The sequence below is a fragment of the Solanum lycopersicum genome, chromosome 10 (assembly GCF_036512215.1).
Source record: "Solanum lycopersicum chromosome 10, SLM_r2.1".
Taxonomy (NCBI): Eukaryota; Viridiplantae; Streptophyta; class Magnoliopsida; order Solanales; family Solanaceae; genus Solanum; species Solanum lycopersicum.
The window spans coordinates 43,327,450-43,399,538 of NC_090809.1; the positions used below are offsets into that span (position 1 = coordinate 43,327,450).

The 72,089-nt window shown below is 34.0% G+C and overlaps 3 protein-coding genes across 3 annotated transcripts in view; 2 read left to right on the forward strand and 1 right to left on the reverse strand.

The window, feature by feature from the left end:
- The first annotated feature begins 27,864 nt into the window (after nt 1–27,864).
- Nucleotides 27,865–31,319, forward strand: LOC101260582 (serine carboxypeptidase-like 18). Its single transcript, XM_004248730.5, has 14 exons — nt 27,865–28,075; nt 28,136–28,281; nt 28,915–28,991; nt 29,076–29,198; nt 29,339–29,441; nt 29,508–29,545; nt 29,638–29,739; nt 29,877–29,963; nt 30,052–30,180; nt 30,296–30,367; nt 30,473–30,618; nt 30,721–30,834; nt 30,927–30,981; nt 31,061–31,319. The coding sequence occupies exons 1-14, from the start codon at nt 27,954–27,956 to the stop codon at nt 31,142–31,144; spliced, it is 1,398 nt and encodes a 465-aa protein (XP_004248778.1). The 5' UTR covers nt 27,865–27,953; the 3' UTR covers nt 31,145–31,319.
- A 12,428-nt stretch (nt 31,320–43,747) lies between these two features.
- LOC101260279 (nucleobase-ascorbate transporter 4-like) lies at nt 43,748–48,851 on the reverse strand. Its single transcript, XM_004248729.5, has 14 exons — nt 48,422–48,851; nt 47,596–47,693; nt 47,310–47,486; nt 47,125–47,225; nt 46,952–47,027; nt 46,507–46,566; nt 46,209–46,393; nt 45,860–45,956; nt 45,515–45,601; nt 45,363–45,421; nt 44,999–45,090; nt 44,724–44,801; nt 44,318–44,478; nt 43,748–44,215 (listed from the first exon to the last, which is right to left on the reverse strand). Exons 1-14 carry the CDS (start codon nt 48,516–48,518, stop codon nt 43,997–43,999), a joined length of 1,587 nt encoding a protein of 528 aa, XP_004248777.1. The 5' UTR covers nt 48,519–48,851; the 3' UTR covers nt 43,748–43,996.
- A 13,424-nt stretch (nt 48,852–62,275) lies between these two features.
- Nucleotides 62,276–72,089, forward strand: part of LOC112940073 (uncharacterized) — a 17,526-nt gene continuing 7,712 nt past the window's right edge. Inside the window, exon 1 of the mRNA XM_069289936.1 lies at nt 62,276–62,415. Coding sequence (XP_069146037.1) covers nt 62,276–62,415 — 140 coding nt within the window. The remainder of the gene's footprint in view (nt 62,416–72,089) is intronic.

A 72,089-nucleotide genomic window follows, 5' to 3' on the forward strand; every position in this document is an offset into this window, starting at 1 on the left:
GTAGGTTTACCTCGGACTCAAAAGTCATATAAATCCATATGGGTTGTTGTGGATCGATTGACAAAGTACGCTCACTTTATTCCCGTCAAGTCTACACATTCGCTGGAGGATTATGAAAGAATCTTCCTAGATGAGATTGTGTGCCACCATGGCAATCGGTTATCCATCATATCAAATAGGGGCACATAATTCACATCTAGATTTTGGAGGTCATTCCAAAAAGGGTTAGGTACTACAGTGAAGTTAAGCACCGCTTTTCATCCCCAAATGGATGGTCAAGCGGAGCGTATGATACAAATCCTTGAAGATATCTTAGGGAATGCATTATTGATTTTAAAGGGAATTGGGATAGACATTTACCTTTGGTGGAGTTTGCCTATAAAAATAGTTTTGATTCATCCATTTCCATGGCTCCGTATGAAGCCTTGTATGGTATGAGGTGTAGGTCTCCTATTGGATGGTTTGAAGTGGGTGAGTTATCGCTTCTTGGTCCCGAGTTATTTATAAGACTTTGTGAATGGTTCATATCATATGGAACCGGTTGCAAACAGCCTATAGTCGGCAAAAGTCTTATGCCGATCATAGGAGAAGGGATTTGGAGTTTGAAGAAGGTGATAAGATTTATTTGAAAATTTCACCAATGAAAGGTTAGTTAGATCTGGCAAAAATGGGAAATTGAGCCCTCGTTATGTGGGACCCTATGAAATCTTGCAAAGGTTGGTAAGGTTACCTATGAATTGAAACTCCCTAGTGAATTGGCTTCAGTTCATCCGGTTTTCCATGTTTCTATGTTGAAAAAGTGTATCGGTGATCCCGAGTCAATTCTTCCTATTGAGGGTCTTGGTTTCAATGATAACCTCTCTTATGAGGAAGTTCTGGTTCAAATTCTTGGTAGGAAAGTAAGAAGTTGAGGAATAAAGAGGTAGTTTCCGTAAAGGTGTTATCGAAAAATCATCTAGTTGAGGGTGCAACATGGAAGGCCGAGGCCGACATGAAGTCCCATTACCCTCATATTTTTTTTATTAAGGTTAGTCATTCTTTTAATATAAATATGACTAGAAATTGAAGTTTCTTGATTTTTGGATGAAGTTTTGCACATTATGCATTTTTTTAAAAACATACAATGAAGTTACTGCAGTATTTCTCTTAAAAACTTGAAATTTTGTTTTCTGCTTGTTTGGAGATATGTTGTGAATTTTGATATGGTGGTTCTTTATTAAATGATAGGTAGCATGTTTTTAAGTTGAAATTTGTGCTAATTGACTCATATAATTTATGTTGAGCTCATAAGTGTTGTGAGAAGGAAATGCCTCATGATGAAGTATTTTGAGCCTTATGTGTGGTAATATGAGTTTTGATAATTGCCTTGTTAAAATGATATGACTTATGTTTATTTGATATTGTTGATTGGTTGGGTTGTTAGTCTTGATTCCTTCCTTCAAAAGAGTTTTGGTGTCATTCGGGGACGAATGTTCCTAAGGGAGGGATAATGTAACTTGAAAATCCAAGACACATTGTAAATCCTAACATAGGTTTCAGAAGGTCTAAGTACTGTTTCTAAGTCCATTTTTAAGGAATATAGGTCATTTAGGAGGTTTAAGAACCAAAAAGTCCATGACTTCTTGGAAGTTGGTTCAAAGGGATGTTAGCGTGCCTTAGCCTATTTGACTAAATTTTAGGAGTCCGAAATGTATGAAAATTGGTGGAAAGGTATCGTATAGGTGTTAGAGTTGTTTCATGTTTGAAACGTCCGGGTACGACTCCCCAAAGACCAACCAACGGCCCTTGAAGAGGACCCTTGTAGTTTGATGCAACACTGTCTGGCAGTGTGCACCGACGGGATAGAAAACGGCCCGTGGGTGGATCGACGGGGCATCGATACCACTTTCATCCCACACTTAGGCTGGTGGAGCAGGACTCTTCACCCACAAAGCCTCTGAACTCGTCGACAGAGTGCAGAGGTGCAGGGTACGGTGCGTGTATGGATCGACGGGGTGTCGATGCCACCGTCGTCCCACACCTACACAATTGGAGGAAGCCCCTCGCCTGCACAGTCTCTGACCAAGATGACGGAGTGCATGACGGAGGGGGGATGTCCGTCGACTCACAGACGGCCCGTAAGCGGGGTCTCGTCTATGAGGGTCCTAAGTTGCTTCACATTTTTAATTCAGTTTATTGAATTAATTAGGTGGTTTAGGGGTTAGTTAGGGATTAAAGGGAGACTAATTAAGTTGATAATGTCCCTCCATAAATACCCTCAACCCTCATTAATCTAAAGACAACTGTCAAATAAACCCTCTTCCTTCTCTCTTATTTCTCTCTCTATGAACTGACCATTAAAGACTAGCAAGGATTAGGGTTTGGGGATGGAAAGGGACGAATTCACCATCAGATTGTTGCCAAACGTTAAGGTATGGGTTCTATTCACCTTTGAGACTCTTTCCTCAAAGGGTTCTTTCAAAATAGATTTCAAAAGTTGAGTTTCCTTATGGGTTTCATTCAATTATGAAATTGGAGTTATGAATTGAGTTGTTAATTATTTATTTAGGTTATATTGAGTGGATTAACATGTAATTTAACTTTTTTATGGTAATTGTTGATGGTTTAGTCTAAATTTAAGAATATGATCCTCCATCCCTAACCCTAGGTAGTGATCTTGAACTATATTGTATTGTGATCATTCAATTTAGTTGGTTGTTGATTTAATTACTATCATATGGTGTTATTATGATTAAATTAAGATGAATTATAGGCCTATCATGCTAGTTCTTGAGATGTGATTTAGATTATGAATTATAATGTGAAATGAGTCTATGTATGTTGTCTTAGGTTGTAATCTAGTGTTGAATTGTGTTATAGAAAAGCAATTGGCCTTGTTATTCTATCGGTTATCATTGTGTGATGAAGTTATTCCCCAAGTTGGGTTGAGTTATGGATTGATGGTAAGACCTTGATGATAGACTATGAGGAAGACTTGGTAAGTCTTAGAATCTCTATCTTTATTTCCAATTGTGATTAGTTATTGTTAAGTCATGATATTACGTTGGAGTATGCCTTATACTAGGATTATAGGGTGGAATGATGTTTAATTGAAATGTCTTGACTATGTTGTGAGGTTGATTAAGGTGTATGTGATATAAATATGGTGAAAACTATCAATAAGCCTGGATATGCAATAAAATGCTTATGTGTTAACCTCACTTATATGAATTGTGATTAAAGGACTTATAGTCATACAATTCTTTTAGAGCTATTGATGATGATATTTATACAAGGGGTAGACCCTATGGCCTAAATTAAGCTATGATTTATAATTAAAGGCTTAAAGACATTTCAAAATGGGACTCTAGCTTAGCACCGAGTGAACTAGATTGTGGAGTGTCCCTTGCCACATAGGAAGGTAGGAACACTACATTACTCTATAGATTGGAGACTATAATGCATGGCGCATAAAGAGGATCCCAACTATATCTCCTAGTTCTTCAACTATGTTGCTCCCATTGGAATACTAGCTAGTGGATCAACATAGTTGCTATATTTCATGTTTTGGCACTACCTTGGCAAATAGTCCGCCTTCTTTCGAAGTAGGGTTTTATGACACCGAATTCCACACTAGCTCATGTGATCTATGTCGGTTACGGAAAGATGCTCCCAAAAGGTAAAACGAATTAAAGGACTTGAACTCTAACTTGGAAAACCTAAGGGGTCTAGCTTAGCCTAGGTATGGGTATGGGACTCTTCCTAAATATTGCACTAGTTAGCCTTGAGGGAAGTCTTAGGAGGAGGTTCATATATATGTTTATGTTATGATAATATAAGATGAATACATGATGACCATGACACATTGTTGATACTAAATGTTGATTAGTTCATTTATGCATATGCCTTGGACTAAAATGTTAATATATGATGAAATGTAAACCTAAATGCATGATATGTAAAGTTGAACATTGGTCATGTTTTCTTGTTGAGGATACTTGATTGAGTAATGTTATTTGGCCTTGCTTGGTCATTGCACTTGTTCACTTGACAAGGACTTGTGAGTATTTGTCTTGCTTATTATGATACGTTTGACTCTTATTCATTCTTGTGATATTATTGCTTGATGTTAGGGTTGTAGTAAATCATGGTTTCAAGTATGTTGGCATAAGTATTACTTGTTGATATAGTAAGCATGTTTGGTTGGTTGATATGACTTACTTGACTTTGCATTAAGTTCGTAAAGGGGTAATTTGGCATGTTTTAATAAAAAGTCCCTTTTAGCATGTTTTGCTGGTGTATGTGCATAAGATCCCATACTTAGTACATGTGGAGTACTAACCAAATTTTCTTCCCTTTCCCAGTAGTTTTAGGTTCCGGTTTGTTGAAGAGTTCGGAAGGCGACATTGCTGAAGGCTTCGACTCTTCCTTTCATCCAAGTGGGGTAGGTCCTCAACTTCCGAGGGCAATGTCATCCTCTAGCTTACAGATTTTGTCATGAGCTTATTGACTCTTTCATTCGTATCCTTTTTAATTGAGTTTTGTACTTTCGTATGACCTATACATGCTCTCGTAGGATTTATGTAAGGTTTATGCACATATTGTGATGTTCTTTTAGATGGTATGAGATGAGGCAATCATTGACACTATTTCTATATTTTAGGTATATGTATGTGCAATAAAAATAGAAGGCTATGTAATCTTCCTATACGAAGGGTCTATGTATACTCGGTATGAATATATATTATGTGTATGTAGAGGTCTATGTAAACCTCCAAGTAGTGATAATGAAAGTTCTAAATTTTTCTGCATTTTTCAACCTATGAATGTAATGAGATGAGACTAAGAGGCTAGTCTTCATCTGTCAAAAGAACGACGACGCTGGTTACGTCTAGGGGGTAAACCCAGATGTGACACTTTTGAAGAAATGTACTTTAAGCTTTACTCTTTCCTCTTTACTAAACTTGAACTTTAAGTCTTAAAACAAACTTAAAATATTTGGAAGGACTTTTGGAATACTCTAATAAATTCCCTTGACTTTGATCTTAACTCCTCTTGTCTTGGCTCTTGACTGGCCCTTGAATTAAATTATGGATACAAGGATTGGAAATTGTGATTGGAAATATTTCAAGGTATTTAGGAATGATTTAAATAGCTAAACATGAGAAAGGACCAAAATTTCAATATTTAAGGATAGGTATGCGACGTGGAGAAGCATTTAAATTCTGGTTTCAAAAATAACGGTCCGTGACCACTCCATGCCACTAAACGATTTTTTCCAAATAAGGGGACTAGCTTCATAACGCGCCACCACTACCCTAAATCATCCGACGAAATTTCTTCTTTGTTTTTCTGCTCTAAACCCCCTTATCTCCATGAGTTCTTTCCCATACACTTAGAATCATTTATAGAATCAAATAGAATCACATTCTACTCGAAAACACAGCTAAAAACATGAATCAATCTCAAGAAACTCCAACTGACACAACCCACAAGAATTCAAACAAAATTTATCCAGACCTCAAGGTTTTACATTCAAATCTAATAGCTTCGCTGAAATTTAATCATGATTGGCGCGTGGGTGAAGTAACCCAATTCTATGTGACCTCACGTACCTTTTAGGGATCACCCCAATGAAATCCACAAGATAATCTTGAACGTTCTTCTCCTTTCTCCTTTTTTATCTTATCTATAAGAGTGAAATTAACTTGTTTAAAACTGACTAAAATCAAACTTTACCCCTATTAAATTCCTAAATCGAATTAGGATAATTAGGTAAGGAAAAGACTAAATTAACCTTCAAAGATTTTGATTTAGACATTGCTTAATTTAACAACCCAACTTCCAAATGGCATAACTTACTCATACGAACTCGGAATCACACAAACTCAGCTATGTCGGAAAGATTATTCCAAGAGCTTTCCAACCATATCTAGAAGTAGTCCTTACTCATCCTGATCTTGGAGTTATGGTTGTTTAAAATTGACCGAAACTCATTTTTCCTAACTTAACAAATTTCCAGATTTTTTCATTATTTCCAAAAAATGATCATTTCGAATGAGGTTACTCTTACTAGGCTAAGAGTAGTAACATCAAGTTCAAACACCCAACTAGCAATGAAAAAACAACATGGTCACTAATAATTTAAAGACTATTAAGAAGAGAATTCGTACTTTGTTCTGCACTTTCTCCATATTCAAAGAGATGTGGATATCACTTTTCATATGTTCCTAAGCTTCACAAGTAGCTTCCTCAACAAACTGATTCCTCCAAAGGACTTTGAGTGATGCTAACTCTTTTGTTCTCAACTTGCGAACTTGGCGATATAGAATCTGAACAGGAATCTCCCCATAAGATAAGTTATCCTTGATCCCAATATTTACAGGTTGTATGGTCAATGAAGGATCGCACATGCACTTTATCAACATGGAGATGTGAAATACCGAAGGAACCACTTCTAACTCTTGTGGTAGCTCCAACTCAAAAGCTACATTGTCAGTCCTCTTGGATATTCAATAAGGTCCAATATAGCAGGGAATAAGTTTCCCCTTCTTACCAAACCTCATAACACCCTTCACGGGAGAAACTTTTAAATTCACCCAATCATCAATTTCAAACTCTAATCTCCTAATATTAGTGTAGGATTTTTGACAACTTTGCACCATTTTCAACCTCTCTTGAATCACTTTCACCTTCTTCATAGCTTACTGAACTGAATCTGGCCCTATCAACCCAGCTTCACAAAATTCAAACCATTTAATAGGAGATCTGCATCTTATCCCACAAAGAGCTTCATATGGAGTCATTTGGATGCTAGAGTGGTAACTAATGTTGTAAGCAAACCCAATGAGAGGTAGGTAATCATCCAATTACCTTGAAATCGATCACGCACGCCCTAAACATATCCTCTAAAGTTTGAATAGTATGCTTTCACTACAAAAAAGTCAATTATCAAGGACAAATAATTTCGTCATTAATAAAGCATATTTCGTCACCAAAAATCTTGTGTGACGAAAAATAATTCATCACTCAGTCATTACTAAATATGTATCTCTAAAATTATATAAAGACGATTTAGTGCTTCGTCGCTAAAAGTATTATCTTAACTACACAAAGAAAAATCTTCCCCAAATGTTAAACATTTATGATAAATTTATTTGTTGTAAAAAGTATATTTTTTTATAGTTAATAGTAAGCTTTGTCACTAAAAAGGTTATTACACCGATACAATTATATCATCGCTAATTATTTTACTTCAATCAGTGACGAAATTAATTGTCTCTAAAATTATATGTATTTCGTAGTTGAATAAAATCTAATTTCATCACTAATGACTAGATTTTAGGTACAAAAATTATTTATTTTTAAATGTATATATGATAAAATTTATCATTATAAAAATGATTGAAATATTATTATACAATATATCTATCTTCTATATCAATTTTTTTCAACCCTGGCCATGAGCTCGCACATTATATTACCTTGGGGAATTGTACTCTCAACCTTAAGGTTCGAAGTGAAGAGTGTCTATCATCAGACCAACTCTCTCTTGTCGTTCATTTTTGTTTTATTTTATACTTCATTCACTTCTTTCAAATTTACTACTGTGGAAACAATATATTATATGATGAATCATACTAATACACAAATGCATGAAATCTACCACCCACAATTCATTTAAATGTAGATTATTTTTTATTAAACTGTGTATTTTTTAAAATATCTTTAGATATATTCAGTACGATTTTGTCATTTTATTTATTTATTGTTGTTAGTTTTAAAAATTATTCAGTATAATAATAAATTTATTTACAATTAAACATTTGATTTTATTAAAAAAAGAATAATTGGTTCAAGTTGAACATAGATACCAATAACTGTAGTACTTTATCATAATATATTTGAAATCCTCATTAGTTCATTTCTTTAATTTCTGCATTAGTCTTTCAGTTTGTTTCAATTTTCACACTGATGGAAAAAGTTAATAGAAATTCATGAAATATGTTGCACCTTTGCAAAGTCTAAATTTGTAAGTCGATGTTATCTATGTATAGTTACTCTACGTGGTACGTGAAATTATAATTAAATATGTACATATTTATAGACAAAAGAAAATAGATCGACATAATCTATGTAGTTTACCATGAAAAATCAATAGACATGCACAAAATTAGCACAAAGATTTGACAAATTATTTTTTTATCATGCTTATCACTGAACTTGTATCAAGTAAAAAACAAAAGTGTTAAACCAACAAATATTAGTGATCTAGTGGTAGAACCGTGCCCAATCACAATACTTATAACCCGGATTGTATTTTTCAAATGATGCATTTTATAATTGCGTAATTTGAAAAAATTAATGTATTGAACTTTTTTCGTTTTTACAAAACTGACCGAATTCATGTGTTTTAATCTTTTCACTTGTCAATTAATGAATGGACACTGTCTACTTCTTATGAAGCACTTGCATTATTCCATTTGTAAGTTGTCACTTGAACTTATGAATAATTGTAGCAAGAATTTTGTATTTAGCTAGGAATTTTTATCATAGAAAATATTTTAATTATTCACTACAAATTTTAAGTCTAGTTATTTAACACCTCACATATTTTGTGATAATTTTTTTGTTGTCACTAAATCACAGATTTATTAAGACAATAAAATAATTGTCACCAATATTTATATTACTAGGTAATCTACCCGCGCTTCACACAGGCTAAACATAGGTTTTAAACCTTTGTAATACCCAAAGATAATAAGGAAAAACAGAAATTTAGCTTTATAATGGTGATATTCATAAGAAAAATTAAAAATCAATTGTATTCAAAAATAACTATTTGGGAAGAGAGAAACAAAAAGATTAATCCAACATAAAAGCAAAAGAATTACTATTGAAAAGACGGCAATATATTTCTAGCCAAAAATTAATGAAAATGTATGTCAACTCTGTTAAAATTGAACCTTGAAAATATATATTATGAGATGTTTCTGGTTCTTCAAAAATTTGATCGAGATTTAGTTGCATATTTCGTTTGATCTAATTCACACCATGATTTTCTTTAAGCTATATATTTTCTTCCTTATATTCATTATTTTTTTAGTTGATATATTTTGGTCACACAAAGTATGTAATTTCTCGTGTATATTTTCATTGAAGATGAGTGTTCAAGCAACATTCTATGACCATATAATTCTACTAAGATATATGTTGTGAATTCTTTCCTAGGGTTAATAGGAAACTCTAAGTTATCATATCTAATGTATGAGTGAAAGACAAACACAATCTTTCGATTCAACCAACTCCCATATTTAACTTCAAGTATTTATGGTGGATCACAATAAAATAACATAACATATGATTGAATATCTATAATACTAAAATATATGAAAGAATTTTTATTAAACTCTTAACGGGAATTTGGAAAATTTTAATTTTCTTTTCTCCCTAATATGTATATTTAATAAGCAAAATGTACTGCATTTTTCCAATGTTGTGGTGCTTATAAAGAAATTTCATTATGATCGTGGCTAATAAGTTCATCAAATATAATTATTGTAAAATTTTAAGACCTTTCTGAATTTATAGGTCCCCTTCCATTGAATAAGAGATTCATCATGAAACAGAAGAGATGGATTAAATAAAGCTAAAGTATGTGTCTTGTTTTCACATAGTATTAAAAGCAAAAATTTATCAGCCAATCAGGAATGAATCTAGATCAACCGATAGCATATGTATAGTTTCTAAGCTTAGGGCAACCATGAGTTGGACATCATCCTGCAATATAAATTTTATGTACTCAAAATATCTTTCTTTATGAAAAAACTAAATGAACGAAGTGTTACCAACTCCTTAAAAATTATTTGTTTAATATTATAGTAGACCACAAATTACAAGACCCTTGGGATTCATTTGCTAAGATGTAATAAGAAAATCTAGTACATGTATTAGTTATATATAACATATGCAATATATAGAGTGCATAAATAATATGTAGAAAATCATATTTCCTATCAAGTATTATCAATTATATAGAAAAACTATGGTATCAACAATAAAATGACCGTTAATTTATAGATAAGCATGATTAAAAATAAAATCACTCTTAATATAGCAAACTACCAATCTTAGCAAAGATAATGTAATACATATGTGTCATTATGAAATTGTGATAGTGTAACTGCAATCTTAAAAGAATTTCTTTCTTGATTCCTTTTGACATGAGACTGCTACTCGTATTTCCTTTACTATTGTTTCTCTTTGATTAGTTGAATGTTGAGCCAATAAAGTTTTTCGATGCTTTCCTTGCTACTTTCAATCAACCAAGAAAAGGACGATTGAGAAATGGCTTGGAAAATAATATAGCAATAAATAAAAAAAATCTTACGACAACTAAAGTCAACATTAGTTCTACACTCTATCCAATACTATTTTTAAACACTCTACCAATAGAACCTGGTACCTATACCTAAGGTTATAACGTCTGAAGGACCTAAAATACGTAAGGTCAATTTTAAGATAATTAAACAAATATGATTCAAGGGTAATGCTTAAAAACCCAAGGTCAGATGCTTTCTTTCAAATGCTGTTAAGAAAATTGAAAAGTAGGAACTTGTATAGATTCCACAAGATTACAATTTGTTTAGATAAAATAACCAAGAAATCTATCTGACTATAAATCTTAAGACGGATTTGAACATATATAATTTATACAGTGTAATTGTCCATTTTATCGTTGATATCAATCAGTCTTCTACACAGACAACCCTCTCCTTTAAATTGTGACTATACCAAAATATGTTATATCAACTTAATTTATAGCAATGAATGTAACAAAAAATAATTAAAGTAAAGTAAAGTGATTTTATACACATTATTTGTGCAGATCACACCCTATGTCTCCGTTGGTTCCACTAAAATAATCTGAAAATAAAAAACGTGAAACATCGTATGGTAGTCCACATTAATCTTATTCACAATATTTTTTTTCTAATAAATATATTTTAAATAATTAAAATTAAAAATGTTCCACATACAAATGATTATTCCATTTTTAATCGCATATGTGAGGTATGAGAAGAACAGTGTGGACACAGAGCCTACTCATATCTTGGAGGATACGAAGGTTGTTTTCGATATACCATTAGTTCAAATCAATAAAAGGAGTGAAAAAATTAAGAAAAAATAGTACACTTGCCCATACAATCAAATTAATTGTAGTCAAACTGTAACAAAAATGGAAAGTGCGGAACTATATGATTACTCACATGATTTCGTAATGTCAACAATCTTGGTTCCTTCAGGACTTGCCTCACCTGCAATGATTTTTGTCGCTTTGCATGTTCTTATTCTATATTTTGTTCTGATTCAAAAATCTGCAATTATGATTACGTTTCAAAATTCTCAAATGTGGACATAGAGCCTACTCCTATCTTTGAGGATAGGAAGGTTGTTTTCGATACACCATCAATTTAAATAAATAAAAGGAGTGAATAAATCAAGACAAAATACTACACTTGCCCATACAAATCAAATTAATTGTACTCAAAATGTAAGAAAAATGGAAAGCGCAGAACTATATGATTACTCACATGGTTTCGGAATGCCAACAATCTTGATTCCTTTAGGACTTGCCTCACGTACAATGAGTTTTGTCGCTTTGCATGTCCTTATACTTTATCTTGTTCAACATTCAAGAATCTGCGGTTATGCTTAAGTTTCACAATTCTCAAACCATAAGTTACTACCAAAAAAAATTTGCAGCCTACAAATGATCATGACAAAATTAAAGTTAAAATATATAGAAGATCAAATATAAAAATTAAAAAGTCTATTGACTAAAAATTACCACCTAAATAAAACATAAAAGGTAGGAGAGGAAGGTTCACTATTTATAAAGAACAAAGGGTAGTGTGAAAAAGTTATTATTGTGTCTTCCCATAAAGGATACAACTCTTTGGTTAAGTTACAACCCTTCATAAAGGTCAAAACCTTTCATAAAGTCACAATCGTTCATAAAAGTTACAACTCTTCATAAAATTCGTAATTTTTCATAAAAGTCACAACTTCTCGAAAAGGTTATATCTCTTTGAAAAAGTTACAATCCTTCGAAAAGGTTACAATCTTTCATAAAACGTACAAATTTTCATAAAAGTGATAAATCTTTATAAAAGTCAAAAAATTTCATAAAACTCACACCTTTTCATGAAAGAAGATGTCTAGTTTTGAAAATAAAATAAATTAAAATGGAATCGTGATTTGTGGTGGTGCCACGTAGGCGGAATATATATATATATATATATATATATATATATATATATATATATGAGATTGGTTACGAAATAAATGACATAATTAATTATAAATTTTCATAGCTAAAATTTATAATATTTAACTATGAACTCTAATTTTTTGATATTGTAAGAACATATTTTTAGGTGAAATTTTTTTGTGTCTAAAATTTAATAAATTATAAGACAAAAAATATTTTGTCATGAATTAGATACATTATTAGTGACGAAATAATGTGTCACTGAAATCTTTAAATTCATGACTAACACTACTTAGCAAATGACGCAAATCAATTTTTTGGTGAGAAACTTTAGTGGATAAAATTTTGCTACAGATTTATATGTTTCATCACTAAAAGTATGTGTCTCAAATATTTAAGTACGAAAAGTACATTTTGTCAATAAAAGCAAATAATTAGTAACCAATTTGATGTGTAGTTTGTCATGAATTATTTATACTATTAGTGGTGAGATAATGTGTCAATGATAACATTAAATTTGTGACTAACACTACTTAACAAAATGGCGCCAAATAATTTTTTGGTGGCAAACTTTAGTGGACAAAACTTTGCTAGGAATTCTGATGTTTCATTACTTAAAGTATATGTCTCATATATTTAAGCACGAAAAGTAAATTTTATCACTAGAAGCGAATAATTAGTGACGAATTTGATGTCGTAGCTAATAATTTCGTAGCTATATATCATATTTATTGTAGTGTTGCTTGCTCATCCATGTGAGGATGAAATGCACTACTTAAGTTCACATTTGAACCCTAGCCTTTTTTAATAGACTTCCAGAATTGTGCAGTAAATGTGCACCTCTATCTGAAATAATGGAGATTGGGACCCCATGAAGTCTTACCACTTCCAGAATATATAACCTGGCATAATCTTCTTATTAATGGGTAGTCTTTATCGGTAGAAAATGGGCGGATCTTGTAATTCTATCGGCAATCACCCAAGTATATTAAATCATGCTTCCTGCGAGACCTTGGAAAGACTGTGATGAAATACATATTAATCATCACCCACTTCCATTCTAGAAGTTCTATATTTTGAGCCAAACCACCAGGCCTTTGGTGCTCTACTTCAACTTGTTGGCAATTTGGGCACTTGGCAAAAAAAATGTCCTTTTTCATACCATTCCACCAATAGATTTCTCTCAAATCACGATACATTTTTGTGGAACCCATATGAGTAGAATATCTGGAGCGATGAGCTTCCTCCATGATTCTCTCTATCCACCATTGGTAAACACAATCTGCCTTGACACCTCAACACACCATCTCCTGCTTTTCAAAAGTCATTACTTTTTTCTCATTAACATTCGCCTTTTATTAAAGCAAAATGGGATTTTGGTCTTGCTTGCCTTATACTTCTGATAGTAATGAAGATTGAGCCCCATTCATCACTGCTACTACTCCTTCTGTGGAATCCATTAGTCGGACTCCCAATCGTGCAAGTTTACGCACATCTTTTGCTAAATCTCCCTTTTCTTCCTCAACATGGATGGTACTATCCATAGATAACTTGCTAAAGGCATCAGCAACAACATTAGTTTTACCTGGGTGGTAAAGAATACTCATGTCATAATCCTTGAGCAATTCTAACCTCGTTCTTTGTTTGAGATTAACCTCTTTCTTAGTGAACACATATTGTAGGCTCTTGTGATCAGTGAATAGAATCAACATGAAAACCATACAAATAATGACTTCATATCTTCAAAGCAAAAACTTACAAATAATGACTTCATAGCTTCAAAGCAAAAACTACAGCAACCAACTCTAAGTCATGGGTTGAGTAATTATTCTCATGAACTTTCAACTCTCTGGAGGCATGGGCTATAACCTTGCCGTTCTGCATTATACGCAACCCAAACCAAATCTTGATGCATCACAATACACCACAAAACCTTGAGTACCTTTTGGTAAGGTCAAACTTGGGGTTGTAGTCAACCTCTTTTCCAGTTCATCATAGTTTTTCTCACAAGCTTCAGATCATTAAAACTTAATTGTCTTCTGAGTCAATGTGGTTAAAGAATACGAAATAGATGAGAATCCCTGTACGAACCTTCTATTATAGCCAGTCAAACCCAAGAAACTCCTAATATCAGTTGTAGATGTGGGTCTAAACCAATTCTACACTACCTCAATTTATTGAGTATCAACTTTAAATGCCTCTCCGGACACAATATGGCTTAAGAATGTAACAGACTCAATCCAAAACTCACACTTAGAGAACATGGCATGCAACTCTCTATCTTTCAATGTCTGAAGAATTATTCTGAGATGACTAGCATGATCTTGTTCATTCCTTGAATAGATTAGTATGTCATCAATGAATACGATAACAAACACATCTAATAAGGTGTGAAGACTCTATTCATAAGATCCATGAACATTGCAGGCGCATTGTTCAACCCAAAGGACATGACCAAAAACACATAATGACCATATCGGGTTTTGAAAGTTGTCTTGGAATATCACACTCGCTCACTCTTAACTGGTGGTAACCATATCTCAAAACAGGTGGAACCTTAAGCTAATTGAATAAATCATCAATATCCTTAGAGAAGGATACTTATCTTGATAGTAACATTATTCAATTGATGACAATATATACATATCCTAAGGGAACCATGTTTCTTCCTCACAAACAAGATTGAAGCGCCCAAGGTGAGTGCAACATTTTGGAAAATCATATGTCTAATGAAGAGTCAGTATGCCCTTAGGATAGCCTATTAGGGGTACATAGGCACCCCAATGCCCAATATTGAGAAATATTGGGCATAGTATAGAAAATTTGGCTAAGGGATATTAGCCATTTTTCTATAGACGAATAAGAAATATACTTTTTGGGTTGTCAAACCCCAATCCAAGATTGTTGTTCAATAAATGTACCTTCAATAAAGACCCTAAGATAAAAGAAAATCCGTTATGAATAGTTTCACACAAAGTACTACGCATCCAAGTATCAATCCTAGTACCATTCCACAAAACCATTTAAAATGATCATATAAGTTAAGTAGTGTCCAAGGACATAGTGAGCGTCCTTGGGACAATAATTAAACATTTCCAAATGAACCATAAATTATAGTTAGTTAGGAAAGTGCACCGAACCCATGTGCAAGCACATACATAAGACATGTGAATAAGTTGTCAAAGGACGGGACTACCCTAACCGAATTTAGTTGAGGTAGTTAGAGGGAAAAGTTGCACAAGGAACCACTCCATGTGGGTCCTAACCTCCCTACTAATTCTAGATACTAACCTACTGCCCTAAATAACTAAATAACCTAGGACTAACGAAATTGGACCCATTAGTGCACCCGACCTAGGATGGTCCAAAAGGTTAGTTATGGTCCTATCAACTAAGGGGTACTTTAGTAATTCCCATAGGTTATATAATTAATTTGTTTAGAAATTTAATTAATTAATTTCATAAGGGCTAAAACCAAAACTACAAAGGAAATTTTCAGGTTTTGGTTAAGACAAGAGAGGGACAACTTAGTACCTAACCTAGGATGGTCCAAGGAGTTAGTTAAGGTCCTAACAAGTTAGGGATGATTTAGTAAGTACACTAGGCTACTTAATTATTTAATTTAGCAGCTTGAATAATTAATTTAAAGGGTCATAACCGATATCACAAAAAAGTTTCAAGATTTAAGTTGAGACAAGAAAAAGACAACCTAGTATTCAACCTAGGATGGTCCAAAGGATTAGTTTCAAGAATATTTGTAATTACAATAGGTCAATTAATTAATTAAATTATATATTTAATTTACTAAATTAAAGGGTTCAAACATAAATTCTTATGATAACCTAGTATAATGCAAGAAACATCCTAGTACTTAACCTAGGATGGTCCTAAAGGGTGGATTATGGTTCCAATGACTTAGGGGTACTTTAGTACTTACCATAGTTTCCTAAATTAATTAAATTAAGGATTTAATTAACCAATATAAATTCAAAAACTTTACCTAAACCATAGTCAACACCAAAATTTCAGATTTTCGGTCAAGTCAACATTCTCCTATGTTTAGTCAACTTAGGAGGGGTTTTTTAGTAATTAGTTAATTAACTTATTAAACCCTGAGTTGAATACTTCAAGGTCAATTTATAAACCTAAAAACCAAGTTCAAACTCAACCAAATACACGACTAAAACAAGTAAACAAGCGTGAGAAAAACAGTGAACAAAACGCAAGAAACAAACAGAAAATTTCTTAGACGATTTTCAAGGTTCGTTCAAGGTGGTCTTCGTAGATTAAGTGCTCTTAAGGTATGGGTTTTCTCTCATGCTATTATTTCTCCAAGATTATTTTTAAACGTTTCAAACTCATGAATTTCAAAAATAGGGTTGTTTCCCAATGGTATTGTTGAACGTCCATCTCCCTAGTTATCCTTGTTTTCGATTATTTTAGTATATAGATGTAATCTTGAACATGTTGTTGGTATGTGGTTCTAACTGATTTTATAAGTTCTTGATTTATTAATGAGTAATGAGGTCTATAGATTGGATTCGGATGATTGAGTGATTAGTTACACAGATTAAGGAATGACATAATGCTTAGTTTTGTGTTTGAGAAAGATGAAGTTGTTATGAGTTGTTTATGAAGTTCAGTCTACTGTTATAGGTTGTTCATTAAATGATAATTATAAGTTAATTGAATGTAAAAAGGTTGTCTTACAATAAATGAAGTTTAAATGACCACTATATGTGAAAGTTTGGTTTATGCCAACAAATTGGCTAGCAAAACTATGTCCAAAATATTATCTCCCAAAATGTGTGAAGTTATACTAACAAAGTGATACCAATCTCTACATTAATAAACTCATAACATAGGGTATGCCAATCAATGGGACAAGTCCCTACATACCCTATCCACACGAACTTGTGAACGTAATAGCATTGAATAGAATCAAACCTAGTTCATGAATCTATAATGCCAAAATAACTTCATAGATTGGCCAAACAAAGCATTAAATTGTTCTTGTAAGTTTATCAAAGATTAAAATTTCAAGTGTAGTGAAAGTTTGGCTTATGCCAATAAATTTGTCTACAACATTATTTTCAAAATAGTTAATAGAATTGGCTAATGATTCCATGAAATTATACTTGAATGACTTGTCTGCCTTATGCCAATAAAATGGCTAACAATACATCATATATGAGTGATGAATGAAATTGGATATAATGTTATCTTTAAATAATTAAAAGATTAGATAATGGCTAAGGTATACCAAACTAAACATGAATGAGTGTAACTTTGGCTGGTGCCAATAAACTGGCTATGAAGTCAGTTTTCAAATTTTATAGGCCAATACTAATTTTGTGACAATCATATATAGCCAAAGTACTCAAATGAAAATATAATAACATCTAAGGTAATTCAATTAATCCATATCCAAAGTCATGCCAATCATTGGGACAAGTCCCAACATGCCCTAACCAAATGAACTATGAACATATGCAATTCATTGAGTAAAGTTTTCATCATCCATAAACTATGATATGAATCTATCAAACGAAAGTAAGCAAGTAACGTGAGTAATAACATAACTAAAGATGTATAGGCTAAGAAATTGACCAGAATGAGGTGTTAAAAGAAGTGAGACAGGCCTCATTTAGACCTAAGCTACTATGTTAAAAATACTCACGAATGAAGGTGTTAGAATGTGTGAGACAAGTCTCATTAACACCAAAGATGTTATGTAAGGACAATTCACATTTCATCAATATAAATCAAAGAATGACAAGTCATTAATTGTGAAAGTAAATGTTACCAAAAAGTACTCACCTATGAGAGTGTAAAGCTAATTAAGAGACCAGTCTCTATGTGCACTCTAATGAAAGTACTGATACTGATGTATATTTAATAGTAATGATGAGATGAGAAATCATCTATTGAGCTATGATGTCCTCATACTAGAAGTCAGCTTCCATGACGTATGAGTTGAATGAAATGGAACACTGGGCATCGATAGGCTAGCTATGAGTGGTGATCACATGATCTATCTCGGTTAAGGTTGGAGTTAAATGTATGAAAAATAATGAAATTAATGATACCGAAGGTGTTTGTGCAAGACAATCAGGAGGTGAAATCAAATTCAAGTAATGACATTAGGTCATTCTTGGTCATTGCACTTCATGATCTCGATGAGAGTCTTAAACTTCATCCTAGGTATAGCTGGTGTTTACATCAGCTTACAAATGAATGAAATGAATAATGTGAAGTACAAATGAACGAATGAAGCAGATTCTGTGTTTGCTAAAGAAGGCCCTCAATTTGAAGTCTCATATGTTGGGCCCTCACTTGAGATGTCTTATGCTACATCAACGATTCTAAAGTCTCATGTATATGAAATGTATAATATATAAAACATGAAAGTAATGAAATCAATGGTATAATCAATAGAGAATTGCTTATAAAATGTAACGAATATATAATAGAAAGAATGACTCACTATAAGGCCGGGAAATCATTCTTTAGTCCTTGGATTACTTACATCGATTCATTATTGGTATGGGAATACAATGAATCATTGAACTTGTAATTAAAACATAGGACCAAAGTAGTTATTGAACTACACAACAAAAATAAGAAAAAGACTGAAAAATAATCTAAATGTACAAAGAGGAGCTCTCGTCCTAAGAGGATCAAAATCTCAATTCTTCGCCAGAGTTGTTCTACAATTATGTGGATGATACTAATGTTTTGTAATCATATATAAAGTGAGTTGTGTGCTTTGAATTCATGAAAATACATCATATTCATACCACAATTCACATTTAATGATTTAGGAAAGTCTAGTCACTAGGCTTTCCAGAAATAGCATGTTTTTTAGGAAGAGCTTTCTTTGATCATGCATAGCCTTATGTGTATGTGTGCATGCACCCATACTTAGTAAAAGTGGTGTACTAACCCCTACTATTTACTATTCTTATAGGTGCAGGTCAGAGGATAGGTTGACGACACTTGCAGCAGTTTGGAGTTTAGTGTTTCTCCAAACCATTTGGTAGGTCCTCATGATTTAGAGGATGCTACAGATTTAGTCTAGCCTTAGTTTTAGACATAGCTAGTGGACATTGTCCCTGGACTTTTTTTTGCACCTTCATTTCAAAGCTTTGTAATAATGCAGTGTTTGGCGAACTATTTATGATATATTCATCTTCAGTTCAGAATTGATTCTTTATGTTAGATGGTTGTTATCTTATGTTGATATTAGTATATGATGTATCTAGTTAATAATTATATGAATTTTATGCATACTTCACACATATAAAAAGTTTTAAATTTTCCACAAATTTAAGTAGATGAATGTGATGGATGCAAGATGAGGCTTGTCTGCGATCTTTGAGAGGTCAACGACGTCGGTTGCGATCCGGATTCCAGAATTCAGGTCGTGAAAGTGAGACACTTGGTCGAATGAAGCCCTTAGATAAGATATACTTTAACTTCTCTTTAAGCTCTTTCAACTCTGCTGGTGTCATTCTATATGGAGGAATAGATATAGGATAAGTATCTAGAAGAATGTTTATACCAAAGTCTATCTCTCTCAGGATGAGCTCTGGGAAGATCATCTAGGAAAATTTTAGGAAACTCTCTTACTGCTTGAACTAAATGAATTGGAGGTATCTCAACACTTGAGTCATTAAATATGACTAAGTGATAGAAGAACCCCTTAGAAAAACTAACTTCTTTGTTTTAAGGTACGAAATGAGACGACCCTTAGGCACTACTGAACTACTTTTCCACTCTAAGACTGGCTAACTTGGAAACTGAAACTTGAATACTCGATTTCTACAATCAACTGAGGCATAACAGGCATAAAGTCTATCCATACCAATAATGACATCAAAATCTACCATGTCTAACTCAATTAAATCAGTCATGGTACTCTTGTTATTGACGGAAACGGGACAATCATGAAAGACTTTCTATTCTAGAAAAGACTCACCAACAACTGTAGAAACATTGAATGACTCACTAAGTTGCTCAGGAATAACATCAAAATTCATAGAAACATAAAGTATTACAAAAGATACTAACAAAGCATAAACAGTAAAGTCAAAGACTTGGATCATACCAGTGACAATAGTTGGAGATCCTCTTGCTCTTGGCGAGTATTGATAGCATACAAGTGGTTTACTCCTCCTTCAGTACGAAAAGTAGCCCCTCTAGGTGCAACTCTGTTTGGTGAGCAACTAAAGAAGACTAGGCTCTATTGCCTTCATTATCATTTCCCAGCTTGTTCTTTGGACACTTCCGAATGAAATGCCCATTTTGACCACACTAGAAACAACTAGTGGATCCATCACGACACGTACCTGACTGGTTCCTATCACACTTGGCACAGGTTGGAGGCTTACTACCCTCTTGTGCCATGCTACCCTTAGAATAGGCAAGTTTAGATCTAAATTTTGACTATTGTACTCATATTTGTTCTTAGGTGATGGTTCACTAGCAAATCATGGAGCATGTACCTTATGTTTCTACTGGAAAGATGACCAGTTGGCATAACTCTTTTGTTGCCTGGACTCATTCTCTGTCTTGTCCCTTTGTTCTTACACTCTTCCCTATCCCTCAACTTCTCTTCCTCAGCCTGTTACACATAGACCATCAACCTTTAGCTATCCATGTCACCTATCAGCATTGTAGCCCTACCTTCCTTACTCGACAGATGCGACAGCCCAGCAACAAGCAAGCTCATTCTACTCTCATGTCTACAACCATCTCCGAAGCATAACGGGATAGTTAGGCGAACTTAAACACATAATCATGAACATTTAGCGACTCATGTTAAAGATTAAAAAATTCTCGTACCTTAGCCTTCTTCTGTTCTCGTGGAAAGAAACGCCCCAACAAGGCCTCCTCAAAATAAGCCCAACTCGCAGGTGGTGCACCCTCAGCCCTACTCTCTTTCCATTGATCAAACCAAGTCCTAGAAACACTATTCAATTGATATCCAACTAGTTTAAATCGCTCAGTATCAGCAATATGCATGACCTAAAATACCTTCTTCAGTTTCTCAATAAAATTCTCTAAATCCTTAATAGTGTTTGAACCCGTGACACTTTGAGGATTCATCTTTAAGAACTCTTGGAACCTCAAAATATCAGTCATTTCTTGTTTGGATCCTCTCCATTGTCCAACCTGTTTAGTCACCACTTGCTTAACATCCGAATAGCCTCGCGAAATTCAACATTGGTAACTTTTCCTGGAGGTTGCCTTTTAGGTGCATTTGGTAAGTTTGTTCCTTAACATTACGTCTAGCAGGGCGACCTCTAACAGCTCTTCATAGCGTCAGTATTATCTGAAACATGTGCAACCACGAATTAGAGAAAAACATTTTAGAGATCAAAGTCAAAAGCACGAAATGATTGTGAAAGAAGTGAGAAATTTTCCTAAGTGTTGCAGCCTCCTAATTATAGATATGGAGCACTCACATCAATAACTAAAACTCTATTGACACGACTTCATAGACTCCATATAACTCTTGAACTCTGTGCTCTGATATCAAGTTTATAATGCCTAAAGCCTATACCCTGGGTTGAACTGACACTTGAGAACCATGGATGACCCCAAGCAAACCCTTGTCCTAGCTTACTTACTCAGTGGGAGATTTATTTCAACAAAGAGAAGTCAATGTAATAAACTGGAATATTCAACTTGGCCATTAAGGCAAACCCAATTCTTAACATAAGATAATGATAATGAAAAGACTAAAGAACTAGCATCTGACTGTCTATCTATGAATACTTTAAAACTAAGATGGATGTTGGGACAAACACCAAGACATCCTAATGAACTAATAAAATAATTGAGAATAATAAAAGGAGTCCTCTGGGATGCAAGGAGGCTCACCAACTGACTCGGGAGTGTTCACTGGATCAGTGATCCACTGGATGTCGATCCTACTTACTTGCGTCTGCATCATAAGATGATGCATGTCAATTGGCATCAGTACATTGAATGTATGAGCATGTGAGTTGGAACTCTAAATACAACATAAGCTTGAAAGTTATCTCAAGAACATACCTGGATCAACTCAACTCAACATAATTAAACTCATTTCAATATAAAGAAGTTTTTAAAACAAGTGCAATACAGAGAAAAACTGTTTTAAAATATGATGTCAACTCTGTATATATGCAAAGATACATATAAGTCTGAAATGTATGTAAAAATACAACAAACTTTGTATGTAAGAATAAAAATATTATTGTGCGAGTTTCTCAAACCGACAATGGTCATGTAAGAGAGATCGTGATGATACATCATTTTGCCTCTCTCTGTCAGGGTCATCATATACCTTTCCATGAGTATAGAACCTGAACTACAAAGAAGATCCACTAGTCGATGCTAAAAAGCACTAAAGGAATCATCTAAAAAGTATGACCCTTTTCTACCCATGGAGGCTACATGGTTTATGGGGGGCTGTGAGTTGTCTGAACTCTCCCCTATATAAGTGCACAATACTACTCTCAAAAATAATATAATATTAGATCTTACGTTTAAATATATACTTCCTTTTGTGGTTTAATATAAGTGCTCAAAAACGTAATTCAAAGGCTACCTTAGAAGTCAATGTTTCCCTTCTTGCTTCATTTAGAACGATTACTCTTTTCTAAAAGACTAGCTCGCGGGCTCTTTGGAAATATCAACATCCATTCTTTTTTAAATGTGAAAATTATTTTAGATCTCTTTGGGAATACATAGTCCCTATATACTTCTGAAGAAATAAACTTCAAGCTTTACTCTTTACTCAACTTGAACTTAAAGTCTTAAAACAAAGTTAAAACATTTGGAAAAGACTTTTGGAGAACTCTAAGAACTTCTCTTGACTTTGATCATAACTTGTCTTGACTTGACTCTTAACTGGCACTTGAATTGAATTATGGATTCAAAGATTGTGATTTGTGATTGGAAGGATCTCATGGTGTTTAGGAATGATATTATATAGTTCAACATGAGGTCCAAAATTTCAATGTCTGAGGGTGGATCTGCGAAGCGGAGAAGCATTAAAATTATAATTTTGAAAACAACTTTTTAGGAAGAATGGTGCGTGATCGCTTTTCAAAGCGAAATGATTTTTCCCAAATTTGGGGACCATCTCTGTGACGCGCCACCACTACTTTGAATCATCCGACGAAATTTCTTCTATGTTTTTTTAACTCTAAAACCTCTAAAATCCATCGGTTCTTTCCCCAGACACTTAGAATCATTCATACCATCAAATAACATCAGGTTCTTACTCGAAAACACAAATAAAAATGTGAATTAATCTCAAGAAACTCCAATCAACACAACCCACCAGAATTCAAACGAAATTTCAAGAACACAAGGATTTACATTCAAATCTAATAACTTCTCTAAAATTGAATCATGATTGGTGCGTGGGTGAAATAATCCAACTGTATGCGATATCACATATCATATAGGGATCACCCCCGATGAAATCCACAAACTAATCTCGATGAATCTTTAACGAATCTTGAACATTCTTCTCATTTCTCTATGCCCTACCGTAAAATCCACTTTTCTAAAACTAACTAATATGAGACTTTACCCCAATTAAACTCCTAAAAATGAATTAGAATAATTAGGTAAGGAAAAGACTAAATTACCCTTCAAAAATCCGGATTTAGACTTCCTTAATCCAACAGCTAAAGTTCCAAAGAGCATAACTTACTTATACAAACTCGAACTCGAACAAACTCAGCGGTGTTGGAAACATTAGTCCAAGAGCATTCAAATCATATCTGGAAGTAATCCAAACTCATATTGATCTATGAGGCATTTTCGTTTGAGGTTGATGAAAACTCACTTTTCCTAACTTAAATAGATTTCCAGATTTTTTTCATTATTTCCAAAATTTATTATTTCAAGTTTCTTGGCTTCTTTCTAGTTTTTTCAAATTGCGAGATATTACAGAGACTTACATTAAGACCTTAGTAATGGAGTCAGTTGGTCCCGATAGGAAAAGAGACCCATTTTCAAATTTAAATGAGCCCAGAGAAGGTAGAACCTTAGTTTGCAGATTTTTATGTGTTATAGTCCCTATATTTTTAGTCATCCAAAAATGCATATATTTTTAGCGGAAATTTTTCATTGACGTCTTTTAAGATCTTAGTAATAGAGCATGTTGGTCTTGGTGGGCAAACCGGCCCATTTTCAAGTTGGAAAGAGCCTAAAAGCAGGTAAACCCTCATTTTTTTAATATTCGTGTGCTATATAGTCCATTGACTTTTGATGATCTAAAATTCTAGATACTTTTGCTTAGATTTTTCATGGACATCCGTTAAGACCTTAGAAATGGAATCAGTTTTTCTCAACAGGCAAATGGGTCCATTTTCAAATTAAATTGCTCCAACGTAGGTAAACCTCCATTTTGCGATTTTTGTATACTATAGTCCATGGTTTTTTAGTGATCCGAATTTCCATATCTTATGTCAACTTTTTTGTGGACATTCATTAAGACCTTAATAATGGAGACAGTTATTTTTTATGGGCAAACGCGCCCATTTAAAGTTCAAACGATCCCCAAAGAAGGTAAATCCCCATTGTGTCAATTTTCATGTGCTATAATTGATGCATTTTTGGTGATCTAGAATTCGTGATTTTCTAGCTGAAATATTTTGTCGATGTCCATTAAGACTTTAGTAATGGAGCATGTTGGTTCTGGCGGGCAAACAGACCCATTTTCCATTTAAAAAGAGCCCTAAAGCAGGTAAACCCCTATTTTGTCGATTTTCATGTCCTATGGTCCATGAATATTTGGGTGATCCAAAATTCCAAAAAATAAAATTACTAAATTTTTGTATGGATATCCGTTAAGACCTTAGAAATGGAGTCAGTTTGTCCCGTTGAGCAAACAGACCTATTTTCAAGTTCAAACGAGCCCTAAAGAAGTATACCTCTACTTTTCTAATTTTCGGGGGCAATAGTCTATGAATATTTGGGATATAGAGATGTTCGTTAAGATTTAGTAATGAAGTAAGTTGATCCTAAAGGGCAAACGAGCTCATTTTCAAGTTCAAACGAGTCCCAAAGAAGGTCAATCCTCATTTTGCCGATTTTCGTGTGCAGTAGCGTATCAATTTTTAGTGATATGAAATTCCAAATTTTTTTGCTGAACTTTTTCATGGACGTCCGTTAAGTTCATGATCAAAGGACGTCATGATTAACTATCTAAAAAAATACTGTTAATCATCACAATATACTTCATATCACAAATCACAATCTTGAATTCATTATTCAAATTTAAGTTAGAGTTAAGAATCAAGTATTGATAATTCTTCGAGTCATTTCAAAAGTTTTTTACATTTCTTTTAAACTTGTTTTAAGACTTGAGTATTTAGTTGAATAAGAGTAAGAGTAAGTTCATTGTCTTAAAAATTATATATGGGAACTAAGTATTTTCAAAGAATAAATGTTAAGTATCTTTGAGTTTCATCTCTTTTAAGAGATTGATTTTTGAGTAATAATCTCAAACCACAGAGAAAGAGTTATCAATTTAAACATATGAGGTAAGTATATTTTGGGAGTAGTATTGAGCATCGATATGGAGACTAGTTCATAATAATTCAAGTCTCCATAAATGATGTAGCCAACGTGGGTAGAAAGGAGCATACTTTTTTGATGATTCCTCAATGATTTTAAACATAGCTTAGCGAATCCACTTAATTGAGGAGTTTTATATCTTGACAAGTTATAGGATAATTCTAGCAGCGTGGGTGAGATTTTGTACTATTACATAGCTCATAGTTATGGTTGTCGGTTAGAGAATATCTCAAATAGAGTTTATTTTTGTATTCTTATATCCAACTAAGATATTATTGTATATTTCAATACTTCGAGATGTTATCTACTACTTTGAATGTTTTATATAAATTGCATCATTATAGTTGTTTTATTTCTACATTGAGTTGAGTATCCATGAGTTGAATAAAGTTGAGGTAAGTGTTTCTTTCAAATTCCAGTTCAAGCATACATATTGTTTAGATTTTCCCTCACATGCTAATATATTCAATATACTTGCGTCATTTGGTCTGCATCATTTTTTATGCAGATAGAGGCAATCAGGATCAGGATCAGTATCTAGCGCTTTGCTGATCTAGTCAAGCATTATATCTTAGAGTCATTTGGTGAGCTTTCTTGCTCTTTGGAGGATCCCTTTTTTATTGCTTTATCATTTCAGTTGTTAGGTTGATCTGGGTCTTTTTCCGACATCCCTCATAGTATTAGAGGGGCTTCATAGACAGATGATTATAGTTCAATAATCTTTTCATTTTCATTCCATTTATATATGTTGAGACTTGTGTTGCCATTTTTTCTAGTTAAATGTTTATTTCTAAAACATTCTAAGTTTATTTTGACACAGTTGAGTAAAGTTGCATTTGATTTCTCTTATTAATGCTTAAAGTCTTTTGTTGAGAGTCTAGCCAGACTAAGAATTTGCTTAGGGCCAACAATGGTTCTCGAGTGTCAGTCCCGCTTAGGGTGTAGACTCGGGACGTGACATTGATACCATGAAAGCATGATATATTTTTTTTTTTCCATTGTTTGTTCTTGGACCGCACCCCTTGAAGAATATATATTCATATTAAAAAAGAATATCGTATTACAAAGATCAAACTCACTGTCTGTAGGTTTTTGAGCGGCTGGGGATTGCTCTGCTGATGTATACATATTAGGTGTTTGTTTTGATCAACGTGATTAGCAAAAGTTTCACAACTACGAAGAAATAAGATAAAGAATCATTCCAAATACAAGTTATATCTAACATGGGATGTTCACCAGATGTAACATTACATGGACATCGATTAGAGATAACCACTAGTTCCTAAGATCTATAAAATTAAAACAAAGCTTTATTTATACAGGAAATAATTAATTAATTGAAACATAATTAGTGTTTTTTTAGGCATAATACATAAATGTGTCTTTTAACTTGACTTTAAAACACATTTATGTTCTTCAACTATGGATTTGCACAAATAGACACTTAAACTTGTATAAAGTTGAACAAATAGACACACATGTCCTATATGTAATTTTTTGTTCAAGGTGTATTTTGTTATGTAAGACTCATATGTTTATTTATTTAAAAGTTGGATAGTTAAAGTGTCTATTTGTGCATCATGAAAGTTTGAGATCAAAGTTATAATATGAAGTCAACTTTAGGGTCCAATATATGTATTATGCCTTTTTCTATTAGTCAAATCTTAGTGATTAAGTTAAATATAATACATAAATATGATCTTTGACTTGATCTCATTTCACAATTATGCCCTCAAACTTTGAGTGTGCATAATTAAACACTTAAACTTGTATAAAATTGAACAAATAAACACAAACTTCTTACATGGCATTGTACATGGAAATTTGTTTCCTACGTGGTGTCCTACGTGTATTGTGACACGTAGAACTCGTGTATCTATTTATTTAACTTTATACAAGTTCAAGTATTTGTTTGTTCACATCTAAAATATGTTTTAAATATATAACATATTTAATCCGTCTATAAATAGAAATTTGATGAAAATGGTCAAAACTCAAAAGAATATATTTGGTGTGAAGGCACCGGACACGTGAAGTTAAGCCGCTATATATTAGTGCCCCCTCTTCTCTATTCAGAAGCTTTATTTTCTCAATTCCATTAAACTCATTTTCAATGGTGCGACTCATTGTGTTTTCAGTACTGCTGCTACTTGTATCTCATGTCGTCTCGTCACACTTCATCGTTGAGACTCTACCTGGATTTGATGGAAAACTTTCATTTACACTCGAAACAGGGTAAGTAGATTGTATTAATTTTGTCATGATAGATACTAAACTGTTATGTTGATGAATCAGTTACATTGGTGTTGGAGAAGATGAACAAGTGCAGCTGTTTTATTTCTTCATACAATCTGAGAGAGATCCAGAGAATGATCCTCTCATGATTTGGCTCACCGGAGGTCCTGGTTGTTCTGCTCTATCGACATTTTTTTATGAGATGGGTATATCAATTTAATCCCTTTTTTTCCTTATGTCTATTCTTTTTTGTGTCTTCATTCCAGATTGCTTGATTTCCTCTAGATTTATCGTCTTTCCTTTTGTACTGCTGTGATGATTTGTTGATTGATTACGACAAATGGTTCTTCCTTTTCAGCTGCTTAATTGATTTCGTTGTATTCTCCTGATATCCTACACCCAAGATTTTCCATTCATTTTAAAAACTCTTGGTTGGCTAACATGACGAACCATTATAACGATTTCACTCAGTAACTACCAAAGACATAATTCGGAAGGATTTTAACTTTGAAGTTCGGGTATGGAAATCAAACCATTATAGAAAAGTTGTCAAAAATTTGTGACAAATAAATATTGAAAACTAGTCAAGATTGGATAAAGGAATCATAAATAATGTTAAATGTGTATCAATATATGTGCATAAGGTGAAAGCAATAAGGACGATGGCTAAAGGATCAATTTTAGGTTAAGAGTCTCCGAGTCTTAAGAGATAAAGTTATTCATTAATGTATTTGTTAGTGTAAGAGGAAAAAATAAGATTGTTCTCATGATCTTCATGCTTGGATTATTGTGTCTCAAAATTTAATAAGCTGTAGAAATGACGTTGATGCTTCTTTCAGGTCCTTTAACCTTTGATTATGCAAATTCTAGTGGAAATTTCCCAAAATTGGAGTTGAACTCATATTCTTGGACCAAGGTTTGTAAGCTTATTCTTTTGCAATGTGCTTATATTTTCATTGTTGCTCGTCTATATAAGCCGTAATCTGGTTTTCATTTCTAGGTGGCCAACATAATATTTATAGATCAACCTGCTGGCACCGGCTATTCATATGCAAACACTTCAGAAGCTTACAACTGTAGTGATACCCTCTCCGTAACTCTTACTTATGACTTCCTTAGAAAGGTGAGGGAATTTTAACATTTATTTATCTCACATTCTCAATGTCGGTCAGAACTTTATACTCATGCTTAAGGATAACATAAGTATCTAACCTGTGAAACATTCATAAGCAAATTCATGAGACTGAAATTGTGGTGCTGTAGTGGCTTATGGAGCATCCCGAGTATCTCAAGAATCCATTATATGTTACTGGTGGTTCCTACTCAGGCTTTTTTGTTCCACCGCTTACTCACAAAATATACGATGGTATTGTACTACCTGAGTTCAAAATAAGTCCTGTTATCTTTTGATGACCTTTTTCTTTCTCTCAAGGTATTGAAGTTGGTGACAAACCTCAACTAAATATCAAAGTATGAACTACAATTTATTCAGTTGCTCAACTCTTCTTTCTGTTCTCATTTTAAGTTCTGCTGTCAAACCTGAGGTTTTTTATCAAATGTAGGGATATATACTAGGCAATGCTCAAACAGATAGATTCATCGACTTTAATGGTAGAGTCAGATATGCTAATCGTATGGGACTTATTTCAGATAAGATCTATCAGGTATCTAATAGCTTATGTTCTGTACTCTATATTGGGGAAACTATTTTCTAATTAACAACATTAAAGAGTCGTTGAACTAGAAATTACTTACAATTCATTATGACTCTTCAATTGATCTTCCTTATGTTACCGTGTAGTCCACTAAAGCAAATTGCAATGGGAACTACATTGACGTTGATCCAAATAACACATTATGTCTAAATGATCTTCAGAAAGTAGACAGGGTAAGGTATCAAGTTCTGCACTTATAAAATATTAAGATATCTTCAAAGTTCAATAATGCTTAAATAGTCTGTCATTGTACGTGATTAGTGTCTCAAGAACATACAATGGACACATATTTTAGAACCTTGGTGTGACGTTGAATCTTTTATGAGCATTCTCCAAGAAATTCCTACAAATGGCCAGTCAGTATTTCCAATTGCAGGACCATGGTGTCGAGTAAGTCTCTGTTTCTCCCACTCAACAAGGCCTTCTTAGCATCATGTATTATGTTAATTCTGTTGGTATATTATACAAGAATTTGATGAGTTAACTTTTTAAACCCAAAAACCAGGAAAAAAATTACATATACTCATATGTTTGGGCAAACAATAAAGCTGTCCAGAAAGCACTAAACGTTCGTGAGGTATGCAAATACAGTTTTTATTCCTACTGTTCACTTCCAATGCTAGACCCCTCCACAGCCGAGAAATAGAAACCTTTGAATGATATGGTCATGTAAAAAACCCAGGGAACAATATTGGAGTGGGTGAGATGCAATGAAAGCATGCATTATAGAGGTAAGGAGAGAACCGAGTCATATGTGTATGATGTCCCAAGTGCCGTTGATGATCATCGCCATCTCACCAGCAAATCCTGTCAAGCACTAATTTATAGGTATTACTCCAAGATAGCTGTACTTCTTCATGTTACGCCATTCTTCTAAGTGACCATAATATATCCTGTCGAGACTTTTTGACATTTTTTTTACTTTGATAGCGGTGACCATGACATGATTGTTCCTCATTTGACCACGGAAGAATGGATAGACACTTTGAAACTGCCAATTGTAGATGATTGGGAGCCTTGGTTAGTTGACGTTCAAGTTGCAGGGTTAGCTCCTTGCTCTTAATGCTTTTTTTACTCACCCGAATCCTTAACATGTATCAATAGTTGTTAACTTTTCTAATACTTTGTTTATGTAGGTACAAAATGAAGTATTTACAAAATGATTATGAGCTGACATATGCAACTGTTAAGGTAAGGAAAGTTCCCTATTGCAACAACTCTAAACCATCATTGTATCTTAATCTTAACTCCTTTGAATTAATTTATTTAGGATGCGGGTCATACAGCTGCTGAATACAAACCGGAACAATGCTTGTCAATGGTTGATAGGTGGTTTTCCGGTGACCCTCTTTAGTTTCACCACCGCAAGACATTAATGTACTTACTCATTTGTTTTTCTGGATCGACATAATTAAGTTGCTTCTTTGACAACTTATATAGCAACACCAACATTAAGCATGTCTGTCATGTAATCTTGACATGGAAAATCACATGTTAAAATATATATGATTCGAGGTTGACGCTATTTATATTCCTTTGTACATTTTACTATGCGAAGTTGGAGAAAGGAAGTACTTATCGAATTTATTCTGTTTTTTTAATGTAGAGCAAATTCCTTACCTCCTACTTTTTCCATACTAGTTCTCTGGGCTCGTGCGTTACACATGTAAAAATCAGATATGCATGTTTGTTACAAGTGTTTCTCGATATTTTCAATCTAGTAGATATAAAAGTCTCAAAATAGGTATCGTTAAGTTAAGCTTAGCCATCTATAAGCAAATAAGTGTACACTGTCATCAACAACTAAAAAATACATAAAATTATTAGATATCAAAGATTTGTAAAATAAAAGGGCATATGTGACGTTACTTGAAGTCTTCTTGAGCTTCTTGTATTCCCAATGTCTGTTCAGTTACAAATACAACTACTGCCTATCACTGCTAGAGAACACTTGGAGCTGTTAAATTTGTTCACCTTTTAGTACAGCAACTACCTATATATCTATCAAGAAAAACGCCTAATATAGGGAGTATACGATGAATGACGACATTAGGTATGTTTTTACAGTGTACTAGTAAAATTATTTGTGCAAATATCATTAAATTTATAAAATAATACTTGAAATCTATCCGTCATTATAATTAAAACAATATATTGTCTTATACGTATGGGATTATGTAGTAACAAACATTAATAATATGAAGGAAAATGAAAATTATAACATCTTATCATTTATCCTTAATAACATAAGCATAAATTAATGACTGTAAAAAAATATTCTAACATCTTTAACATAAGCAATGATGTCAGTGAGTCATCAACAGAAACAAAATACACGAATATTTAATTGTACAAAAGAAGAACAACTTCAGAATTTTCGTTCTTTTAAAATGAGAGGAAGTCACTCTATTTATAGACAATAGCGGGTATTCTGAACGAATGTTTATTATGAATTATCGGAAAGGTCACAACCTATCATAAAAGTTGTAATTCTTTGTTAAGTCGCAACTTTTCATAAATGTCACATTTTTTCATGAAAGGGAAAGACTAATTTTAAAAATAAATAAATAAAAAGGGAATCATGATTTGTGTTGGCGCATACTATAAGTGGGAAGATCCAAACTTCAAAGTTGAAATTATCATATTACCCCTACACTAAATTAATATATTATAAATTTCTAAATTTTTAATATTAGATAGTAATTAAATGTCCCTCAAAAATTAATGACCACTTCATATTTTAATTGATTAACATTTAACAATATTCATCTAATAATTTATATTTATAAAATTAAATTATTACAAAACCAAAATGTTTCAATGACCAATAAATTAATTACAGAGCTTTTCTAAGAATATCAAAGGTTATTTTAAAACTATCAAACAATTCAATATGATTTATGTATAAAAAGGATTCACGTTATTTCAAAAAAATTATTAATATTTCGATGAATCTATATCATTGTTTGTACTTATCTAACTCCCGACTTTACAAGTTACCTTATATAATTGACTTATTCCAACATTTCCTATCTATAAATGTCATGATATTAGAGTGAATAACATCAAGAGACATACAAGCATGTGAAGTATTTGGGGATAAAGTATTTCAAGAAAATTTTTAATAGATTGGTTTATGTGAATACTAAGAGGCGGTCATTCAAACTTATTTAAGATTGAACAAAGCATTCCTTCACTTCTTTGGTAGAAGAACAAAGGCGAATGACTTCATCTTCTCAAAGGAGACATCATCATACAAAAAAGGATCGTGCATAAGATAATGACACAGCCTACTCTTGCCATGAAGGACACATCATTGTACATAAAATAATTAGATATGTTTTATTTTATATTTTATTATATAGTTTCTCTTATTTTGAATGTAAAATAAAGGGTCATGCATTAGATCATGACACTACTAATATACTTTTGCAACGAAATTTTTTTTTATGATTACATATTGTACCATATTACATTTTGTTATTTATATATGTTGAGTTAATTTTTAGAGGGTATGCAAGAGTGTAGCGTATTATATTTTTTAATATACTTTTGTTAATTAATATTTTTTAAGGAAGGTGTAAGATAAAAACAACAAATAATTTGAGGTATAAAATGTAACTTATAATCATATTAATATTAAATTATTACATTCATTGAAGAAGTCATGATATGATTTCTTCATTTATATTTGTATTTTTTCTTTTATCTTATTTTGAGAAATGTAAATTCAATTTTTTACTTTTCATACATTTTGACATTCAAGTTGTCACTCATGTTTCTATATTCAAAGCTAATCATTTACAGAATATTTAATTTAGTAGCATTAGATGTTTGTTATAATGAAAAAAATTAATATTGAAAATTAATTTCAACCTTCATTTATATTTTAACATTATTAATAATTATTGTCTATTCATTTTTCTATCTTTTTCTCTGAATTTTGTCTTGCAGATGATTCGTATGTTAGATAATAATATGCATCTATTAGGTTTCCTTCATAATTATAACATTTCTAATGAGAAGTATTTTCATCTCTTTTTTAGCTTGGCAAGAGATACTATGCTATCATAGTTCAATTTGTTACCTTACATGTTGATATCAAAAAGTAGATCTCAAATATTTGAACTTTTCTTGTAAAAATGAATGATATAATTGTAATTTAATTGTAAGATGATTTTCTATATTTTAGTTATTTAAAACATTTTATGTCAGTTTAGATAGGATGTACGCGTATTGTACGTGTCTAGAAACTAATATACATACATACATACATATATAATTAATTTGATTCCTTTCAACTTTCAAACTTCTTTATTAATTGAAAACTTCAGTGTTCATCTATTACCATCAAAAGAAAGAAATCAAATAATTAATGTTGATCTTATTCAGTTAGGTCAACAAAGAAAATGTGCATGTTCTTGTCCCCTGAAAAGTCTCAAATACCTTTCTGTACTTTTTGGTTAGCCTCAACGCCATTTTTTAATTTCAATATGTGTCTCCAACAATAGTAATCTTATCATTCATTGACATATTACATTCATTATAGTAAGAAATTGATGGTAAATTTATACAAAGTTATTGAGAAAAATGAACACACATCATAAATCAACTATTTTCATCTATTGTTTATTGTAAAGGTGAGGGTTATGCATGTTTCTATTTTATAAGTCCATTAAAATTATATTTGGTTATAAATTTAAAAAAAAATTGCATATATAAGTTATAAACAAAGTGTTAGTGAAAAAACTTACAAGATAAAAAAAATTGCAATATTACAATTGAAAATAAAATGAAAAAATTAATCTCTTCAGGCTGAGGCGCATATATCTCGCTCTCTTTAACGAGATTCATGCCCACTGCAGCAAATGTTTTCACCGGTCCAGCAGTAGTTCTCTTTGACTTGCCCCCTCCAGGATACAACAGCCTTCACAAAGTATAACTCAACAACTCTGGACAAGAGTTGAGTTCAAAGCTCCACAAATAAAAAACCTTCCTTCAACTAATAAGAACTCTTTTTTAGACTAACTCTTTCACTCTTTGTTTTCTCTTGTATTTTGTGTGTGTCCCAAATCAAATGAAGACCACCACTATTTATACTACAAGAAGTCTTCCTAGCAATGTATAGGAAGATAATGGAGGTAGTAAATAGTGAAGATAATGGTCTTAGGATTTTCATAGGTTACATAGGTTACAATAGGAGTTACATAGGATACAAAGAGTAATGGAGGAATTAAGAATGAAATAAAGTGATGGACAACCAATGCTATTGGATGATGTAGAAGTGATCCATTCCAATCTTTATTGGAATGTCTTTATCTCACAATGAATTCAACCAACAAAGCCAAAAGTAATGACATTACATGGCTACCAAGTCAAAAATGAATAGCATGATTGAATTGGTAGTTTAAAACTCAAATGCATACCAATGATCATTCTTATAACTTTAAAATAAGCAATTTAATATGTTAAATATTAATATTAAAATGCTAATAACCTAACAATCCCCCACTCATTTTAATATTTAGATAAGAGGGTATATCAGTTGAAGGAAGACTACTATGCATAATGAAGGTGTGCTCTGCATTGAACCTCCACTTAGTGAAACATTAACTTTTACTCTAGAGTCGTAGTGGTCTCAGACTTGAACTATGACTGTTTAAGGAAAATAAAATTTCACTGCTCACACATAATAATCAAGGTGTTGACATGAGCTTTAAAAGCCAGCACGTTATGGCCATTCTCATAGGAAACGACCTACTTCCACACATCACATAGGTGAAATTTGTCGAGAGTGCTCCTGTAATATTGACACTCCACCCATACGGGCTACAGATATTCATTAAGAGTTTTATCAACTCAACCTTCACAAACTACAGGAAACAATGCACTCACATCATAGGGAGGGAAAAAAAGTGCATTTTTCACAACAAGTCATCATATGATTAGTTTTTCCCTTTGAACCTGGTTGTAGGATCTCTAGTCCCCAGGTTGGGTTTCCTCATATATGACTCAAGGATTTGTAGGTTTCAATCTCATCCCCCTCGATGTGCTCCAGACCTTTTCTCTTGTTAAGGCCTTCGTAAGAGGATATGCAAGATTATCACAAGATTTGACATAATAAACATTAATGGTACCATTTGTCAAATACGATCTTACATTACTGTGTTCCCTCCTTATAGGTCTGGATTTACCGTTGTAATAAAGATTTTGAACTCTATCAATTGCCGCGGTGCTATCACAATGAATTAAAATAGGAGGAATTGATTTTTCAAAATAAGGAATTTGAAACAATAAATCTCTTAACCAGTTCACTTCCTCACTAGCTGAAGCTAAATCAATTAGTTCAACCTCCATGGTAGAGTTAGCAATTATAGTTTGCTTTTTTGATCTCCAACAAACAGCACCACCATCTAAAGTAAAGACATAACCAGTTGTAGAACATGAATCACCTGACAAAGTGTTTCAATCCGCATCACAAAAGCCTTCAAGTACAGCAGGATATTTTTTATAGAACAAACCACAATTTTTTCGTTCCAATTAAATATCTCATAACTCTTGTTATAGCATGCCAATGTTCATTACCTGGCTTGTTTGTAAACCTGTCAGGTACTCCTACTGCATATGCAATACCAGGCCTAGTGCAATTAGTCACATATCTCAAACTTCTGATTATACAAGCAAATTCCTTTTGATTTATTACATAATTTTCACTTTCAACATGAAATAAGTGAAGACTTGAATCAAAAGGAGTAGCAACATGCTTGCAATCATAAAAGTTATATTTTTCAAAATTTTCTCATCATAATGTGACTGGTCAAGGAAAATCCTTTCACATGTTCTTGTTATTTTTATTCCAAGAATAAAATTTGTCTCACCAAGATCTTTCATATCAAAATGGCTTCTAAGAACATTTTTAGCTTCATCAATAACATTCATGTTAGAGTCAAAGATCAACAAATCATCAACATATAGGCAAATGATCACATGTGAATTATTTCAAAACTTATTATATATGCACTTATCACACTCATTTGTTTTAAAACCATTTTCAATTATGCGGGAATCAAACTTTCATGTCATTGCTTTGGTGCCTGTTTCAAGTCATATAGGGATTTAGTAAGTTTACATACTTTGCTTTCTTGGCCTGCTTTAATAAAACACTCGGGTTGGTCCATATAAATTTTTTCATTTAGCTCTCCATTTAGAAATTTTTTTTACATCCATTTGATAAATTTGCAAATAAAAAATTGCATCCATAGCAACTAAAAGTCTAATGGATGTAATTCTTGTTACCGGAAAAAAAGTATCAAAAAATTCTAGGTCTTCTAGTTGTTTGAAACCTTTTGCAACTAGCCTAGCCTTGTATTTATCAATAGAACCATCCGATTTTAACTTTTTCCTTAAGACCCATTTGCAACCAATTGTTATACAACCCGGTGGTAAATCAACTAACTTCCAAGTTTTATTAGAAATTAGAGATTTCATTTCATCATTTACAACCTCTTTTCAAAAAATAGAATCATGTGAAGATAATGCTTCTTTCAAAGTTAGAGGGTCATTTTCAACATTAAACACATAAAAATCAGGACCAAAATCTTTTTCTACTCTAGCTCTTTTACTTCTTCTTAACTCAAAATCACCAATTTCTTTATTTTTCAAAGTTGAAGTAGAAGAACTAGGTAGTGACAAAATATTTAGTTCAATCCTTTGACCCCCACTATTTTTAGTATCAAAAGGAAATTTATTTTCATGAAAAATAGCATCACCAGATTCTATTACACTATTATCTTCAAGATTAAAAAATCTATAGGCTGTACTATTTGAAGCATAACCAAGAAAAGCACAAGTAGCAACTTTCTTACCCAACTTTGTAATCTTGGGATCCATTAGCCTCACAAAGGCTAGACAACCCCAAACCCTTAGATATCCCAAACTTGACTTGTAACCTTTTCACAATTCAAAAAGCGTCAATTTAGACTTTTTATGAGGCACACGATTCAACACATAACAAGCAGTTAAGGTAGCTTCACCCCAAAAATTTAAAAGTTGCATGTGACTCAATTAGTATGGCATTAGTCAATCACCAAAGTTCTATTCTTCCTTTATGCTAATCCATTAGACGAAGGAGAGTAAGGAGGAGTAGTTTCATGGATTATTCCGAATGATCTAACAAAAGAATTAAACTCATTAGATTTATATTCACGGCTTCTATCACTTCTAATTCTTTTTATTTTTCTTCCAAACTGATTTCCAACCTCATTGAGATAAGTTTTGAAATTTTCAAAAGCATCACTTTTATTTTTCATCAAGTAAACATATGTAAACTTAGAAAAATCATCAATGAAAGTGATAAAATATCTATTACCTCCACGAGTTAGAATGCCACCAAGTTCACAAATATCAATATGAACTAATTCTAACAAATTGTTTTTTCTTTCAACTTGAAAATGAGGCCTTTTAGTGATCTTGGATTTACTACAAGCCTCACACTTTTCAAAATTATTTTTAACCATTGGGATTAATCCTAAACTACTCATGATTCCAACATAACGATCATTAATATGACACAAACGAGCATGCCAAAAATTAGTAGAAAAAAACATATAAACAGAAATAGAAGTTTTATTCATTTCAACATTTAACTTATTCCATCACATGCATACCCCTTCCCCGCAAAAATATCTTTCTTCACTATTACATATTGATCAGATTCAATAGTCTGTTTAAAGCCTGCTTTATTAAGAAGAAAACAAAACATCAATTTTTTTCTGATAGAAGGAGTATAAAGTACATCTTTCAATATTAATATCCTTCCAGAAGTAAATCACAATTCAACATCTCCCTTTCCAAGCACTTGAGTAGTTTGAGCATCACCAAGCATGATGGTTTTGGGCTCCTCAAAATGAGTATATTTTTTAAACCAGTCTTTGTCATAACAGACATGACGATTTGCACCAGAATCAGCCCACCATCCATCAACATTCTCAACCATGTTTATGTCGGTAATCACCGCCACAAAAGGTTCTTCGGTAACGTTTGCCTGAGGGTTAGGACCATGTTTCCGGAATCTGCAAAATCGAGCAATATATCCACTCTTGCCACAAACAAAGCATGGTCCCTTATCTTGAACTTGTTGATTTTGTGCTTGGTGATTTTCACCATTATTTTTCTTGGAAGGTCTACCATTGTTTTTCTTGAATTTTTTCTTCTTAGGCTTTAAAGAAGTATTTTTGTGAGTTTCAGGAGTAGCATTATTCGAAGTAATTAAATTTACCTTCGATGTGATGTTGTTCTCTTCTGTTTGTAAAAGTGCATCTTGGCCCCTTGCTTCTTCTTCCATGCGGATTTTCATCATCAAGGTTTCAAGAGAAGTTTCCTTTTGTTTGTGGCGCATAGTTTTTTGAAATTCCTTCTAAGAAAGGTGAAAGTTTATCCACTATGCCACAAACAAGAAGGTTATCTCCAATCTTAACCTCTTCGGACCTAAGCTCTCCAACAATCATGATGAAGTCTTGAGCTTGATTTACCACTGATTTGTTGTCCACCATTTGGAAACGAAAAAATCTACTAGCTGCATATTTTTTCGCTCCAGCCTCTTCGGTATCATACTTACTTTGTAATGTCTTCCAAATTTTCTTTGCACTAGAGCAAGTTTTATCATAATAATCATAAAAATTATCAGATAGACAATTAAGAAGATAATACCGACACTTATAAGAATCACCATCGTACTTTTTCACTTTCTCTAGATGAGAAATAATTATCATCATTCATAGTGGTGATGGCTTCTTTATTTGGATTCTTCTCGGTTAATACATAAGAAACATTGAGAAGACTTAAGTAGAAAAGTACTTTACACTTCCATCTCTTGAAATGGTTACCATTGAACCGAAATGGTTTGTTAAGATCTCCCATCTTGACATCCGCAGTTTTTCCAACTGTAGCCATCTTTGAATCTCCTTAAAATTGTTAGTGAAAAAACTTGCAAGATAATAAAAATTGCAATATTACAATTGAAAATAAAATGAAGAAATTAATCTCTTCAGGCTGAGGCGCAGATATCTCCTCTCTTTAAGGAGATTCAAGTCCATTGCAGCAAATGTTTTCACCGGTCCAGCAGTAGTTCTCTTTGACTAGTCCCCTCCAGGATACAACAGCCTTCACAAAGTATAACTCAACAATTCTGGAAAAGAGTTGAGTTCAAAGCTCCACAAATAAGAACACCTTCCTTCAACTAATAAGTACTCTTTTTTAGACTAACTTTTCACTGTTATGAAAACCACCACTATTTATACTACAAGAAGTTTTCCTAGCAATGAATAGGAAGATAATGGAGGTAGTAAATAGTGAAGATAATGATCTTAGGATTTTCATAGGTTACAATAGAAGTTACATAGGTTACAATAGGAGTTACGTAGGTTACAATAGGAGTTACATAGGTTATAATAGGAATTACATAGGTTACAAAGAGTAATGGAGGAATTAAGAATGAAATAAAGTGATGGACAACCAATGCTATTGGATAATGTAGAAGTTATCTATTCCAATGTTTATTGGAATGTTTTTATCTCACAATGAATTCAACTAATAAAGCCAAAAGTAATGGCATTACATGGCGCTACCAAGTCAAAGATGAATAGCATGATTAAATTGGTAGTTTAAAACTCAAATGTCTACCAATGGTCATTCTTATAACTCCAAAATAAAGTAATTTAACATGTTAAATATTAATATTAAAATGCTAATAACCTAACACAAAGTTTAACAAAAACGAACAAACTTTATTTATGAAAGCTAATTGTTGTTTGGCAATCAAGGCCAATAACAAAAAAGTTTACAACTCATGGCGACTCACAATGTTTCATTATAATTTTGCTAATAATTAAAGTATTCATTTACTTATAAATTCGACAAAATTAAATGTCAAAAAATGTTATAGAGAAAATCTTAATTCGTCATTACAATAGTACGAAAAACTAACACTGAATATTTACTATTGGAACTTTTGAAATTGATGAAGAGGTTGATGAATCTCAGAGCGAGGGAATGAGTCTTATAAAATGGAGAGTTAGACAAATACCGAGACACAGAAGATATAGACCCTTAGAAAACTACAGAAATAATGATTACCATAAAATGATTAATACAATGGAAAGCCTACCATAATTGTCCTGAAAGAGTCTTGGAGAGTGGAGCAATGAAAACGCATTGAAACAACAAATATCTGCTTTATGCGAGGTTTTATTTACAACATGATTTACAAAAATTCTCTACATATGATTACCGATAAATTGCAGAAGGTTATTAACGAATATAATAATTATGCTCGACACTCGTGCATTCGGGTATACACACCGAAACAGGTACCCTTGAATCAATTGAACTAGATCCATGAATGTTTCATATTCAAATCATTAACTGTGTTTTGATTTGCAAGTAACTGCACGTGCGATCTATAAGATAAAATTTGATTCCATGCATACAGATAATACAATACTATGAAACTACACTTGCATTAAGTTTCATATTATATTAGCTACTTTGAGTTGGCCGCAACTTCGGCTCGCCCTCGGCTCTAATATATCAGGTTTTAGGGTGAACTATTCATCCTACTCGAGTTGGATTCTCTCAGTCGTGGCATAATGTTCTTAATTTTCGGACACAAAATACTTTATATATTTACGTGTCTTTATTTGATATTCTTAGACTTAGTATTTGAGGTTTATTGGATGTCCTTAATGTGATGACTTTCAGATTTCGAAAAAGATATTTAATAGACTTTAGTGGTTTTGCATTTCTTATCATTGACAAGATTTCAGCTTCCGCATTATGGTTAGTATTTTGTACGTTGAACAATTAATATAAGTTGGCCTGTGATTTCATTGCTTCGCCCACCAACAGGTTAGAGGGTACCTCTTATGACTCGTTTTAGGTCGTGACAAACTTGGTATCAGAGTCTTAGGTTCAACGATTTCATCACATGTGGACATGTCTAGTAGAGTCTTACAAAACAGTACGAAAAACCCTTTACTTTTCTTCGAGAAGTTATATGACTTTAGGAAAAATCCATTTTTTCCTTCTTTCGTGCGATTACTTAAATCAAATTGGTATCTAAATATCTCTAAAAACAAAATATAGCATTGAAAATATCTTTTAAGAGACTATTCTACCTATAGTTGTAGAGAGAGAAATGTATATATAGTCTGGACTCTATTAAAAGTGCCAAGAACACATGTTACAAAAATGATAATAATAATAATCATCCAAATATGTGTCTCATTGAGAAACTTGCCACACTTAATTAAGCTAGTCATTGATTCGCCAAAGTCAAACTACACAAAAAATTGACAATTGTGATGCATGTCCAATAATGGTAAGCAAAGTCCATGGTTAGGGATCTTATTCCTTAAACACATATAGAGTGAATTCAAAGTAAGTTTCAAACTTGGTAGTTATTTATTAGATGAAGAAGTATCATATATTATTATAATATATTATTATAAGTGGGAAGCTCCTAATTTCAAAGTTGAATTACCATTTTGTCCTCATCTTATCCCTAAAATAAATTTATATTAATATCTACTTAATTAATTAAATATTAAGTAATAATTATATTTAAATTCATGCATCAAACAAGATCTTAATGCAACATATGTTCATGTACCAATTAAATATGAATAATGAAGAGTCTAATAACCTTTTAGTTTAAATTTTTAAGATAAGTGGGGGTAATGAAGAGTCTATCAAACACACTCACTCCACATTATTTTTATTCTCTCTTTGTGATCATCTTGCATTCTACAATAGGTTAGTCAACATTAGTTGTAAAATTCTCATTATCAATTTGTAATTATAAGAATTCTTACTATTTTATTTATTCGTATTCTTTAAAATTTCATGCATATTCATTTCTTTTTGTCGGGAAATATGTAAATTATGATAGTTACAAAATGAACATACTCCAATATGAATTTGTAAGTGAATTTTTATTTTTCATATCTCCATTTTTTTGAGCTTTTAAATATTACTTTGTAATTGATTACTGTATTTTTGTATTCATCCTTTCTTCTATCTTTAGGATATATATAGTAAAGCTAATCACATTTTGTATTTTTTATTAATTATTTTGATGGTAAACATGTTATCCCATAGAATAATAATTATGTCTTCTTCATTGTTTGATAATCATTTATCTTTTTAAAACAACATATTTGTACTTTTTCCTTTTATATGTAATCTCAAATGTTAAAAAAATCATGTTCTTAATTGTTATCAAGAGGTACAAACTAAGGGCAAAAGTAAAAATAAGTTAAAAAAAATAATGTATTGTAAAAAAAATGACTAAATGTTACGTTCAATAATATTGTTTTAGAATTCATATATATATATATATATATATATATATATATATATATATATATATATATATATTTCAAACAATATAGTGTATCTTTATTCTTAATGTATTCATGCTTTCTTTTCTGTTTGTCTTTATTATTTTATTATTATTATTATTATTATAGTTTATTATACATATGATATGTTTTGTATATCGTAAGTCGGCTTCTAACAAAATGTAATTCAATTAGTATGAAAATATTTTTGTATTTTAATGTGATATCTTTTATTATGAATGTTATGTCTTTATTTACTTCTTTTTTCGTTTGAAATTGTAATTTTTTCTATAAATTTGATGATACACCGCCCAAACATTTTGTAATTATATTTTTCTTTATACTATCTTTTTCTTATAGACAATTTCCTTTTTGATTATTAAAACTTGTGTTTAGTAGATTAAAATATATTAATTCTTCTAATATAATAAAAATATTATTTTTCATGAAGTATTTAAAATATCAAATCTCCAATATCTAACACAAGATTTTCATTTTATATTTTGTTCAGAGTTATATTTTTATGTCAAACTTACATATGAAAGGACTTGGATTGGAACTTAGCTATATAAATTAATTTTCTCATATCAATTAGGGGTCAAACGTGCAATGCACGTTCCGAGTACTAGTACATCAAAAAGGCGCAACATATACTTAAATAAATATTTAATAAAATATCATCTCATGTCCTGTACTAGACCAGAAAAAGTTTAGAAGCCCTACTCATATTCCAAAGGCGTCACTTCAATTCACATGTATTATTTCTTTCCTTAAACAAAAAGAAAAAAAGAAAAAGTGGTACTATATATTTATACTGAGGGGAAGTACTTGGAAAGGCCATAAGGGAGAGAATAGAACTCTTCACTTCTAGGATCGTTGTCAAAATGCTTGAACTTTGCCCACCAATGCCTTCCACTGTCTTTCTTGGTGTTGACATGTTCTCGAGCAAGAGTTAAGTCCAAGAACAATGCTACAATTCCTGCCACTGTGGCCGGGGACGTGAAGATTACTTGCATTATTTTGTTAAACTGCAATTCGTTTAAAGGACAAAAATTATCGACATTCAATTCGGTAACATGTAAAAGTTATTGCATTGAATTGAAAATGAATATGACATATATGGCACATACCCAGGCAGAGCCAGAGCGAACGGGACCATCACCAGTGGTTATGACATAACCATTGAAGTATTGTGGCACAGAAAAACCCAAGTAGATGGACAAACCTAATATAAACTTAGTCCTGAAGCTGTTGAGATTGCAAAATTGAAGTAATCCAAGACCAGCAGAAGCTGCATTAAAAGATCAAACGTCAGAACAAATAATCATACACCTTGAATGAAGGAAGTGTATTCTCATTTTTATTGCACATTTTAGTTTTTGATGTTGATTATACAAGCTCAACATTCCAATGCTGATCGAGACAGGGATCAAGAAGGCATTCGCGCAGAAATTGCTTGAAGAACTATATATATATATATATATATATATATATATATATATAGCTTACACTATAATGCTGAAAGGAATGACATACACATGAAAGCAAACATGATAGAGTACAAAGCTCCAACAATTGGCAGAGGTATGGAAGCAAGAACAGCTCCAAACTTTCCTGTTAATGGACAAAAAATTTCAACCATTAGTCTCAAAAGAAATTCTGAAACCAAATGATCGATCTACAGTATAAGCCGTATAATACCTCTATTAACGAATTTGAGCATCAAACAGAATACCTTAAGACGAGGGATAAAGTGACCAAAAATACCGATAGATCAGACTCTGAACTTATTACTTGATTATCTTACTTACCTAACACGGAGAAGAAAAGCATAAATATTGCAGACATTTGAATCACTCTTCTACTTCCAACTCGAGTCATTGCCACAAGACCTACATTTTCACTGCATAGATCACAAGAGAAAAATATTTAGTTAATGAAGTCAACCTATTTAACTTTACTCGCATGAAACTCTCACCGATGATTTACATTATAGAGACTACAAAATGACTGGAAAAAATAGTTTCATAATACTAGTAATCCTCTTTCCTGACCGAACTTTAGCTCTTTTAGGACAGTAGTATGAGCTTTAGCACAAAGTAAATGTTCTACTTTCAGCGTTTCGTAGGAAAAAATGATTTTTGAAATCAGATGCTGTGGGGGTAGACGTATTACACTGAGACAGTAAATCCGCTTGCAGTTCCCCATAGACCACTCAGCAAAAGGCCTAATCCCTGGATGTCACGAAAACCAAATTGATGTAAGCAGAGAAATTTTGCAATTGAATAAAGGTCAGTCAACGAGAAGTGTAAATATCATCCACCAACCAGCCAACCAGCACCACGGCTAATTACTGAACCCGGTGTATGTGTTACACTTCCATATCTTGCAGCTGCTATAAATGCTCCAGTAGACTGTCAAAATAACAATAATAGGAATACTTCATAGAAAATCTATGGAAGCATGTTCTTCACAAAGATGTCTCGTATCATGAAAGACTTAAGAGTTTAGTGCCGAACAAGGACTAGTGACATCTTTAAAAACAATCTGTTAGCTTCATGTATCTTATACATGGAAAAACTGTTTCTCGAAGGAAAAAGCATACATTTTTCATTATAGTTTTTACTAGCAAGAGAGAAACCTGAACCAAGTTATTAGAACTGTATATAGACCTCGACAAGAGAAACCAAAGCTGCAGCCATCATTACAAAGACATCTCCAGCATCGACTTTGGGAGCACCCCATTGCCATGGATAAGGTACCTTTATCCTGCATTTCCGCAAGTCAGTGAAAGCAGAACAAAATCACTTAGAATTCTATAGAGAAGAGTTCAATGAGGAAAGAAGTTAAATACAACACCAAATTGTAGTTGACCTAAAATCCTCGAAAAGAAGCTTCTATTGTTACCAATGATCTTGTACTTCAAATATCTACCACTTCAGGATATCATTTTGTTCGTTATAAATACCATTAATGAACAAGGATATGAGTTAACTAAAACCCGAGTTTAATGTAGCATACCATGAAGCTCCACTAATGAGCCCAGAGCGATCCACACGGCAACTAAATTGAGTCTGTGGAGGTCTATTGTTGTATGCACCTGTCACAGTGAGAAGAGCTGCATATGCCCACACTATAGCAACTGATAATAGGACAGCAAATCGTTCAAAGATGGGATGCTTTAATTTCCACATGTGAGGAATGTACTGCACAAACATTTATATCCCATATATTAGACTACTGACATAACTATAAGAATTCATTCGAAGAAATTCATCTGTATGGAAACTCGATACTGTTTATTAAAGAAACGGCTTACTTGAGACAACAATAATAGTATTATTAACCCTGGAAGACCAATTTCAACACATTCTGCCAGCTGAATCAACAGAAATGAATAAGAAGTTTGTAAATCCAATGACGAAAAAGGGAAAACATATAGATACTACTTCGTGGAAATAAAATATGTTACAAAATGACTAGAGGCCTTCTACATGTAGCTCATTTAGAAAAGCATTCGTTGAATTTACCAATGTATTGGTTTTTTCTTAATTGATCCTAAGAAACTTAATCTAAGTTAACAGAGTTAGGAAATAGTTTCTGAAATCATTTAAAAGCTATATATGGCAATTTCTATACTAGTGAAATCAAGGAATATGGCAAGCTTTCACACGGTGTACTATTGATATATATAACTAATTACATTCTTTGAAAGGCATCAACGGCCTATCTAAAAGATAGCAATCAATAATCAAAAGTCTTACAAGCGGAAAACCTTGCGTATATAGACCAAGGCCTACAAGAAACACTGGTGGAGCTGCAGAGAGAGGAGATAGGACCCTACATTGTTAAACAACTGCAGTAAGACTTCTTTTTTTCTTAATGAAACAAACACGAATAGGATGGAAATGAAGGATAAATCCTGCAAAACGCACACCTTATGACAATTCTCCAGAGTCCGAGAAAGCCAATTAATATGGGAAGTATGGATGCAATCATCAGAGCTCCCTGCATTCCTCTCATCGAATGTATAAACCTCTGAAGAACATGATGAAAATAAAGCCGGAATCAAAGTCAAACATAAAAACAGGAAACTGATGCAACAAGATGGAATATGCCAACCTCGCGAGGGTCAAGATATGTATTGTATCTACTGGATGATGCAACAAAAGTAGCTGGAATAATGAATGTGAATGATCCACCTATCACCACAGGAAGCCGGGTTCCAAACAAAGACTGCAAAAGAGTATTCAGCCCAGCAACAAAGAGCAAAGTTTGAATTACTTGAGCTTTCTCCTCCTGAAAGACATAATTTTGAAACTACTATTGTAAGTACACTAGTACTCCATGTGCCCGAACTTGTAAACCCAAATTGCTCTTCAAAATTACTGATAAAGTAAATACTTACATTGCCACCACCCATTTGAGGAACAATGATGGTCGGGATAATGACCGTAGTTCCCAGCATAACTATGTAGTGCTGAAAACCCAGAATAATGGCCTCCGCTGTATATTATTTAGAGAAGTGGACAGTCAACAGCTTGTATTATGTCTTCCGATCACACGAAGAGGACAACACAGAATCTTTTGTATTGGCTTTACACTTAGGATTTGAACGTACATTTAGGCATTTAAACAAAGAAAAACTCGAGGCTTTATTAGGTAACACGAGTATGAAAGTGATCAAATCAAAACATCTGATCCCTTTGATGATTAAAACACATAACAATCCTATACGCAGAAGTAGATCCATAATTTAGACACTGCGGGTTCTTAAGAGAGTGAATTTTGAAATGTACATCTAAATCAATTTATTCTTATTTATTTGCAGACATATACAGGGATCGACCTGGAATCACTAGTCCTGCCAAACCACAAGCTCATGGTTGAATCTGCCACAGGCTATATAATCCATTCTGTTCAATTCAAATCTGTCTCATTTACTTACTAGTTATTCTTTCTGTCACTTCACAGAAATTTGAATAGGTAACCGGAACTCAAGGAACGCCAACACACTTAAAGGATCCAAACAACACACATCTAGTTTTCAACATGCTCTTCAGGCAATCAAATAGTGAAAATGGAAACAGAGAGAATTGAAAGCAAGCAAAACCAATTAAACTATGAAATGAAAAGCAAGAAAATTAACATGTATGTACAATGAACTAATCAACAACTTTTCAGTCTTAAACTAGTTGAGATCAAGAAAGTAAAGTGTAACACAAATCACATACGCCATGAAGGGTTGCTGTTAACACAATAATCAACTCCTGGCAATTGGTCCTTCACTGGATGTGGAACCAATTCATCAGCTTTCACCTGTGGCGCCATTGCTTTTGTTTTATCTCTACGTTAAATCAAGTAACAACACTAGTTCAAATATGCTAAATTTATATCAAATTATCATTGACTACAATTATTAGTGGTTATGCTTATCTTTAGCTCAAACAAATTATTATATATTAACAGAAAGGACTGAGAAATTTCAAAGTAGGTAATCATATACTATATTCGTACTCATTATCAAACATGAAAAAGGAGTTAGTGGTTCAGAACCAAGTGATGTATTTAAAATTTCTTTTATGTTTACATAATTTGAGTGAAAAACAATGAATTTAGTTGAACCAGCAATATTCAGCTTTGACCACAAAATTAAATTCTAACAAGGAAAAAGAAAATTGACAAGTTGAACAATTATAGAGTAAGATATGATTAGACAGTGATGTTGAGACTTAGGCTAGCTAACAAACTTTTAAAATTTTACATGTTTACTCTTTAAAAAGTTTGGTGATTTGAACAAATATTATACTTTTGTGCTAGTGTTATAAGGCTTGATACCATTTTAAATTGGTGAAACAAAACAGTTTGTGGGTCAAATTTTTGTCACAATTGCTTGTGGATCACGAGGAATAGAGACTAGCGAACATTATTAGTTTATAAGTTCTTGAGCATAATATTTTTTGTTTATCCATTTTTCAATAAATTGTTTATATATATTAAATATTTTTTTGGAAAAAGTTGCGCGTTCTGACAAACATTATAGACCTGTTTTTACGATACATTGATAAGTCTTACAATGTTTTGATGATTCTTACAAATGTAGGGACCCCGTTCTCTGCAGAGTGTTCTCGTTTAGGGCAATGTGCTATACAACTGAAAAGTTGTCTTGTCAGAGGTTGACAAGGTCGTGAACATACTGAACCAATCAAAATATATAAACGAAATTGTTTGTCCAACAGTTAATAATTCTTTATGATTAATATAATTAACATGGAAAACATCAAAGCATTCATTCATTCAAAAAAGAGAAAGTTCAAGCTTCAATAAAACAGCAAGGGAACTCATTTATTTAAGATTTGCTTCCTGAACTTGTTGTTATTTTGATTGCTTATTTTTGTGCTTAACTTGGAGGATTCGTTTTACTTTTGTTAGAAACGCTTCAAACTGAAGGAATATTGATTGTATTGAAGTGTTGAACTAATAAGGAAATACATGGGAGATATATATAGGAGATATAGGAAGGAGTACTAATCCTAATAGGACTAGGATTAGTACACAGTAAATACTAATATTATTTAATACTATTTATTTAATACTATCTGTTATTATCCCCCCCCCCCTCAAGCTGAGCTGAGCGGAAGCGAACGAAAGCTTGGAACTGAGGTAATCGTGCTGTCGGCTCGTGAGAGGCTTGGTGAGAATATCAGCCGGTTGTTCTTCAGTGGGTACATACTGCACAGTCATGGTGCCGGCCTGAACTTCATCGCGAACAAAGAGACAATCGATATCAACATGCTTCATTCTGGTGTATAGGACGGAAATCTTGGCCACACAGATGGTTGATTTGTTGTCCCAATAGAGAGCAGGAACAGTGTGAGTAACGCGGAGTTCGCGAAGAATATATGTGACCCACATAGTCTCAGCAGCAAGAAGAGCAAGGGTGCAGTATTCAGCTTTAGTCGAGGACCGAGAGACCTTGGGTTGTTTTTTGTACACCAGGAGATCAGGTTCAGCCCCGAAAAAATGAGAAACCCTGATGTAGATTTTCTGTCATTTTTATCATTCGCCCAATCTGAATCTGAGAAACCCCGAAGCTCCAAGTCCCCGGGTCGAATGAGTAAACCACGACTAAGAGTGCCAAAAATGTACCTGAGAATGCGTTTTAGACAATGGTAATCATGTTCACTTAGTTGATGCATGCGCTGACCAACTTGGTTGACAGCAAACTGGATGTCAGGACGGATAATGGCCAGATAGTGTAGAGCCCCAATGAGGCTGCGGAAGTGGGTGATATCGGCAAAGGGGGTGTCGGCTCCATTCGTAGACGAAGAGACTGCCATCGGTGTTGGTTGACTGGTGCATTTTTCCAGTCCAGCTTTCTGCAACAGATCTCGAGCATATTTTGACTGATGAAGAAACAAGCCGTTGCCTGTTCGAGAAACCTCCATTCCAAGAAAATAATTTAACGAGCCAAGGTCCATCATTTTGAAGGTAGTATGCATAGCTCGATTGACATCCTGAATGAGAGCTGCAGTAGAGCCTGTAATAATGATATCATCTACATAGATAAGAAGAATGAATGTACCGTGTGCTGAATGTCGAGTAAACAGACTCGTGTTGTGTACGCAACACGTGAAGTCGAGTCCCTGGAGGAACGTTTTCAGACGTGTGTACCAAGTACGAGGGGCTTACTTGAGCCCATACAGAGACTTCTGGAGTTTGCAAACATGTTGAGGGAAGCGGGGATCAACATAACCCGGTGGTTACGTCATGTAGATAGTTTCATCAAGCATGCCATAAAGAAAAGCATTGGAAACATCCAACTGATTGACGAGCTAATTGTTGCGCACGGTGAGTGACAGTACCATGCGAATGGTTCCTTGCCGAATAACAGGACTGAATGTCTCAGAGTAATCAAGCCCATACTCCTGATTGTAGCCTTTAGCAACCAAACGAGCTTTGTACTTAGAAATACTTCCATCTGCATTGTGTTTAATTTTGTACACCCATTTACAGCCCACTGGGTGCCGCCCATGGGGCTTAGGTACAAGGACCCAAGTTTTCTGATCAGTCAAAGCCTTAAACTCGTCATCCATAGCATAACGCCAATAAGCATTTTTTGAGACAACAGAGTAGGTTGTGTGTTCACTATCGGGAAGGGGTGTATTTGGTAGTATGGTAGCCTGAAAGGTTTTGGGTTTGAAGATACCGTCTTTGCCACGGGTTAACATGGGATGAGTATTTAGGGGTGGCACGGGTGGTGGTGTTTCGGGGGTGGCCGGGAAGGACCCAAAACGGATCGGGCTGGAGATGTTGTGGGTATGGGGTGGTTCGGGTTGGTTGTGAGTGTGGGTGGTGGTTACGGGTGTATTGTGGGTGACGGTCGAAGGGGTGATGAGGGGTGGTTGGGTAGTGGGTGGAGGTGTGGGGAAAGGTGGTGAGGGACCCTGTGAGTATGTTGGAAAAAGGGGAAGGACGCCAATGAATGATGTATTTGTGGAGGAGGAAATGGACTCGTAGGGAAACTCATTTTCGACAAATTTGACATGACGAGATAAGTAGACTTTATGAGTTTGTGGGTCACGACAACGATAACCCTTGGAGGTAGGATGATAGCCCAAAAAATACAAGGACGGGATCGGGGTTGTAATTTGTGAGTAATATAAGGGCATAGCCAAGGGTAGGCAAGACACCCAAAGACTCAGAGGTTGGTATAATTGGGAAGTTCTTGGTAAAGGAGTTGATAGGGTGATTTGTTGAAGAGAGTGTGACTGGACATTCTGTTAATGAGGTAGTTTGCGGTGGCTAGAGTTTCTACCCTAAAGGAGACAGGGAGATGAGATTGATGTAGAAGAGTAACCACTGTTTCAATGAGATGGCGATGCTTACGCTCAGCCACCCCATTCTGTTCGGGAGTGTATGGACAGGAGGTTTGATGTATAATTCCTAGGGATTGCAGAAATTGGCCAAAGATGTTATTGACATATTCCTTTCCATTGTCACTTCGAAAAAGTTTAACATGAGAATTGAATTGTGTTTTGACCATTTTTTTAAAAGTGACAAAGGTGGTGTATGCCTGTGATTTGTGTTTTAGTGGGTACAACCAAGTGTATTTTGTAAAATCATCCTCAAAACAAATATAATAGCGAAAACCAGCAAATGAAGGAACAATAGTAGGACCCCATAGGTCAGAATGAATAAGTTGAAAAGGTGCAGTTGTACGCTTCTCAGATAAAGTAAAAGGTTATTTATGAGATTTAGCAATTCAACAGGAGTCACAATTGTTTACATGAATGGAATAAAAAGCTAATTGAGACATTAAAGAATTTATTATTTGAGTAGACGGGTGACCTAGACGACTGTGCCACAATAGACTGTGGCCATCAGCCGAAAGAGCCACCGGAGCCACAAGAACGCTTTCTGAAATAGGATGGGCAGACGAACTTGTGCCAGGAAGAACGTACAGACCATGCTCACAGGGGCCCTGAAAAATCACCCTCTTGGTAGTATTGTCTAGGATTTGAAAATCATTAAAGGTGAACAAGAGTGAGCAATTATTGTCTTTTTGTGAATTGGTGAACTGAAAGGAGATTGGTTTTAATAGAAGGGACGTAGGTAAGGTTACCTAGGTGAAAGATAGCGGTGGAGTTCTAACGGTACTCGTGCCAGTGTGAGAAATATTAAGGGACTCACCATTGCCAACAGTAATACCATTGGAGCCATGATATGGATTTGGAGCGTTAAGCTTGGATAGATCAGAAGTAACGTGCATGTTGGCCCCAATATCCAACAACCATTCAGAGGAAGGGCCGGCTTGAGATGCATAATTGGCACGGTAATCACCATTTCGGCTCTCCTCATACCAAAACCAGCAACGAACAGCGGTGTCTCCTATTTTCTGACAGATTTGACAAGTTGGATAATCCCGCTCATACGTGCCCTGCCCGCCGCTGGAAGATGACTGCCCGCCGCTGCCGAAGGAGTACAGGCTGTTGTTGCTGCCGTGCTCCTGACCGTCGTACGACGGATGACTGCCCAGCCGACCGCCGCGCCCGCGGCCTCTGCTGTTTCTGTCGTAGCCGCCGCGGCTCCCCTGCCGGCCGCCACCACGCCCCCCGCAATAGTTCTGGCTTGCGGTGAGGGTAGTGGCCGGCTCCATAAAAGCGGCTTCTCGGAGAAGAGGTTTGCTCTTCAGATCCACGTTGATTTCTTCACTTTTTAGCAACGAGGAGAGAGTAGCCAGGTCAACGGGCGTTGGACTGATGTGAACCGCCTGTTTAATGGAGGAGTAAGATGATGGGAGCCCCTGAACGACGCACATGACGAGATCTTTTTCGGGAATAATTTTGTTCACGGTGTCGAGGGCTGCGATGATGGTGGAGACCTCGTCTAAATACTCCCCCGTAGTTTTCGTGCCTTTGGTAATTGTGTGGAGACGATCACGCAATTGAAAAATATGAGAGTGGAAAATTGATGCATAGCGTGTTGCGAGAGCCGTCCACAGGGCTGAAGCAGTTGTGTAGGATCGGACGTGTTTCTGAACCGTGGGAGGGATGACCGCAATCAAACATGATCGGATCTGGCCATCCACGGCTTTCAGGCGACATGGACCGGATTGGTTTTTTCTGATTTGTCCGTGGCGGTGATGACTGCCGGCGGCGGTCTGTGCTTCCATCGACGTATTTGAGAAGGTAATTGGCCTCAAGGGCTGTAAGAACGGTGATTTTCCATGTAGGGTAATTTATGTTTGATAATTTTTCGGGAATCAGGGCATGAAGATGCCTGAGAAGGAGTTTAACGCCAGAAGGAAGTGAATCGAGAGGATCCACCTCGGTTGTCATGGCTGCTGCCGCCCAAGAGAAGAGAGGGAACGATCGGTGCCCTAAAGAGAGAAAAAAATCTAGAGAAAAGAAGATCTAGGTTTTCTGGCTCTTGATACCATGAAGGAATATTGATTGTATTGAAGTGTTGAACTAATAAGAGAATACATGGGAGATATATATAGGAGATATAGGAAGGAGTACTAATCCTAATAGGACTAGGATTAAGGAGTACTAATCCTAATAGGACTAGGATTAGTACACAGTAAATACTAATATTATTTATACTATTTATTTAATACTATCTGCTATTACAAACCTTGTGTGAATTGGAGGAAACTTTGTGCATTACGATTTAAATGTATATTAATAAGTGAGGGTTAGTATAGTTGGCAATGAATGTTGTTTAGGCTCTATAAGTAATAGGTTGTACTACTTAGTATAAGATTAGGAGGTTAATCTCATTGTTGTGGTGTAAATTGTGTTTCGATTTTGCTTGACAAGATTAGTAAAAACAGTTTTGAAAATCTTGTGAGACATGTCGTGGTTTTACTCTGTTGAGCAAGGAGATTTTCACGTAAAGTATTATATTTTATCTTTTACTTTATGTATTTTCTTTAGTGCCTCATAACAATCTAAAGGGCCTGGTCCTATCATAGTTTGTGGACGCATACATTCTTACATACATTGCTATAAGTTCAAAAAATTATGAAATGTAGCTTCATTTTGCATTTTGTAGAAAATACAAAATACACACGTGCTTGGGCGGACCCACATGGTACCGAACACCCATTAACCTCATAGCGAATTATATAAAAATTAAAAAATGACGTATGAAACCTAAAGTCGAGCACCTAAGTAACAAATGGTTTGATTGATCTAGTGGTTATAATTGGGTCTTTGATGTTCTTAACTTTGTTTTGGTTCTGGGTTCGATTTCCGCACATCAATTTTAGTTTAAAATTCAACTCTCCTTTCTCCACTTATTTATTTCAATTTGATTTTTAAATTTAGTTTGTTTTTCTCCTTATACTGATTGTTCTTCATCCCTTTCACCAACTACCCTTTTGCTAATTTTTTCTAAAAAAAAATTAATATAAAAAAAAAATTCCTTCTTCCTTTATCCGAAATAATTTTTTGGCTATTGAATTTAAAATGATAATTTAACACAAATTTCATAGAGATAAAGAGCTAATTACATATTATTTTTGCTCTTTTTCAATTATAAAAAAACTCTTAAATTTGATGAAATCTGGATGATCTCAAAACGTCCCGATACATTACGTAAAGAAATGTATTTGAAAATAGGAGAGAGTATGAAAACTTTTAATATTTTGAAATGATAGGAAATTTTAAGGAATATGGTAAAATAAGTTGTATAGTATAATTATTTTGTTTAAATAAATATGATTGTTTTTCTTAAGACAAGTGTTAAATTTGGGTACATGTATTTTGTAATTGATACCTAAAAAAACACCCACAATTTTAAATTACTGAGTGCATACGCGTTGATATAATTTCAGGTGATACAAGTATTTCACGTGTTTACAGTTGACAGAATCAATACCACTAATACCTACTGCCCGAATATAATACCTCCATGACACAAGGTCTAAAATACCCTCTTGGAAGTAATGTAACGTAAGAATTGAAAATTGATGGTAAACCTCTTTTGGAACATAAGAAGACATGTAAAATCAAATAAACTGCCTTTTAATGATTCCTATTGGCCAAATCGGCGAGCTTGGAGTTCCTATCGCCAAAAGATCGCAAAAATTAAACAGTTTCCCAAGATTTACTGGCTGATTCGGCAATACGCCAAAATATTTGGCGCGCCAAATTTCACAATCCAAACACGTTCTAGTAAAATAAATATAATTTTTTACTCTGAACTCTGATTGATCCAAATTTAGTGGTGTTGAAAAGACTCGTAGACCTTTGATTTGATATGTTATGGGCCATCTATACCTAATACTTTATATGGTGAGAAATTAAATATGATCATTTGAAGTTGACTTTTGCATAAACTCATGTGAAAACTTAGCAGATAGGAAAACTATGAACTCGACTTAGTGCTAGAGTTACCTTAATTATGACGCTTTATCACATACGATTTAACTTTTCTACACTTGGGAATAGACTTAAATGAGTCCGGAGCCTAAAGGGTACAAAATATTAACGAATATTCCAAAACGGTATATAAAATTTTACATTAACCAAAACGGCAAAATCGCTGCATCAACAGCGATTTACTCCACCGGAAAAAGCAAAATCGCTGCCTAGGCAGCGATTTATAATTTTTTCAAGAATTTTTTTTAATAAGGAAAATCGCTGCCCAGGCAGCGATTAAAAAGAAATTATAAAAATTTTAAATCGCTGCCTACGCAGCGATTTTATAATTTTTTTTAAAAAATATGTAAATCGCTCAGCGATTTTTAAAAAAATATTTAAAATATGGAAATTGCTGCCTAGGCAGCGATTTTTTTAAAAAAAATTTTAAGCAGCGATTTTATAAAAAAAATTATAATATATTTTTTAAAAAAATCGCTGCTTTAAATTTTTTTTTTAAATCGCAGCGATTTCCATATTCAAAAAAAAATTATAAAATCGTTGAGCGATTAACATATTTTTAAAAAAAATTATAAAATCGATGCGCATGCAGCGATTTAAAACTTTTTTTGGAAATACTTCCACATTTTCAAAAAACAAAAGTTTTGTTTTAAAAAAATCGCTGCCCAGGTAGCGATTTCATTTTTTTTTAAAAAAAAATAAATCATATTTTGCAAAATCGCTGCCTCTACAACGATTTTGCTTTTTCCGGTGGAGAAAATCGCTGTTGATGCAGCGATTTTGCCGTTTTGGTTAGTATAAAATTATATATACCGTTTTGAAATTTTTATTAATATTTTGTATCCTTTAGTCTCCGAACTAGACTTAACATACATGATCAAATAAGTCATCATCACCCGATCCAAACTGATACATTTATTAAAACGGTTCAATTCTTTTAGCTTAAAATTTTGCGAGATACTTTTACATCAAAGATAATTTCATTGCAGTGTACGGTGCTAGCTAGTAGTCACTTCACACGGCAATACCTATTTTTCTCGTGAAAGAACAAAAAAATGTTACTATAGCAAGTATTACATTTACATTACAGTACTGGATTAAAGTTTAATAATTTAAATTTATTTGGTATTGAACTTCCAATTATAGTTTATTGGTAATGACTAGAAGCACGCAATAAGTTTGTCGAAAAATTTGTCAAATTGTTTAACTTAGACAGTGTTGAACGTAATTGTTTCTGGTCAAACAGACAATTTGAGTACGAAGCCTAAATGACAAAAAAAACTGATAAAAAATTTAAACGGGTACATTAAAAAAATTTCTAACCAAAAGGATACAATCGTCTTTTTTTAAAAAAAAAAATCCAATTCACTAAAATCGCTGCCTTGGAAGCGATTTCCCAAGAAAAATTCTACCAATTTTTATCAATTTTTTTACCTTTAGGCTCGGACTCCAAATAATTTTGTCCTCGTTTTATTTCTCATTTGCAAGCTTTTTTGAAATACCAAACTATAATTGCAAAAAATCAAATCGAATATAATTAATTTGATATTCAGTTGTATATGTATTTTTCCAAAATCAAAGAACCCAACGTCTATCCAACCATTAGTTAGAATTGATAGAAAAGTTAGTTAGCAAATATGTTGAGTCTTGAGTATTTATTTAATTGGAATAGTCATTCTTAATTGGCCTGTATGAAATACAATTACCAATTCCTTTTTATATTAATCTTTCTTTAAGTGTACAACTTCTCTAATTGCCCTTTATTCTTTCCAATCATAAGACTCATTAATTTGATTGCAACTCAACCTTTTTATTAACAAGAGTATCTCTTTGTGTGATTATTCAATACATCATATTTTATTTCATGCACACACAAAAAAAAAAATTAAAAATTCATGTGCACTACCAAGTCCCAAGCATCACACCTTTTCTTACTAGGATTAGGACACTCATGACTCATGGGAGTACCTAATTTCTTATCACATGTAGCCTAATACACATGCATTTTCCAATATATATATATATATATATATATATATATATATATATATATATTGAAGGAATATTGATTGTATTGAAGTGTTAACTTAATAAGGGAATACATGGGAGATATATATAGGAGATATAGGAAGGAGTACTAATCCTAATAGGACTAGGATTAATACACAGTAAATACTAATATTATTTAATACTACTAATCCTAATAGGACTAGGATTAGTACACAGTAAATACTAATATTATTTAATACTATCTGTTATTATCCCCCCTCAAGCTGAGCTGAGCGGAAGCGAACGGAAGCTTGGAACTGAGGTAATCGTGATGTCGGCTCGGAACAGGCTTGGTGAGAATATCAGCCGGTTGTTCTTCATTGGGTACATACTGCACAGTCATGGTGCCGGCCTGAACTTCATCGCGAACAAAGAGACAATCGGTATCAACATGCTTCATTCTAGTGTGTAGGACGGAATTCTTGGCCACACAGATGGTTGATTTGTTGTCACAACAGAGAGCAGGAATAGTGTGAGTGGCGCGGAGTTCGCGAAGAATATATGTGACCCACATGGTCTCAGCAGCAAGAAGAACAAAGGCGCGGTATTCAGCTTCAGTCGAGGACCGAGAGACCTTGGGTTGTTTTTTTGTACACCAGGAGATCAGGTTCGGCCCCAAAAAAACGTGAAACCCCGATGTAGATTTTCTGTCATTTTTATCATTCGCCCGATCTGAATTTGAGAAACCCCGAAGCTCCAAGTCCCCGGGTCGAATGAGTAAACTACGACCAAGAGTGCCAAAAATGTACCTGAGAATGCGTTTTAGACAATGGTAATCATGTTCACTTGGTTGATGCATGCGCTGGGCAACTCGGTTGACAGCAAACTGGATGTCAGGACGGGTAATGGCCAGATACTGTAGAGCCCCAATGAGACTGCGGAAGTGGGTGATATCGGCAAAGGGGGTGTCGGCTCCATTCGTAGACGAAGAGACTGTCATCGGTGTTGGTTGATTGGTGCATTTTTCCAGTCCAGCTTTCTGCAACAGATCTCGAGCATATTTTGACTGATAAAGAAACAAGCTGCTGCCTGTCCGAGAAACCTCCATTCCCAGAAAATAATGTAATGGGCCAAGGTCCTTCATTTTGAAAGTAGTATGCATAGCTCGATTGACATCCTGAATGAGAGCTGCAGTAGAGCCTGTAATAATGATATCATCTACATAGACAAGAAGAATGACTGTACCGTGTGCTGAATGTCGAGTAAACAGACTTGTGTCGTGTACGCAATACGTGAAGCCGAGTCCCTGGAGGAACGTTTTCAGACGTGTGTACCAAGCACGGGGGGCTTGCTTGAGCCCATACAGAGACTTCTGAAGTTTGCAAACATATTGAGGGAAGCGGGGATCAACATAGCCCGGTGGTTGCGTCATGTAGATAGTTTCATCAAGCATGCCATAAAGAAAAGCATTGGAAACATCCAACTGATTGATGAGCTAATTGTCGCGCACGGCGAGTGACAGTACCAAGCGAATGGTTTCTTGCCGAATAACAGGACTGAATGTCTCAGAGTAATCAAGCCCACACTCCTGATTGTAGCCTTTAGCAACCAAACGAGCCTTATGCCTGGAAATACTGCCATCTGCATTGTGTTTAATTTTGTACACCCATTTGCATCCCACTGGGTGCCGCCCATGGGGCTTAGGTTCAAGGACCCAAGTTTTCTGATCAGTCAAAGCCTTAAACTCGTCATCCATAGCATGACGCCGATAAGAATTTTTTGAGGCAACAGAGTAGGTTGTTGGTTCACTATCAGGAAGGGGTGTATTTGGTAGTATGGTAGCCTGAAAGGTTTTGGGTTTAAAGATACCGGCTTTGCCACGGGTTAACATGGGATGAGTATTGGGGGTGGCACGGGTGGTGGTGGTTCGGGGGTGGCCAGGAAGGACCCAAAACGGATCGGGCTGGAGATGTTGTGGGTATGGGGTGGTTTGGGTTGGTTGTGAGTGTGGGTGGTGGTTGCGGGTGTATTGTGGGTGACGGTCAAAGGGGTGATGAGGGGTGGTTGGGTAGTGGGTGGAGGTGTGGGGGAAGGTGGTGAGGGACCCTGTGAGTATGTTGGAAAAAGGGGAAGGACACCAATGAATGATGTATTTGTGGAGGAAGAAATAGACTCGTAGGGAAACTCATTTTCGATAATTTTACATGACGATATATGTAGACTTTATGAGTTTGTGGGTCAAGACAGCGACAACCCTTGGAGGTAGGATGATAGCCCAAAAAAATACAAGGACGGGATCGGGGTTGTAATTTGTGAGTAATATGAGGATGTAGCCAAGGGTAGGCAAGACACCCAAAGACGCAGAGGTTGGTATAATTGGGAAGTTCTTGGTAAAGGAGTTGATAGGGTGATTTGTTGGAGAGAGTGTGACTGGACATTCTGTTAATGAGGTAGTTTGTGGTGACTAGAGCTTCTACCCAAAAGGAGACAGGGAGATGAGATTGATGTAGAAGAGTAACCACTGTTTCAATGAGATGGCGATGCTTACGCTCAACCACCCCATTCTGTTCGGGAGTGTATGGACAGGAGGTTTGATGTATAATTCCTAGGGATTACAGAAACTAGCCAAAGATGTTATTGACATATTCCTTTCCATTGTCACTTCGAAAAAGTTTAACATGAGAATTGAATTGTGTTTTGACCATTTCTTCAAAAGTGACAAAGGTGGTGTATGCCTGTGATTTGTGTTTTAGTGGGTACAACCAAGTGTATTTTGTAAAATCATCCACAAAACAAATATAATAGCAAAAACCAGCAAATGAAGGAACAACAGTAGGACCCCATAGGTCAGAATGAATAAGTTGAAAAAGTGCAGTTGTACGCTTCTTAGATAAAGTAAAAGGTAATTTATGAGATTTAGCAATTGAACAAGAGTCTCAATTGTTTACATGAATGGAAGAAAAAGCTAATTGAGACATTAAAGAATTTATTATTTGAGTAGACAGCTGACCTAGACGACTGTGCCACAACAAACTGTGGCCATCAGTCGAAAGAGCCACCGGAGCCACAGGAATGCTTTCTGAAACTGGGTGGGCAGACAAACTTGTGCCAGGAAGAACGTATAGACCATGCTCACAGGGGCCCTAAAAAATCACCCTCTTGGTAGTATTGTCTAGGATCTGAAAATTATTAGAGGTGAACAAGAGTGAGCAATTATTGTCTTTTGTGAATTGGTGAACTGAAAGGAGATTGGTTTAATAGAAGGGACGTAGGTAAGGTTACCTAGGTGAAAGATAGCGGTGGGGGTTTTATGGTACCCGTGCCAGTGTGATAAATATTAAGGGACTCACCGTTGCCAACAGTAATACCATTGGAGCCATGATATGGATTTGGAGCGTTAAGCTTGGATAGATCAGAAGTAACGTGCATGTTGGCCCTAGTATCCAACAGCCATTCAGAGGAAGGGCCGGCTTGAGATGCATAATTGGCACGGTTATCACTATTTCGGCTCTCCTCATACCGAAACCAGCAACGAACAGCGGTGTGTCCTGTTTTCTTACAGATTTGACAAGTTGGACGATCCCGCTCGTATGTGTCCTGCCAGCAGCTGGAAGATGACTGCCCGCCGCTGCCGAAGGAGTGCAGGCTGTTGTTTCTGTCGTGCTGCTGACCGTCATACGGCGGACGACTGCCCTGCCGACCGTCGCGCCCGCGGCCACCGCTGTTTCTGCCGTAGCCGCCGCGGCTCTCCTGTCGGCCGCCACCACGCCCCCCCGCGATAGTTCTGGCTTGCGGTGAGGGGGGTGGTCGGCTCCATTACATCGGCTTCTCGGAGAAGAAGTTTGCTCTCCAGATCCACGTTGATTTCTTCACTTTTTAGCCACAAGGAGAGAGTATCCAGGTCAATGGGCGTTGGACTGATGCGAACCGCCTGTTTAATGAAGGTGTAAGCTGATGGGAGCCCCAGAACGACGCACATGACGATCTTTTTCGGGAATGATTTCATTCACAGTGTCAAGGGTTGTGATGATGGTGGAGACCTCATCTAAATTCTCCGCCATAGTTTTCGTGCCTTTGGTAATTGTGTGGAGACGATCACGCAATTGAAAAATATGAGAGTGGGAAATTGATGCATAGCGTGTTGCGAGGGCCGTCCACAGGGCTGAAGCAGTTGTATAGGATCGGACGTGTTTCTGAACCTTGGGATAGATGACCGCAATCAAACATGATCGGATCTGGCCATCCACGGCTTTCCAAGCGGCATGGGCCGGATTGGTTTTTTCTGATTTGTCCGTGGTGGTGATGACTGCCGGTGGTGGTTTTGTGCTTCCATCGACGTATTTGAGAAGGTAATTGGCCTCAAGGGCTGTAAGAACGGTGATTTTCCATGTAGAGTAATTTATGTCTGATAATTTTTCGGGAATCAGAGCATGAAGATGCCTGAGAAGGAGTTTAACGCCAGAAGGAAGTGAATCGAGAGGATCCACCTCGGTTGTCATGGCTACCGCCGCCCAAGAGAAGAGAGGGAACGATCGGTGCCCTAAAGAGAGAAAAAAAAACCCAGAGAAAAGAAGATCTAGGTTTTCTGCCTCTTGATACCATGAAGGAATATTGATTGTATTGAAGTGTTAACTTAATAAGGGAATACATGGGAGATATATATAAGAGATATAGGAAGGAGTACTAATCCTAATAGGACTAGGATTAGTACACAGTAAATACTAATATTATTTAATACTATTATACTAATATTATTTAATATTATCTATTATAATATATATATATATATATATATATATATATATATATATATGTATATATATATATATATAACAATCATCATGCATGCCCATATTTCATTTTGTTAATAATCAAATACTTGTAGAATCAGAAAATATAATTATATTAGGTTGTAATTAACTACTAATTTTTTAGTAGATAAATGAATCTAAAATAATAAATCTACCCCAAGAAAGGCAGTCTCAATTTCTTAAATTTATCTGTCTCTACACACTCAGCTTAATATTCATTTCTAGGTTGTGTTTTTACATGTTGATTCAAATTCTATAATGTTAAACTAATGTACATATCTCCACAAAGTGACATGCTTAAGATTATTTGACAAATTAAACATCTTTTACCTCAATTTCAGATGGGGGATTGAAGATCTGAAGAGCAGAAAGCAAACTAATTTGCCAACTTTATTATTAACGTATATTAACATAAAAAAAAAACAAATTAGAATAATATGAAAATGATTTTAAGTAATATAGGCCATGCTAACATTTTGCTTTATAGGTGTTATATTTATTGTTGATCTTGAAATCCTAACATACTTAGAACAAAACTTTGAACATCTTTGTAAAAAAACAAAGTTTAAGAACATTTTCACAACTAGAAAATTAAAACTAGTAGCGAAATTAGAATCAGAAACAGATTTTAAAAAAAAATAATACGAAATATTTTTCTTAAAGAAGAATTGTTGTTAATATGTGTCTAAAGAATCTTACTGATTCCAACAAACTTTGCAGAAACACGAAGTTACCAAGTTTAATGAACCAGTGAAGAACAAAAGAATAGAAGAACTGAAATTAATTCACAAATCTAAAGTTTGTAAAACACGTACCAGAATCTGGAAAATTTTTAATAGGAAGAAGATCAAGTCCACTGAATTCACAGTGTCCCCTTAAGGAAAGTATTCCCCTCTAGTATCCGAGGTTTGATTTGGAATATGACCTCCCAGGGTAAAATGATCTCAATCACCAGAGTATAGATACCAAAGACTCCGGTGTTAGTGAATCACTCAACGGCAGTAAAGTACACTTAGAATACTAGATTTAGTAGTTGAAGAAGTCCATAAATTCTATTTAAAATGAGAGGAAATCCCTTAATTTATAGAAAACAAATGATAGTGCGAAAAGATTCTTATTGTGCCTTACCGGAAATGTCACAAACCTTTAGAAAAGTCACAATCTTTCAGAAAGGTCGTCACCTTTCATAAAAGTCACAACTTTCCATAAAAGTCACAACTTTTCATAAAAGTTGCAACTTTTCATAAAAGTCGTAACATTTCATAAAAGTCACAACTCTTCATAAAAGTCGCAACTCTTCATTTTCCATTCACACCTTTTTAAAATCCAACAATTCCCCGCATGAATGGAGAATGACTCGAAGACAAAGAAACGGACAAGTATGTGTACTTTACAAGCAAGAATTAATTGCATCTGGATAAATAGGTTTCCCCTTGGACTTTCCGTAGTGATCATATGTCGGATATACTGGTCAATCGGTAGATGCGATATCTTTGAACCGTCGAACTTTGGTGTATACCTACACAACCATATGTCACACAGTTACCCTTTACCATTTATGGTTCTTACGGTTGTGTTCGTTTTAGCCATGAACACCTCCTGGTTTCATGAGTGTATAGAGAGATGGACTTTTGACAATCATCTTCTTTGAAGCGGCTTACACTTCACACTCACATAGCTGATTCCTAACCGTGTTATCGCGTAGATACACTATTTGGTCAACTCTACCAAACTTAGCAAATCATTAAAATCATTAAGCTTTATTAACTCATTAACAAGCCTTAATGTTGTATCCTTGTCCCTGAGCATTGTCTTCACCATGAGAATGGATTGAATTTGTTGACTTGTCGTAAGCCGTAAATTCATTCCCTTAGATGAGCTTTTAACTTCCTCTCTAGTTAGGTCTTTTTGTAAGTGGATCCGACACATTATCCTTTGACTTTACATAGTCCATTCTGATTATTCCACTAGAGAGTAGTTTTCTAACTGTATCATGTCTATGTCGTATATGACGAGACTTTCCGTTATACGTCATGCTCCATGCCCTACCTCTATTGCATCTTGACTGTGAAAGTGTATGCATACTAATGTCAACGGTTTGGGCCAAAATAGAATATCTATCAAGAAATTCCGGAGTCTTTCAACTTATTCACCGACCTTATCTAGAGCACCTAGCTCAAAGATCATTGTAGAGCTAGCGATACATGTCTCTTTTGAAATATTTCTAAGAGACTTCTCCTCTACCAATTGTAAAAAATACATATCCACTATTGAATTTTACTTCATTCGTCCGATGATTCAATTTGCATCACTATATCTTTCAATATTGTTGGATATTGTTACAAAGCAAGACATAGTTTTAAGTATTATTTTAAATACTCCAAAACTCTATTTATTGTCATCTAAAGAATTTATTTGGGATCACTTGTGAACCGACTCAGTTTAAAATAGCAAATGCTATATCTGATCGCACACACTATATGATAAACATCATGCTTCCCAAAACTCTAGAACAATCCAATTGTGATTCACTTTTGTTTTCACTCTTTTAAAATGCAAAGCTCACATTTATTGGAGACTTGACAATATTGACATCTAAATATTTGAACTAGTTAAGTACCTTTTCAATGCAATGAGACCGTGAAAATGCTAAACATTATGGAGTTCTACGAATTCTTATATCTAAGATCGCATTAGCAACTCCAATAATTTTTGTTCCACTTGCTTTATAGCATACGTTTAGTAGCATTTATGTCATTACTGTCTCTATTGATGATCAACATATCACCAATATACAAACAAACAATGACTTAATGATTTTAATGTGAACACATTTATCACTTCCATCATTCTTCAATCCATTTGCCGACATGGTTTGATTGAATTATGTCATTGTTTTGGTGCTTCCATAATGTGACTTAACAAGTTCACATACTTTCTTTTATTTACCAGGTACCACAAAATCCTCGGGTTGTTCCATGTAAATTTCTTCCTCCAATTCTACATTTAACAAAGTTCTTTTCACATTTATTTGATGAATTTGGAGGTCATATACAACAATATTAATTTTTTCATCCGAATAAATGTAATTCTAATTACTAACGAGTATATATATCGACAAGATCAAAATCTTATTTTTTCTAAAGTCTTTGATACAAAGTCTTGCTTTATATTTTTCAACAGTTCCATCAACTGTTATTTTTTCTTCTAAAGATTCATTTTGAACCCAAAGGTTTATTTTCTTGAAGAAGATAAATTAACTTTCAATATTATTTATTGACACCATCTTTCCAAAGGATGAGTCTACAGAAAACACAGAAAATGTTACAAAATCATATTCGAAGGAAGTAAATGTCTTTTAACATTTAACTAAGCCTCTGAATCTCTTTATTAAGTACATTATCCTTTTCATTTCCTAGGCCTTTTAGACCCTTCTCTAGCTACTCAAGTCTAATTTTACAGTCCACAGTCATAGGTCCTATTTTAATTCTTTTAGTAATAGGATCTTGGACTTTGACTAGATACCCCCACACTTTGAAATATTTAAAGTTGGATTTCCTTTCTTTCCATTTCTCATATGGAAAAGATTGTATTCTGATCAAACAAAATTGCTTTCTTTGTAAAAGGACAAAACTTTTTGCTGATCCCTTTTGCAGTAAGGATAGTTCCTCCACACAAGTTTTGTGTAAACCCGAACTTATAAATAATGCATCCATCACTTCTTATATATTTTTCACACTGATTTTCAACTTCGATATTACATTGTCTAGACATTTCTATTGCTTCATCCTTACCATTTAGAAAATAGACATAGTCATTTCTAATGCAATTCTCAATAAAAGTAACAAATAATATTTCCCACCATGAGATGATGTTAATTTCGTATCATAAATGTCAGTGTAAATCAATTCTAAGGGATTAGAATTCCTTTCAACATATTCATAAGAATTCTCAACATACTTAGATTCGATAAAAACTTGAAATTTTTATTTATTGAACTTAAAGTTAGGCAAAACTTGATCAGTTTTTCTTACAAGGTTTTGTAATTGACATGCCCAAGTGTTCATGTAACAAACATTGAATCAAACAAGTAAGAACAAATAAAAACATTGAGTTTGAAAAGCTCTCCGCGAAGTAGTTTTTTCCTCACTAATGTTTTGTTCCTATTTCTTATAATTTTGTGTGATACAAACTTTTTTTAGATTGTTAAATATCCTTTTCAGAAAGACATTTCCATAACTTTCAATGTGATTGTTATAGAACTACCTATGAACAAAGTTTCATCGGGTTCAATAAAGATAATATAGTCCAACAGTTATTTTTACAAAAACATAACAAATGACTATTCACCAATATTCATGTCTATGCAAATACTTTTATTATAATAGACATATCTTTTCATGAAAAATCACAACATTTTAAGTGAATTTTCTTACATAAAAGAACACAATTATTTTGAACAAGTTTATATATAATTTGGATGTTTCATACTAGTCACACTATATACTAGTAATAGAGAAACTCAACAGCCACAAAATCAAATATACTCCAAGAATTTTGTGGATATAACATGATACAAAAGTATCAGTGAATTTCATATCTTTTGTTCCAAAGTTAAATTAGATACCATGTCTAATCATAAGCAAATAACCCCCACATTTTTTAAATGTGATCTCAAAAATATTTTTCAAGTATTTGAAAATAGTTTTTCCACATATTTTAATGTTGAAAACATTATTCTACGAAAGAATTATAGTGCTGCAATTCTCTTTGACAATGTTTACACAATGTCAAAGTTCATTCCATATAAACACAAAATCACAAAATCACAAATTCTAAGTCACTGGTATTTTTCCTCTATCATAAATAGACATACCACTTAGTATTTTAAATACTAACAATAAGGACAAAAAAAATTGTACAATTTATTTCTGTATTACATTGAAGTTTATAGAAAATCAAAAGTACAACATTGACTTATTATGAGAAGTTTTCATATTCTTCAAACCAATTGCATTGTCCAATTTATCCAGAGTATAAAACCACAAAAATTTTAGTCTACAAAAATCAGACACACTAACAATTCTCATGGAGTACAAAACTACAAAAGTCTTTTTATTTTTTCCAAACAGAATAACACATATTCTTTATCACATAGAAATGTTTTTCTTATCAAATAGTCTTCCAACTATAACATTTTGACATACTATTTTATCAAACAAAAATATGTATCTCTTACTTTTGCAAACTAAAGAATTTTAAAAGCAACAATATTTGCGAAGTAAAATTCATTCCACAACATATGGTTTGCAGATCTTTTTCCAAATATACATATAATAAAAAAACAAAAAATCAAAGATGATAACTCTTAGAAACTATTTTTCTCCTTAGATAATTTAACAAGAAGGTTACCTAGTAATCTTTAAACGGAATACCAGTTATATTCTCACTTCAACCTTGCTAAACAAAACAACGAATTATGGAGAAGTAATACATTTATCTTTTACTTCCATGATCAGATTCTCTTAATCAGTAGAATACAAGAAATACTAACAGTATAATAATATCCTTCAGATTGTTGTTCATCTTGTATTCCAAACAAACATAGAACAAAACTTTGAACATCTTTGTAAGAAAACAAAGTTTAAGAACATTTTCACAACTAGAAAATTAAAACTAGTAGCGAAACTAGAATCAGAAACAGATTTTAAAAAAAAAGTATACGAAATATTTTTCTGAAAGAAGAATTGTTGTTAATATGTGTCTAAAGAATCTTACTGAATCCAACAAACTTTGCAGAAACACGAAGTTACCAAGTTTAATGAACCAGTGAAGAACAAAAGAATAGAAGAACTGAAATTAATTCACAAATCTAAAGTTTGTAAACACGTACCAGAATCTGAAAAATTTTTAATAGGAAGAAGATCAAGTCCACTGAATTCACAGTGTCCCCTTAAGAAAATTATTCCCCTCTAGTATCCGAGGTTTGATTTGGAATATGACCTCCCAGGGTAAAATGATCTCAATCACCAGAGTATAGATACCAAAGACTCTGGTGTCAGTGAACCACTCAACGGTAGTAAAGTGTACTTAGAATACTAGATTTAGTAGTTGAAGAAGAAGTCCATAAATTCTATTTAAAATGAGAGAAAATCCTTCAATTTATAGAAAACAAAGGATAGTGCGAAAAGATTTTTATTTTGCCTTACCGGAAAGGTCACAAACCTTTGGAAAAGTCACAATCTTTCAGAAAGGTCGTCACCTTTCATAAAAGTCACAATTTTTCATAAAAGTCGCAACTTTTCATAAAAGTCGCAACTTTTCATAAAAGTCGCAACATTTCATAAAAGTCACAGCTCTTCATAAAGTTCGCAACTCTTCATTTTCCATTCACACCTTTTTAAAATCCAACAATATTTTACTAAAGTCAGAAAATCAATTAAGTATTTGTACACTCTTAATAAAAGTTATGGACTATAAAATTAATTTCACTTCTTCTTTTTGTTTCATTCATTTCTTGAATATATCACAATTTTATTGAGACAAATACTGAAAACACTCATCACAGCTTTAAAAATGCATTACTGTTTTAGTTGACTAACTAAATTTAGTTACACCCCTCAATTTGCCATCATCAAACTATTATAGGACTATAAAGCTCTTAATAAGAAATTGAGAAAAATTCTGAAAATACCTTATACTTTGCGAAATTAAGAATATGTTAGTGAAAAAACTTATAAGATAATAAAATTACAAGATTACAATTGAAAATAAAATGAAGAAATTAATCTCTTCAGGCTGAGGCGCGGCTATCTCGCTCTCTTTAAGGAGATCCAAGCCCACTACAACAAATGTTTTCACCAGTCTAACAGTAGTCCTCTTTGACTTGTCCCCTCCAGGATACAACAGCCTTCAAAAAGTATAACTCAACAACTCTGGACAAGAGTTGAGTCCAAAGCTCCACAAAAAAGAACACTTCCCTTCAACTAATAAGAACTCTCTTTTAGACTAACTCTTTTACTCTTTGTTTTCTCTTGTGTTTTGTGTTTGCCAAACCAAATGAAGACCACCACTATTTATACTACAAGAAGTTTTCCTAGCAATGAATAGGAAGATAATAGAGGTAGTAAATAGTGAAGATAATGGTCTTAGAAGTTTCATAGGTTACAGTGGGAATTAAATAGGTTACATACGTTACAATGAGAGTTACATAGGTTACAATGATTAATGGAGTAATTAAGAATGAAATACAATGATGGATAATCAATGCTAATGGATGATGTAGAAGTCATTCATTCGAATGTTCATTCTTATAACTCCAAATTAAAGCAATTTAATATGTTAAATATTAATATTAAAATTCTATGCTAACAATCCCCCACTCATTTTAATATTTAGATAAGAGAGTATATCAGTTGAAGGAAAACTACTATGCATAATGAAGGCGTGCTCTGCAATGAACCTCTACTTAGTGAAACAATAACTTTTACTCCAAAGTCGTAGTGGTCTCAGACTTGAACTATGACTGCTTAAGGGAAACAAAATATCACTACTCACACATAATAATCAAGGTGTTGACATGAGCTTTAACACCCAACATGTTATGGCCATGTGCTATTCCGGTTTCATGAGTGTATTTGAGAATAAGCCTCATTCTCATAGGAAGCGACCTACTTCCACAGATCACATAGGTGAAATCTGTCGAGAGTGCTCTTGTAAGATTAACACTCCACCCATATGGGCTACAGATACTTATTAAGAGTTTTATCAACTTAACCTTCACAAATTACAGGAAACAATGCACTCACATCATAGGGAGGAAAAAAAATAGTGCATTTTTCACAACAAGTCATCATATGATTAATTTTTCCCTTTGAACCTGGTTATAGGATCTCTAGTCCCCAGGTTGGGTTTCCTCATATATGACTCAAGGATTTGTAGGCTTCAATCCCATCCCCCTTGATGTGCTCCAGACCTTTTCTCTTGTTAAGGCCTTCGTAAGAGGATCTGCAAGATTATCACAAGATTTGACATAATCAACATTAATGGTACGATTTGTCAAAGACGATCTTACATTACTGTGTTTCCTCCTTATAGGTCTTGATTTACCGTTGTAATAATGGTTTTGAACTCTACCAATTGCAGCGGTGCTATCACAATGAATTAAAATAAGAGGAATTGGTTTTTCAAAATAAGGAATTTGAAACAATAAATCTCTTAACCAATTCGCTTCCTCACTAGCTGAAGCTAAAGCAATTAGTTCAGCCTCCATGGTAGAGTTAGCAATTATAATATGCTTTTTCGATATTCAACAAACAGTACCACCACCTAAAGTAAAGACATAACCAGTGGTAGAACAGGAATCACCTGACAAAGTGTTCCAATCTGCATCACAAAAGCCTTCAAGTGCAGCAGGATATTTTTTATAGAACAAACCACAATTTTTTGTTCCAATTAAATATCTCATAGCTCTTGTTATAGCATGCCAATGTTCATTACCTGGCTTGCTTGTTAACTTGCCAAGTACTCCTACTGCATATGCAATATCAGACCTAGTGCAATCAGTCACATATCTCAAACTTCCGATTATACTAGCATATTCCTTCTGTTTTATTACATTATTTTCACTTTCAACAGGAAATAAGTGAACACTTGAATCAAAAGGAGTAGCAACATGCTTGCAATCATGAAAGTTATATTTTTTCAAAATTTTCTCAACATAATGTGACTGGTCAAGGAAAATCCCTTCACATGTTCTTGTTATTTTTATTCCAAAGAATAAAATTTGTCTCACCAAGATCTTTCATATCAAAATGGCTTCTAAGAACATTTTTAGCTTCATCAATTACATTCATGTTAGAGCCAAAATTGTTAGTGAAAAAACTTACAAGATAATAAAATTGCAAGATAATAATTGAAAATAAAATGAAGAAATTAATCTCTTCAGGCTGAGGCACGGATATCTTGCTCTCTTTAAGGAGAATCAAGCCCACTACAACAAATGTTTTCACCGGTCCAGCAGTAGCCCTCTTTGACTTGTCCCCTCCAAGATACAACAGTATTCACAAAGTATAACTCAACAACTCTGGACAAGAGTTGAGTCCAAAGCTCCACAAAAAAGAACACCTCCCTTCAACTAATAAGAACTCTCTTTTAGATTAACTCTTTTACACTTTGTTTTCTCTTGTGTTTTGTGTGTGCCAAACCAAATG

Excerpts from the sequence above, each read along its gene's own strand:
- LOC101260582 (XM_004248730.5), top strand. The coding sequence starts at position 27,954 with ATGGTGCGACTCATTGTGTTTTCAGTACTGCTGCTACTTGTATCTCAT. Across the intron at positions 29,442-29,507 it reads TACTCACAAAATATACGATG|GTATTGAAGTTGGTGACAAA; the intron begins GTATTGTACTAC and ends CTTTCTCTCAAG. Across the intron at positions 29,964-30,051 it reads ATCTTCAGAAAGTAGACAGG|TGTCTCAAGAACATACAATG; the intron begins GTAAGGTATCAA and ends GTACGTGATTAG.
- LOC101260279 (XM_004248729.5), bottom strand. The coding sequence starts at position 48,518 with ATGGCGCCACAGGTGAAAGCTGATGAATTGGTTCCACATCCAGTGAAG. Across the intron at positions 46,567-46,951 it reads ATACGCAAGGTTTTCCGCTT|CTGGCAGAATGTGTTGAAAT; the intron begins GTAAGACTTTTG and ends CTGTTGATTCAG. Across the intron at positions 44,479-44,723 it reads TATCATGTTTGCTTTCATGT|CTTCTGCTGGTCTTGGATTA; the intron begins GTATGTCATTCC and ends CTTTTAATGCAG.